Consider the following 69,062-nt stretch of genomic DNA (forward strand, 5'->3'; position numbering starts at 1 on the left):
TGTGATCAACTGCAGCTTCTGATGGTTCAGGAGCATCAAACCTTGATGAGACACATGCAGGAGCCACTTCTGTGACAGCAGCCTCAGGACAGCTCACCACCCCAGCAAGGGACACAAGCTCTTTAAAATTAACTTTTAGGGCACTATGGAAGTTCATGGAAAGAAAAAAGGGGGAGGTGTATTTAATATCCAGTTATTACCTGTCTCTGTGCTGCTCTGGTCAGAGGGCTGTCCCAGCCTCTCCCTCAGGGACTTCAGCACTTGAACTAAAACACAGAACAGAAAAGGTCAGGGAGACTGCAGAAATCCTGATTTTGTGAGATGAGACAGGAGATCACTCCACTGGGACTCAAAGTTACCTTGAGCCCTCAACCAACATGCAGAAAGAACCACTAGAAGGAGAAACAGAAAACCTAAGCAGAAAGTGTGGGTGTGAAATCCAGGTGTGTTTGGTACCTGTGCCTCTCCTGGGGGCTTTCTCAGCATTCTCCAGCAGCTCTGTCTTCCTGCCCAGCCTGTCAGCAACGTTACGCCTCAGAGGAAGGAAGGTTTTACCTCCTTCAGAAAGACACAAAGGGGAAAACACTTTCAGAAGGTTTCTCTGCAGGAGGATTTTCCAACAGTCAGCCACAGACTTCAGTCCTTCCAGGTTTATTTTCTGGTATTTGCCTTTCAGTTGCTAACAGAATTTGGCTGGTTTGCAACCAATGCACGTCATGTAATTTCCTCCCCAAAAATACCTTTAAATACACCATGTTTAGGTGAGGGCACCCAAAGAGCAGCTCACAAAAAGTTCTCACCTATGAGAGTTTTCCGTTTTCCCAGTCTGTCAGGAAGATTCAGCTGGATCACAGGATCCTCACCTAAAACAAAGAATCATCTGTTCAGTGCACAGAAACCAGCAGCCAGTAAAAGCATCATCCTTCCAGCCCATGCCCCTAAAAATGACACTCCTTTGGTAGCCATACCCCATAACTAATAAATGACTGTGAGTAGAAGTGGTTCTACATGTTTTCTGCCTTTAAAAAGAATTTATAATTTCCTTTAAAATTAATTTATACAGACTCCTATCACACAACTGCCACTGTCAGCCTCTTCAATGCTTCAAAAACTGGCTACTTGTATAATTCCATCTTCTCGATCTTCCCTTTCATTACTCCTGTTTTTAATTAACCTCTTCTCTGCACTCTCACTCTTGCTTTGCCATCAGCCCCTCCCTGCTGCTACTGCACTTCTACAACTCAACCTCAAAGTGAAATGTAACACATTTGAGAGTCTGGAGGATGTGATAAGATATGATCAGTTATGGCTTAATGAGAAAAACCTCTCCTTGATCTTTTACTGCAGTGTAACAAATCCAGCACCTCCGGATTCCAACCCTTTCCAACGCGACCAGGGCCTTCGAGCATCAAGTGGTTTGACTCAGAAAAGGCAGCCCCACACGTGGCAGTTAATTATTACTGAACAGTTTGATTGTTTGATTTAGGAGCCGTGAGATGGAAGTTCTCACCTTCCTTTGAGGACAGAGTCACAGTTCTCAGCACTGTCCTTACGTTTTCCTTCTCTGGCACAGGAATTGTCCGAGCTTGGAGCGGATCAACAGCAACTCCTGAGGGACCTTCTGCTCAGAGCACGGAACAAACAAGGATGTTTAGGGAAGCAACCCAACCAAACAAAACAGAAGAACCATCACGGAGACCAAGAACATCAGTTACTCATTACTGCCAAACACACAACAAGCAGTGCATGTAAATAAGAGAGATGAGCAGTTTCCCCTCGGATTTGCCCTTGGAATTCCAAGCAGGAACACCAGCTGCTTCAGAAACAGCTCACACGCCAAAGCAGCTCCCAAAAGTCTGTCCCCCAATCAGCTCTCAGCTGCAAAAACCATCTCCCACTCTGAGCCCAACAGTGCAACAAAAAAAAAATCCTTCTCCTGCAAATTCCAGCCATCCAAGTAATATCAGAAGGATTAAAAAGAAGGATAAGGTGAACAGAAGGCAGAAGGACAGGAAGACAGGGGATATTAACTCACCACCTTGTTTTTTGGCTTTTTCCTTCAGTTTCTTCAATTTGATTTCTTCGAGTGTTTTTATTCCGAAATTTAAATTGTCATCTGAAAGCAGAGAGCAGTTCATGAAACTGAGGCTTAAGGGCATTTTGAATAAACCCTGTCAACACTCCCCATGAGTAAAAACAGCCCCAGAACAGATGGTATTTTGGTAAGGAATTGGCACCTTCCTTCACCCTCCTCCATCCTACAGGGTAAGATCTCCACTTCCAAGCATTAATGTAATGCAGAGGGATTAAAGATTCCTCTGGCATTTGCACAATGTCTGAAAGGACACATCTGCAGGCATTTAAACTCCATGTTGTGGCTCTGTTTTGTTCCACAAAAGCAAACCAGGAGGAGTTTACCTCCTTGGGACATATGACATTATTAGAGGGGAATGACTCCCTTCAGTGACCTCATGTTCTATTGTGTTTTTAGAACATATTGCTTTCAGTTGTCAAATTCTCCTTCCAATCCACCCTCCTACAGCTGCTGGAATACCTTGCTTTGTATTAGCATTGGATTTCCTAGTGGAAATCAGCCTCAATCCATTATGGGCTTCTGTGGCTGGCTGCTGGACAGGTGTTTTAGTTTCTTCTCCTTCTTCAGAAAGCTGGTCTGAAAGGCAAAAATAAACCAATTAATTTATGGAGTAGGGATCAGACATGATTGTTCATGTTTATGCAGCTCATACAATGACATTTCAACCCATAAAGATATTTAGGACTCCAGACTCTCGCCTGTAGTTTTAACCACTACAAAATTCAGGTATTATGTGATTTATATATTCACTTACAGTAGGAATACCTTCAGTAAGTAAAAAATGCTCACCATCATCATCTTCATCATCATCTGCAGCATTGATGACAACTGGAGGGTGTGTAGGACTCGGGACATTTTCTGAGTTCTCCACTTTCATCACCCCCCTCAGCTGTGGGGAGGGGTTGGACTGCACAGAGAGTTTGTTTTGCTGCAGTGACATCTGAGCCATTTTCACATCGTCTTCTGCAGACTCAGGTGGACTTGGGAGTGTGGCTGAGGAAAAGGAGATCATCTGTCACCTGGCTGTGTCAAACTGACCCCAGTGTTGCAGGTATGACAGGGAAGGTAGATAAGATAAACCCTGCTTACACTGTGGTTTCCCTCACACACCCACCTCCCCACCCAGAAAGGACTAAATGAGGGGAAAGGAACCTGAAAGGCAAAGATCACAGAGGAGCTGAGCACGAAAATAAAATTAAACCCCAGAACTACATTCCCTTCAGCTGAGAGCCCGTGACTGCAGACTTCTCCCTGCACTCATGAGTGACCAATTCCCGGAGCCTCTCCAGTGTTTTACCCCATCCTAAGCAATATTCACGACTAAATACTGAAGAATTACAGAAAATGGAGCTGAGGAACTCACTTTTGCTGGGGGGTAGGAAGAGCCCATCGACGTAACGGCCTTTGGTGTGATGGAAAGCACAGTTGGACTTCTGGCAGCCCCCGGGCTGGTTCTCCCAGTAACAGGCGATCTCGCTCCGCTTTTTCTGAGGGAAGGGACAAAGCCAAGCTCACACTTGCAAAGAGACTCACTTTCATAACATGTCAGAGACAGGACTGTTGCAGGGCAGTGCTGAAATACCATTCCAAAGGTCAACTTCTCGCTAAAAATATTTCGGGGCACATAAACAGAGTTTGTGTAGGGGGGGGAACAACTAAATATTGTCTGGCTTTGCTTTCCTGTCGCTCAGCTGGGGAAGACAGGCCAGCCTGACACATCAACTCAGGGTTAAACTAGTACAAAACCCAAAATAATGGGATTATTCAGAGGGAAAAACGGCTTCAATTGCCCAGTTAAATCTGTCTGAATTTATCTTTCAGAGCACTGGTTCCTTCCCATCTGATTTCTCCCCTGCCTGTACTGCTCCAAGAGGTCGGGATAATGTTATCTGAAGAAATTCAGGGCAGAAGGAACCTGCCAGGCCATCTTCCAGCCCAGCCCTCAGGAGGCTGTTTCCCAGCACATTTAAGCCCTGTGATCCATGGGGTTGTGCTTCTACCTCTGATTAAGCAAATAACATCAGCACCTAATGCAAACATTTCCTGCCGAGATACACCTCAGAAATCGATTTTTCTTCCCCCAGCTTCCTCCCACCCCCCTCCTGGTGACCAATATCCCTTTAAAGCAGGTAAATCTATCCTGCAAAAGCACATTCACCCACCCACAGCACTGAAAAACGCCGTCCTTGCTTTGTTTTGCAAACACTCACATCGATTTCCATGTGTCTGAACCTGCAGACGTTCCTGAAACAACGACCCTCCTGCCAGAGGGTGCACACGGTCTCACTTCCCAGAGCAGCCTCACAGTGGCGGAAGGCACAGCTGTCTCCCTGGAATCCAAAGGAAAGCAGGAAAAAAAAAGGGATATAAAACCAGCCAGCCTACAAAAATGCCCACATTATTGGAGCTGGAAGCAGTTAATTCAGTTAACAGCAACCTGTGTGTCTCCTCGCATGCTTCCCCCTCCTTGCTTATAAAATAAGAAGGGAAAAACCAAATCCCAAAGGAAAATGCTCCCAAACACACCTTGTTGCACGTGGAATAGAAGTAGAAGTAGCAGTCATCTCCTTGGTTAGACATAATGGATAAATTCCTGCAATGAGCTCTCAGGGTTTGCTCTCAGGGTCTTCCTCCAGACTTGGCAGAAACTGGCTTCACTTTTCTGGGACTCAAAGTCTTCTACTGGCTTAGCAGTGAAATCTTCTTTTTAAAAGTAACCCTGAAGAAAGGGATCAATAAGTGACAAATAACTGAGTAATGAGCATTTTTACAGCTGTTTTCTGTTAGTCAAATTTATCTCTTGAGGGGGGCAAATGTGTTGAAATCAGCTGGTCACAAAAACTCTGCCGAATCTGTGTAAAACCGCACGAATGTTGTCAGCACAAGTCCTGTCCTGGGATTTTAATCACAGTTATATATTTTGGAGCAGAGAAAAAACTGGTGTGTGGCTGTAAGCCTAAAAGTGAGCCACTTCTTAAAAAACTGGTCATCATCTTGAGTTATTAATGATGCTGATATAATTTATATTGATAATACAATTGATACTGATATATTGATAATAACTGATATTGATATTACCTTTCAAATTATGCCTTAAGAATTACATATAAATAATAACAGTAATAATAACAGTATCTTAATATAACTGCTCAATAATATCACATTAATATGATTTAATAACACCACATCTTAATAATATCCCACCTTTTGAAGTGACATTTGAATAGTATGACATTTGAAGTATTACATGATTAATCAATTACTAATCATTTCTATCACATACAACAGTACATTAAAGATTTTTCCAGTCCCTGTGGATTTTGGGGTTCACACACCTGGACAACTTCAGCACAGACTTTGATCTTCCCAGACATCCAGTTCCCTTCTCCTGTAGGCCGAACCAACACTTGAGTCCATGAATTAATAACAAAGGGGCAGAAAGAATTTTCCTTCTCACATTGCCAAGGGAACCTCTCATCCACAATTCAAACTTAGGATGTGCTCTCAAACATCTTACAACTAATGGAGGAAGCAAGTCCATTGGAACACTGTCAGCCTGGAGACAGCCAGGGTTACTTAGCTCTTCCAAAAAACCACCAAAAAACCACCAAAAGAAGCCCCAGCGCATTTAAAGATGAACTTGGGATTCAAAGTGGCTGCAAAAATGAGGCTCCATCTTCCACAGCCGGGCAATTTCTAATTTTAATAATTTAACATTCAGTAAGTTGCAATTTCTGGTCTTCCAAGATTTCTTCACCTATTAAGAAAACACAAAAACCTTCCCCCATCTTTATTACCTGTACAGAAAACCCCACATTTGTGTGTATAAACCCACATGCACAGATGTGTTTATACACACGCCAGAGGAGGGAGAATAAAGTTGAGAGCGCGAGCAAAAATGAGAATTTCTGGCTATTTGCCACAGCAAACTGCAGGCAAAGCCTCTCATTTGGAGAAAACTGGGGGGAAAAAATGAAATATCTCCATAATATCTGGATAGGAGTCGGGGGTGACACTGCCAGGGGTTAGTTGGGATGGGAGGTTTTGGGGACAGCACACAAACATCCCTCCATGCACACGGGACAAACACATCCAATCCAGGGACAAAGACATCCACCCAGGGACAAAGACATCCACCAGGGGATAAACACATCCACCCAGGGACAAAAACATCCATCCAGGGACAAACACATCCACCCAGGGACAAACACAGCCACCCAGGGGGTCCCATCCCTCGGGACTGGCTGGAACCCTCAGCAGACAGGTGAGCAGCAGGGAGGAGAAAGCAGAGCAAGGGCACAGCAAGCCTTGGGAGCAGGGAAGTGCCCCCGGAGGGAGTGGCATGGCTGCATGGAACCAGGGCTTGTGAATGGCTTGGATTTGGGGAAATAATTTGGTTTTCCATCACATGCTACGAATTTGCTGTTCCCTAATCCATGGATCCATCATCATCCATCGCTGCAAGATCATTTGGAAATGGCTCAGGTCCAATCCAGCTGATGATTTTTTGGTGCCACCAGAACCCGATTTCTTGAGCTACAGCATTTTTTTTTTTATATGTGAAGTCATGCACTTATTTTTATATTCTTATAAAATTAAGATTTTTAGGATTCTCGTTTTTTGACCTGCAACCAGACCAGCTAAAATTCAAATAAAAGTGATTTACCCCTTTCACTGCACATTTCCGGGCAAAAGGATTTCGGATTCTTGGGGACAAAACTGAATGAAATCGTTCTTACAGATCAGTAATAAATGGTTGGAACCTTTTACTCACACAAACACTAGTGAATTTTCCAGGGTTTGGTTGTTTTTTTTTTTTGGCAAGGAATTTTCCCAAATCTAAAATAAAGAGAGGAAAAGTTGGGTTCTCATACGTGTTATTGTTTTTTGACTGCTTGATAAGGGGAATAAAACAGGAGTTTAAGTGCAGGGTTTCCTTCCCTTCTTCCATATCCATGGGATTATTCACTCTTGACCTTTAGCACCTTCAAAAACAGACTTTGTGTCATTCAGATTCCTTGGAACCTAATTCTAAAAATTCCTGGAGCTCCTACGTGTGGAGGTTCAAGGAGACACATTTTTCCAAGTGTTTTGCTTTTGGGAGTTTTAGATTCAATCTCAAGGCCGAAATTCTTCAGTTTGCACAAGGCAACACTTCAGTGGATGGTAATTAAGGGCCAGGGCTTGGCTGAGCAAAGGCATTCACACACAAATCACCAGGAATTCCCGGTCTGGAAGGTGGCATTTCCTTTCCTTGGGAAGTGAGACACGCCTATAACTCAACATTCCTACATCCACCACTTGGGGGGAAAAAAAAAATATCCCTTCAGATTGAGTTCCTTTAAACTAAATCAGCTCAGCAGTTTTCCATATTCCACATTTGGGTTTCCATATTTCCATATTCCTGGTCAGAATTTGAATGGATCTTGTTTAAGGAACGGGAATAAAGCAAAACTTTAAAACAATTAACAACAATAACAAAAAAAAATCAACGAAAAAGAAAACCCACAAAAACCCCAACAAAAAACCCCTTAAAAGTTCTAAACTCCATAAAGGTAATTTAATTATAAAACAAAGTTAATTAAACATCTTTTTTTCTTTAATTTTAAAGTGGCAATCTGAGTGCTAAGCAAAAATCAACTGAATTCACCCCAGAAAATCAGAATAAAAATGAGTAACTCTGGTGCACTCAGCAGGCCTCTGATCCAAGTCGATGAGAACTTTAAACACTTTTTTCCCCCAGAACTCCAGTGAAATGTTCGTATTAAGAGATTTTGAACCCATTTTGTAAAAAATTAAATCAAATAAAATAATTACAGATACAGTAGCTGAGGGTCAGGAAAAACATGACCAAAAGCAAGGTAAACTTTATATATTTTAAGGGAAGATAAATAATAGAATGAAAACCTGTTCAGTGTATTTTAGAAGCTTCTCCTTCCTGGTACTGCAGAACCAATCCCATTCCCTGCCTGATTTCCCACTTTCCTGACCTGCCTCTGTCCTGGATTGAAGAGCAAGAAGGAAGCAAACCTTTCTGCACCTCAAAAAACACCTGAGAGCAGATTCCTTGCACCTCCCTGTGGGGAATTTTTGGTTTTAGAGCCACAAGATTTCCCTGGAAAAGTCTCTCCTGCTGCTCTCTTTGTGCCTTTAATTCCTTACAACAATATTCGATGTTTCAAACCCCCCATTTCTCCCCTGCAAGGGAGGAAAAGCACCAGGAACTACATGTTCTACCCCCCCTTTTCAACCACTCTCACTGTCCACCGGCTTTTCCTCCTCCAACAGGCACCAGGAATCAACCCCAAACCCAGGGAAGCTGCTACATCCACTCCAGGATGAGACAGGAATAATTAAATAAACCACTCCCGTTCTTTCCCTGTTTCTGAACTCAATCCCGGGGCCTGGCAGCGATTTGCTGTGAAACCCCCTCCCTCTCCTCACTGAAACGTTTTAGTGAATCCCAAAGAAGCTCAGTTTCCCCTGGAAGCAGCCACTTGGGAAGGGGCCACTCCAGCCGGGAAGTGACTCCAAGAGGAAGTTTTTCCTGGAACGCCTGGACACATCCAGGGGCACCTCCAGCCCACCTGCTCAGCTCCGTGTGTGACCAGTTCGACCCCCTGGTTCTGTTTTCCTTCCGATCCCCCCCGTCCCCGGAGATCTCCCTTTCTGTAGCCAAATAAACCAGTGTTACTGTGGAATTGCGGCCCAGAGCTCGATCCCTGGGAACATCCTGGAGGCTCCACTGCAACGCCAACTAACACCCCCACCACCCCCCCCGCGCGATGGCGTCGTTTTAAACGCCCTAAAAAGGAGGAATTAAGAACCGGGTGCTCCCAGAGTTACTCAGATCCTACGGAACGAGGAGCGATTAGATGACTACACTGGAGATGCCCCTCACAGGCTTTGCTAGGGCAGGGGAGGCAAAAGGTTTTACCTGGAAATAAGGATTTTTATGAAGCAGCTGCTGGGGGGGGAAGCCCTGGGGAAGGGCCTGGGGCCTACCCGGGCACGGAGCTCCCCCCTCCCAAAACCCTGCGGGAGGGAACCCGCCCCATCCCAACCTCATCCTAATCTCATCCCACACCATTCCCACCTCATTCCACCTCACCCCGGCCCCCCCCCGCCCCGGTGGCCGCGGACACCCCTGTGGGGAGAGCGCGGGGAGACGCGGCCTGCGGCCCCCGCGGAACCGGCCAGAGGGGCCATCCCTACGGCCGCCGCGGGCTACCGAAGGGGCTGTTATTTATGGTCGATCAGGGACTTTACCGAGCCCCCGGGGGCCGCCGTGTCCCCGCCGCGTCCCCGCGCTGTCCCCGCGATCCGCCGGGGCCGCCGCCGTCCCCCGCGCCAGGCTCAAAGATGGCGCCGCGCGCACCGGCAACCTCAGCCCGCCCGCCGCCAAGATGGCGGCCGGAACGGCTTCACCGCCCGCCACTTCCGGCACCGGGCGGGGCGGGGCGGGGCGGGGCGGGGCGGGCGGGCGCCGGAAACATGGCCGGGGGTGTGCGGGCGGGAGGGTTTGCTGTGGGATTTGGGTTTTCTTCCTCCCCGCCAGAGCATCAGACCCCCCAAAAACTCTCAGAAAGGGTGCAGAGCCCTTCGCTGAGGGGCGGACTGGACTGTGGCCCCTTCCCCTCCCCGCGCCCATGGAATCTGAGGTTGGAAACCCCCTCCCAGATCGAGTCCAACCTGTGTCTGGTCCCCACCTTGTCCCCCAGCCCAGAGCACTGAGGGCCGCATCCAGTTCTTCCTTGGACACGTCCAGCGATGGGGACTCCAAACCCCCCTGGGCAGCCCCTTCCAGTGCCTGACCACCCTTTCCAGGAGGAAATTCCTCCTGATCCCTAAGAATGACACGTCCCTGGGAAAGCAGGGAAGAGGCTGATGCTGCACAGCAAAGCTTTTCCACCCCATTTGTGTCGCTTGGCATCAGCTCCAAGGATCGGCTTGGAGATGTTTTGGATTGAACTTTTGGATCCTCACAGCCCAGTGGGATCTTCTCATCATGGTCCTGGAGATATTAAAGACACAGAGAAGCCACTGCCTCTCCATGAAAAACAGCTCCAGTGCAATCAACCTGCTCGGGAAAGAGAGTATTTAAGGGGCTGGTGGCTTTTTTCCTGTTGTCCTTCTTATCTGGGCAAAGGGAGGCAAAGTACTCTCGGTATGGAGGCAGGACAGGGCTCAAAGCTGGTCTCCAGGACTTGGAGATCACAACCTCCACCAAGGATCACCTCAGAGACACCACATACGGGATTGGGGAAGGGAACAAGGGGAGAACTGTTCCTGGGGACTGGGACAAGGGAGGATCTGTGCTCCAGGGAATAGGACAAAGAAGGATCTGTGTTCCAAGGGAATGGGACAAAGAGGGATCTGTGCTCCAGGGGAATAGGACAAGGGAGGTTCCGTGTTCCAGGGCAGCTCCACACAGCCCAGCAGCACCAATTTGGTGGTGTTTGACAGCAAATCCTGGACTTTGCCTGGAGGTGGAGAAGCCACACCCGAGGCAGAGTCCTGGGTGTGACCAGCCAGCCCTGGACACTCAGCAGGGAGGTTTACATGGAGATAAACCCCACCCTGAGGGGAGCTCTGGTGGCAGCAGGGTCCGTTTTGACCCCCATCCCTCCTTCCTCCCCGCAGGCCCCACGCTCCCATGGGAAGCCCAGCCGGTCCTCCAGCGCTCGGAGAGGGCCTGGCATTGATTTCACAAGCTGCTGGACACACTGAGGAGGTCACAGTTACACGTGGGCACAGTTTATTCTCTGGATGCACTCGCGCATTGTTTCTGCTCAACAGCCAAAGCTTTATTGATTCCAAACCATCCTCCTTGTCCCCCACCCCCAGCACGCCTGGTTTTGAACTATGTACCCTTTTTTCCCACCCCTCAACCACTCTTCTGCTTCCCCTCGGAGTATTAGCTCTGCTTGGAGTCTGTTTGCTCAGAAGAAGCCAACTGACAATTCATTCAGATTCTTTTTTTTTTTCTCCCAAGAACCATATAAATTACATGCAAAACATTGTACATAGAGATTAATATCAAAATGCAATACAGATCAGGTGCACTTTAAGCTGGACTGTAGGATATGGCAAACACACCAGGGTACATATTGCTTTGAAACCACCATTTTTTTTTTGTTGTTGTTGTTTAATGTCATGCATACCACATAATATTCAGTCTTTTGTTTTGTATTTTATTTTTTCTCCCGTTTTTATACAAAAATACCAGTGCTTATTATACTTAGTTACTGGAAAAGAAAAACTCGGCTCTGCGTGCCCTCTTCAAAGGAAAGTTTTGTTGTGAGAGCGCGGGATAAATATATATACACACACATAAATGTTGATTTCATACTGTATATATATATATTTATTGAAGGGGAGGAAATAAACTAAAGGCAGTTTTAGCCATGGGCTTTGCTGGATGAAAACTGGGGCCTTTGGTGAGTGGGAGGAGAGCAGAGCTCAGCAGGGGGAGATGCTGGAGAGGAAGAACCAGGGGCCAAAACCCACCTGGTTGGGGTGGTTCTGTTTGGGGCAGGTCCAGGACAGAGGTATCCCCACATCCCTGTGCTCCAAGGGGAGAGCTGGGAGTGCAGGGGGGGTGTTTTAGGGATCCACGTCCATGAACTCGTAAGAGTGGGACGGAGCAGGACACGATGCAGCTACAGGTGCCCTCCCACAAAAGCTTCCAGGGACTTTGGTGTGGGCCCTGCAGCCGTGGAGAGCAGCAGGACTCGGCCATGGCACCTTGGAGATGCCCTCCCTGGATTTGGGATGGGGTTTTTCCAGTCTCCCCCATCGTGCCCCCCCCAGGAGCTGGGGCTGAGCACTCCGGGCCATCGACTCCTCGCGGGGGGGGGGAAAAGCCAAAGGCCGCCCATGCTAAAATTTGGTTTAGTTTTTTTCCTTCTTGAGATTGTTTCCGAAATTTCCCTCGAAGCTTATTGCACGAAACCTTTGAAAACGAAGTTAAAAACTCCCCTGTGCAAACCAGAACGGAAACCTCAGCACAGAACGCAAACGCCTCCGAAGCTGCCTGGTCAGCAACGCGCACCAAGGGCGTGGTGGGATGTCTTTGGTACCAATCCGCCAATTTATTCCACAGAGAAAAAAAAAATCCACCACCAGAGACCCTCCTGGGATCAAGAACTGGATGCAAAATTACGTTCAGAGTGTTTTAATAACAAAGCATTCCAAGGCAAGTTAACACGGATCACAGGGTATGACTTCGGTTCCTGTCGGGCACTGTCCCCGTGCGCGCTCGTGGCAGTTCAAACAAAGCAAAAAAAAAATTAATAATAATATATATATATATATTTATATATATCTCCCCCTAGTCAAGGCATGTTGCAGAGAGTCCCCAAAAGTTCGTGCCGCCGACCATGCCTTTTGGAGCACCAATCTCCCCCAAATCTTTTGTAATGTCCTCAATAACTTAAGCCAAGAGTCAGCTGCTGCCAGTATATCACTGAAACTAAAAAAAAAACAAAAAACAAAAAAAAACCCAACAAAAAACCCCCCCCAAATACTTTACAGGAAATCTGTACGCACAAGAAACGCTTATACTTGAAGCAACCAGCCATACCAACATAATTTATATATATATATATATATATAAAAAAAACCCATTTGTGTCACCCAACTAACGTCTAGTAGAAAGATGGCTGCTCAGAGAAAAGGAAGCTGACTGGCATCCGATGGCTGAATTAATTAATCCACGGAATTAATTACCTGTCCCTTGGACCTGCCGTCACACAGTCGCACCAGGACTCGAGATTTATTTATTTACTTCTCTTTAAACAAAATACATATGGCTGACGTAAAAATATCAGTTTCTGATCTAAAGAAAACTAGATTTTTTTTTTTGCATAATATTTATATATAATTATTTCTCCCCCTCCTAAATATGGAAAACTAGAATGACAAAAATAGAGCAACTAAAGAACGACCAGACCCTTGTGGCAACCTGCCAGTCACAGATTTTTGGGAGTGACTTTGAGAGCCTCCAAACTTGGCTTTTGGTTGGTTGAAGTCTTTTTTTTTTTTTTATTTTTTAAACAGGTCTGAGGTATTAAAAAAATATCAAAAGAAAAAAAACAACAACAAAATAAATCGGTGCATCCCCCCCCCAAAAAAAAGTATTTAATAAATATTTATGTAAGCTTGTAAGAACACCATATTTTCACCTTTTTTTTTTTTTTGGTTTTTTGTTGCGAGTATTTAAAATATAAAAAAAGTAATTTTTTTTTGTTGTTTTTTTTTTTGGTTTTTTTTTGTTTTTTTTTTTTTTGTTTTTAAGCAATGTCACCTTTTAGTACAGAACCAAACCCCACAACCACCCGCCTCCCCTCCCCTTCGGTCTTTCCTGTCACCAACTCGTGTTTAACCCAAGAACCACCCACACTCCCCCCCCAAAGGTCCTGCCCACGGTGGGTTTTGGGGAGGGGAGGGCAGCGATGGGCAGGGAGGGGGTTGACACTGAATTTGGGATGGGCAGTGGTGGCAATTTCTTCTGGCTGTTGGCAGTGTAGAGCCCAACCTTCACCCCTCGCCAGCACCCAGGCACGAGGGGGGGAGAAGGACCTTTCCTCAGCTACCTGGGGCAGGGATGGGGCGGCTCATCCTTCCCTCCTCCCACCCCGAGGAAGGGACGGGGTCGGGGCTGGGCTGGAAACAAAACAAAGACACTTGGTTTGTGTTGTGGTTTAAGGAACACTTATTTCTTGGCAAAGTACTGGGCCCTGGCGTGGCAGGAGGTGCTGCAGGCAGTGCTCGGAGAAGGCACGGGAGATTCTGCTGTGCGTTCTGAAAGGAAAGGAAAGAAGAAACCAGCCCAGCCCACCCTGCCCCTAAAACCCCGCTGCTCCCAGGGGTGGAGCTGGGCAAAGACGACATTGTACAGCCAGTTACAACCAGGTTCTCTCTGCTTCCAACCGGGCCAAACAGGATGAAGGAGGGAAGGAAGGCAGCAGAGCTTCCTCTGGGATGGAGGAGAGAAGGAAGGCAGCAGAGCTTCCTCTGGGATGGAGGAGAGAAGGAAGGCAGCAGAGCTTCCTCTGGGATGGAGGAGAGAAGGAAGGCAGCAGAGCTTCCTCTGGCCCTGCCTGCCCGGGGCCACAACCCTGGGGAAGGGACTCAAGCAAAGCAAATCCTGCCTCCTGCTCGGGGCCATGGATCACCAGAGGGACAGTTCGGAGCCAACCGGGGCCTCTGCTCCAAAAAACAGGACTCTCCCTAAAAGGTTCCAAGAGGTGGAGGTGAGGCAGGACACAGGGTGAAGAGATGACCTCCAAAAAAGCAGCAAGTGAGGTCGAGCCTCCAGCAGCACCTTCTCTGGAAGATCTGCAGCCAACCAAGCAACTGCCACCTCCTCTGGCAAAGCAGCTCCAGGAAGCCAAGGGTCCTCCACTGGCCATGGAGCCTCCCCCCCCTTCCATGGGATAACGAGACAATTCATCCCTAATTCATCCCTTCCATGACCTGGGAGTTGGCCCACTGTGCCCTCAGTGCCCCGATGCCTGTTCTCTGTTCAGCCTGGTAAAGCTTCTGGTGGGCACAGCTCTGAGGTTCCTCAGCAGTTCACTGGAGCTGCTACTCCAAGGCTGAAGGATTATTTAACCCAACAGCACAGAAAAGCCAGAATGGGCAGAAATCCCTCTGCTCTCGAAGGCAGGAGCTGTAAAACCCTGGCAAAGCTCTCACCAAGAGTTTCACACCTGATCAAGAGCAGCAGAGAGGCCTCTCTTAAGATTCCCCAGGAAGGAGCCACATTTCTCACAACAGTGGCGTTTTTTTTCCCCCACCACCTTTTCACTGCCAGTTCACCTCCACCTTTGTAGAAAAATCAGAATCTTTTCCATCCAGCAAAGTTACAGCCAAGTCACCTTCATTCCTCATCTACCAATTTGGAAACAGAGAGAGAAAAGTGTGTGTGGACACTCAGAAGAGGAGCTGGAAAGGTCAGGTACCATTTTTCAAGGTGGAAGACTGGTGCACATCCCTGTATCCCTCAACCTGCGAGTAAACACCTTCCCCTGGCTGGGTTTTGTTGTTTATTTCTTAGTTTTTGCACTGGAGTGCTGACTGCCCCCACTTCCCACTGCAGAGTTCCTGGGGGCAAATCCCACGAGCAAAGAACAAACCCCAACGTTAGAAGAAAACCCCAAAAAACCACAAGTGGAAAAAAAAAGAAATAAAATAAAAGTCACAAGTGCAGCCCAGCCCTCGGGCTGAGGGTGGGCACGTAAGACTACACCAACTCGAATTTCCTTTGATCATGCATTTTGCAAAGTGAAAACCCCCAACAGACAGACACGCCTGGAGCCCAACTCTTGGAGAGGAAAGAACCTGGCTGCTTCACCCGGGCGAGTACCACTGAAAACGAGGGATGGAGATGGCACAACTTTTTGGCTTAGCCTCTCTCCCCAGCGCCCAGCATCGTGGCACTCTGGTTCCCACTGCTAAACCATGGTAAAAAAACAAACCCCAAAAAACCCAAAAACAACAAAACGAAACGAAGGAAAACAAATAAACCCCCCCCCCCGAAAAAAACCCACCCCACTGATATACGTATGAGCAGTTTGACACGAGGTGTGAGCAGTTACTGGTGCCGACGTCACACCGGGCGAGGGGCCGAGGTGGAGGAGGAGGAGGAGGAGGAGGAGGGGAGGGGTTCCAAGTTCTAAGGTCAAACCGATGTCTCCAGGCTGTGGAAGGGGCTCTCGGGCTCCGGGACGGAGAGCTCAGCTCGATCGCTGTCCACTGCATTGTTATTTCTGTTCAGGGCTGGAGGCCCGCCCGGGCTCCCCCCGCCGCGCGTCGGGAGCCCGTCAGTCTCGGGGTCGTCTTCAGCGCCGTCAAGGAATGGTGTTCGAGGCTCGTCTTCCTCCAGGATGAACTCTGGGTGAGTCATGAAGTTATGGATGGAGCTTCTGGATTCGGGTTTCTCGAGGCCTTCGTACAGGGAGCTACGGAACGCATTCACCACCTTGATCTGCCGGGAGCGCGGGGAGGGGGCAAAAGAGACGGGTTAGTGACGGCTCCGGGGGGCCAGAGAGCCCGGGAGAGAGGCCAAATAAAGAGTGAGGACACGGTAAAAAACGAAAAAGCACGACCACGACAACAAGTCACCACCACTGAGCACACAGCTGGGTCAAACTGAGAGGTCTATGGTGAACTAGGAGGGCCAACACGGATCAGACTCAGGCACTGGGTGTGTGATGGGGGAATCGACCGACTACGGGGCGACTTCAGAAGCTGCAAGAAAAGACACAAAACGACTCAAAACCCGCCCCCAGGTCGCTCCGAATGGATGGAAGCCAGAATGCATTAGTTGTCATTACGTGTGCACACGCGTTTCGTGGGGATGGACGAGGACAACAGGGTGGAACTACGACTCAAAAAAGAGGTGGGTTAGACAAACAGCGGGTTCAAAACACTCTACCGTGGGAGCCATGGGTGTGTTTGTTCTAGTTCACTGCTAGACCTGGGGAAAGGAATGGGCTTTAAAAAGGTGTCACCAACTTTTCAAGCCCATGGGAAGCACCAGATCCAAGTGGATGCCACGATCAGCTAACCCAGCTAAACGTGCACGAAGGAAGCCAGATCTGTGTGAGGTTCCCCACACAGCTGGAGCTCTGGATCCTTCCCTACACCAGCAGACCCAGTGGTTTCCAAAGGCAGCTAATTCTGTTGGATGTTCTGCAGGAAAACCACTCTCTTTGCTCGGAATCCCAGCCATGCTCCTGGGAAACCCACGGGGCAGCTCCCCCAAAAAGCCAACGTGTTACAAGCAGGAGATCCAGAGCCTGGTCTGGACAAACAGGGAATGGTTCTGCTGCCTCCACTGCACTGGAAGGGAGAGGTCTGGAAACAAGGCTGGATGGTGGCTTGCAGTGGATTCACTGCTCCCTCCAGACCCTCTGGAAATCCAGCCTCGAACCCTTCCAGCTCTCGCCCTCCCTTGCAGTTGTTAGGTCAGATCCAAGTATCAGATCCAAGGTCTTGTGAGGTTTATGGAAGCAACAGAAACCTTTGCTCTGTTAATCACAGTTCATCTGGGACCAGGAGATCTGCTCAACTCCTCCTGTCCCAAGGAAATGCCTCCAGACCACTGTGAGACCTTGTTCAGCCCCACTGGGAGCAGCAGGGCCGTCCAGGACACCTCCCTGGAGCAGTGCCAGTCATCCTGCTCCATCTCCTGCTCCATGGAAGGAGCACTGCTGCTCATCAGCCACCTTCACCTGCTCCCAGCACCTGAGGAACCCAGTCCCCACCCCATCCCAGCCCCCTGCCTGCTCTCCTAGTGTCCCCGTGGACTGAGGCTGGGGCACAAAAGGGAGGAGATCCACAGATCCCACGGAAGGGGTGGGGGAGCAGCATCCCTGTGCTGCATCCCAGAGCTTCCCCATCACTCAGCCACTGGCCAAGGGAGTGGAGAATGTGCAGGGCTGGAGGGAGAAGGATCCAGGTACCCCCTTTCTGATGAGGCAAATGAGGAGCCATGTGAGTTCTGCCCCCCCTCTGCCCAGGCTGCAGAATGGTGGGGGAGCAGAGCCCACACCCCACATCCTGCTGAGATGAGCTGGGTTTAACTGCCCACCTCAGCGTGGTGCCCAGCCAGGCCAGGAGGGAGCTCACCAACCAGCACAGCCAGCAAGAGCCTCCTGGAGATCTCTGCTCTCAGCACCAGCAGCACTCACCAAACCAGACCAGAGAGGTTCCTCAAAGAGCCTCGTGCCTGGAACCCTGGGAGTTTGACCTGCAAGTTGTTCCAGGGCTCCTCTCACAGGGGATGCCTTTCTGAGTCCCCTCTGCACCTGGCTCAGAAGGATGGTGCTGCACCACGAGAGTGGCATCCCCGGGCACAGGCTCAGCACAGCCTGGCTGGAAACAACCCCCCCAGCTCTTGCACACACACACATGGACCAGCACGCACACATGAGCTGGAGACACTGATGAGGAGATGAGCGTGGACCAGGTACCCCCTGGTGCTGGAGCACCAGCTGCCCTGCAAAAATGGAAGGTTGGTGGAGCTGGAAACAGAAATTCTGAGCTGGATTTGCTGCACTAACACCACAGGAAGAGCCTGGGTGAGGTCAGTGGGAGTGCACAGGACCACACAGGCCACCTCCAATCTGTCACATCACCTTGAGAACAGCACCTGCAATCCCTGACCCCTAAAACACAGAATGCACTAAATCAAGTATAACCAACCCAAACAGGCCAAGGAGAGCCCAGAGACTGCCAAAGCAACGAGGTGCTCAGCCCAGCACAGAGGCAGGAGCAGCTCCCCAGGAGCCCTCCCTGTCTCTGCCCCCTCACTGCCTGCAGCTCCACCAAGGAGCTTCTGTGCAGCTTTGCTCAGATTTTCCTCCTTCAACCATCTCTGTCAGCAGCTGCTGTGAAACGAATTCAGCTGTTCCCTTGTCAAAGGAACAGAACAGCAAGGAAATGTGTTCTGAATGAGCCAGGCAGTGCAAACAAAACCCAAACCCTCCCCTTCCAAGCTGGAAGCCCACCTCCCTCCCTGCTCACGCCTCCTCTCCACCTGGAACCTTCACACAACCTCCAGGCTTGGAATTTACTCTCACTTCACACCAGCCCTGCAGCACCACGATGTGCTGGGCAAACCCCCCTGCTCCCATGGAGATGGGAGTTACATCCTCTGCACGAGGCCAGAATCAGCCCCACTGCTGACCCCTGGCTGTGCCCAGCTCCCTCACTCCAGGGCAAAATTCCCAGGGAGAGCAGCCCAGCTCTGCAAACCATCTCCAGAGGGTCATTCCCTGCCTTTCCACCAGCCCAGGAGGGACACAGCAGCCAGGCTGCCGAGGTCCAGCCCTGGAGAACTCATCCACGGGAGTGCAGTGGGAGGCAGAGGAGCACCATGGATCTGTGTGGAGGGAAGAGGAGCTTCGGGAGAGAGGGAAGCAGCAGAGGGAAAAAGAGAAGTCCAGGCAGAAAACAGGCAAGACTTGGAGACCTGGGTTAGCTCCTGGTGGATTTGCTGCCTGGAAGGGCACGAGCTACCCGGGTTATCTATTCCCTTGCTGCAAATCTGGAGAGGGAATTAATGCACAGACTGCAAAAAACCTGCATTTTGGTCTTGCCCCCCACCCAGCCCACTCTCCTGAGCCCCCCTAAGCAGCTTTTCTCCCATTAGAAAGTCTCGGTGGTGCCCAGATGCAGGCGGGAGCAGAGAGGCAGCTGTGCTGCTTCAGAAACACTGGGGTTAAACACAATCAAATCCAAGCACCAGAGTCAGCTAAATAGAGAGAGAAAACAAAATTATCCGAAATTCTCTCTCCTCCCCCACAGTGCATAAACAGTGGAGACTGAAAGCTATTCAGAAAGTCACCGAGGATATTTCTCTAATAAGAGGAGAACACGGAAAGTGACTGTGCAGTAAAAAAGCCAATTATCCAGGAAAGACACACAACCTACTCCCAGCCTGGCACAGCCTGCAGAGAGAACTCACGTTCACGTGCTCCCCCAGCCCGGACACGCAGCTCCCCACGAGCACAGAGAGGGGCTCTGCACCAGGCAGGGATTATTTTGGCCTGGAAACCCACTGCTAGATCCAGGATCCAGCTTTCCCACTGGAAAAATCAGTGGTTTCCATCCCGTTTGCGTGCACAGCAGCGTGTCTGCACACACTGAGGACCAGCGTGCCCAGGACAAGGTGGGCACTGAGGATGCTCTGGCTGCCAGGGGACCAGCAGAGCCCTGGGCTGTCCCCACGGAGCCCCAGGGCAGCACAGGGCACACTCAGCTCTGTCCCACGTGCCATGCAAGCCCCCAGGGGGGACACAGAGGCTGCTTGCTTCCAAACCAGTTCTGAACCAGGGGAGCAGCCCCGAGGTGTCACCACGGGCCAGCTGAGCCACGGGCAGGGCTGTTCACAGTCCAACCTCCATCCCACCCATAGCAGGAGCAAATCCTGCTCCTCACACGCCCTCCCCACGGCTCAGCCAGCCCTGCAGCACACTGGGGGAAGGTCCCAGCGGCCACTCTGCCTCCAAACAGATTTACAGCTGCAGGAAAGCAACGCCTCTGCCCACCCCTGCCCTCCCGGGGCCGGGCAGAGCTGCAGTGGAAAGGACCAGCAGAGTTTGGGCTCAGTGTTGCCCTTCTCACAGCAGTGCTTTTAGCTGCTCATGAACACGGGGCTCTTTGAACGAGAGCTGCCAATTTTTGCACCCCTCGGGAGGGTGGACTCAAACGTCAGCCCTGCAAAGGAGGAGAAGAGGTAAAAAACGGAGGAAGCAACAAGGACTGGGGGGGGGAAGGACCAGAAAGGTCAACTTGTTAAAGGTGCAACAAAAGCATCAAAACCATGGGTTTTTTTAACGCTTTCCCGCCCCATCCTTCATGTTGGGAACCAGTGTGCGAGTCAGGGTTTAGAGGGAGAGAGAACAGGCCGGGTTAGGTGGGTGCAGGTGCTCTCTGTGGTTATTAGAAGTCATGCATTGTAATAGACTATCACTCACTGCCCGCAGGAGGAGATGCAGCAGCAGCAGCAACAGCAGAAGTGGTGGGAGTGGAATTGACGGAGGAAAGAGCTACATGGGTTGGGCTAGAAACATTTTTTACATCGTGGTGCTGGCTCACGATGGAAGGCTGTCTCCTGAGGGCTCCCTGCAAAGAGGAGGCGCCGGTCTGGAATGTGTAAACTACGTCCATCTGCAAAGAACCAGAGAGTGAGATAGCGTCGCCCGGGCAGGGACAGGGGCAGGGGCAGGGAGGGAGGGGAGCAGGGGGGTCGGGCAGACACACACAGACAGGAAGGAAGAAGGAGGATGGACAGGTGGGGAGGAGGGAGGAGAGAGCCCCCCACCCCGTAAGCCCCCACCGGGTTGGGCTGGTGATCCGGGGAGCAGAGGGGTCACCTTCCAGCCTCTGCCCCTCCCACGGGAGCGAGAGCAGCAGGAGTTACCCCCCCACCACCAGAGAGACCGTGGTGGGAGGGAGTGACAGAGGAAACACCTTGGGTTATCCCAGCAATCTGCAGCAGGAGCAGAGGAAGAGAGAGGGTGGGCAGAGGTGCGAGCTGGCAGCCGGTGGGTCCAGAAAACTGCACTGGCAAAGGGTTTGTGGTCCCTCGGCCCTGTGGGGTGTTCAGCTGGGGGGGCTGAATCCTGGCACATACCATGTGCCCACAGCTGGAGACATTTCAGCCCCTCTCCCAGGCTCAGGGCTCTGGAGCAGAGCTGGAGGGGGCAGGAATGCAGCAAGAAGTATCCTTGGTGGTGGGGCCACAGTTCTGTGGATGTGCTCCAAGGGCAGAGGAACCAGGCAGAATCCAGGTGCCACCTTGGCTTCCTGGACACTTTGCAGCTGGAGTGTCCCCAGCCCTGTGCAGGGAGCACAGCTCCTGTGGCAGGGACACCTCCTCCAGACCCACGTGAAGCTCTGGCTCAACTGGAGGGACTTCACACACGGCTTCGCTCCTTCCCCAGTTTGATGCCCCTCTTTTCCCCAGTGCCCCGGGCTGGGCTGTGGGGAAGAGCCCTGTGCTCTCATTCAGACACACTGAGTGGGGACAGAAGCCCCCAGATGCTCAGGCTGGACCTGCCTGCTCTGCTCAAGGGCACCACAGCCAGGAAAGGAGTCCCTAAAGAGGCTCCAGGATGTGCATCCAGGAGCGTTTCTCATGTTGCAAGAGCAAGGGCTCATCTCAGCCCAGGTCCACCACACCTGCAGGGAGATACCTGGGAGGCTCCAGGCTCACCTGGCTGCTGGCACTGCAGCCCTTTGCACCTCCCAGACCTCCAACACAGCTGGACCTCTTCCAAAAGAGCCTGGAGCTGCCAGCACATCCTTCATGTGAGGGAACCACTGGTTTCCAGCACTGCCCAGGCTCCCCAAAGAGCCCCTCACTGCTCACAACGAGCAGGGAGTCAAGTTTGAACTCCACCTTAAAAGCATCAAGAAGGGAACATCTCCCAGAGGAGAAGGAAAGTTCCTGTGGCACAGCCCAGCTGCTGTGCTGCCCCAGCCCCTGTCTCAGGGCCTTTTTGGTTTTCTCTGTCTGTCAGAGGGACAGAGAGGAGGCACAAAGGTAGCCCAGCAGCCCTGTGTGCCAGGGACACTGGGACATGGAGCTTTCCTCCACGGGACAGCTCTGCCCAGGCCTCCAGGAAAGGTGAGGGGCTTTGACCCTGCCCTGCCCAGTCTGGGGCAAAAAGAAACACCCTTTCAGGAAAAAGAGAGTGTAAGGGAAAAACAAGTGATGTAAAAAGCATATTAAGAGAGAGATTCTCCTCCCCTTCTGTGCTGTGGGGCCAAGAGCTCCTGGTGAGGAGCACAGAGAGCTGGCACAGAGGGGTGGCAGCAGCCAAGGGGCTGTCGGGAAGAAAAGAGCAGCCAAAGAGCGAGACCAGAGAGGGTCTCGTGCAGAATGAGCACAACCCTCACTGGGAACAGCATCCCAGCAGTGACCAAGGGCAGCTCCAGTGCTGACCCACTGCATGACAGAGCCTGGGTGGCTCCACGGACCCCCCACACCTTCCGAGCCACCTCCTCTGCTGCACGAGGTGCCCAGCAGGGGCACGTCCAGCCTCCTGCAGACCAGCAGGACAGGGTGCTCTGCATTAAAGCAGCCTCTCCCCACCCCAAGATGTCCCCAAAGCCAGGCTGTCCTGGTTCCCCAACCAGGACAGACCCAGAGAGGCACAGGTGATGGGAGAAGTCTGGCCCAGGAGGCGATGGCATCCTCCGGGCAGCAGCATTCACCTCTTTCCAGAAAGATCCCCTGGAGAGAAAGAAGGAGAAAGAGAGAAGAGCCCCCCCATCCCTGCTGCCCCCCTGTACCTGTGTCTGTATCCTGTTGAGACCCCTGAACCACAGGATCTGCCCACGCCGCAGCTCCATCTCGGCGTGGTCGATCTCGTCCACGTCTTCAGGCAGCTCCTCCTCTGGGATCTCCTCCTTGGTGATGCCGTGCCCAGCTTCCTTCAGGAACTTCAGGTGGCTGGTTGGGACAGTGCAGATCAGCTGGGGAGAGACAGGGAGAGCAGCTCTTTAGCCTGAGGCCATGGGAGCAGGAGCCCACCAGCCAAGGGGAGCACGAGCTGCCCAGACCCAGCTGAGACACTGGGATGCAGCAGAGACATGTCACTGCTGGATGTGTCCCTCTGGAAGCAGGATGGGAGTGAGACCCCCTCCCAGAGCTGCCTTGAATAAATACTGGGGAGAACAAGGGCAGGGAGGCAGCGGGAGGGAAAGACACGGGGCAGGTTTGGGACACTGGCTCTTACCTGGCCCCACAGGAGCTCCCCAACTCCGATAAAAATACACCAGAACCACTGGCTCAGGGTGAGCCCAGAGCAGCTGAAAGGCTTCCCACCAAACTCCACGATGACAATCTACAGCACAGGAGAGAAGAGTCACCCACTGGGGAGCTCCAAGGGCTGCAGGGCACAGCCATGGCACAAGAAGGTCCCCTCAGGCCACACAGCTTTTCCCTCCTTCCTTGGATTACAAGGGGAACAAGGACCTCGCATCGAGGCTGGGAACTTTATGGGACACCAGAGGTACCTCCCAACACACTCTAGACCTCAAATCATAGAATCACAGAATGGTCTGGTTTGAAAGGGATCTTCAAGATGATCCAGTTTGGACCCCCTGCCATGGGCAGGGACACCTTCCACCAGACCAGGTTGCTCAGAGCTCCATCCAACCTGGCCTTAACACTGCCAGGGATGGTCCAGGTTCTTTTGTCACCAAGAAGCAGCTGGAGAAGAACCAGGGGCCGGGACAGAGCTCTGGGCTCTGACTGCAGCAGACACGGGTCCTGCCCTTGGCACCGGCCCCTCCCGGCCCCGACACCCCATTGCCACGCTGCCCCCGCAGCCTCACCTGGGCTGCAAAGGTGCCCAGCACCACAGTGCAGAAGATGGGGTTGCGGTAGATGGACTCGAAGACGTTCCTCTCGCCGTGGATCTTGCGGGCGTTGATCTCGTTGAAGAGCTGCATCATGACGAAGGTGTTGAAGACGATGGTGTAGTGCTCGGTGGGCGGCGAGTGCAGCGGCGCGTTCCGGCCGCTGTCGATGTCAAAGAACTTCTCCCCTGAGCACACAAGGGGGTTTGGGGAGGGGAAGAGAGAGGAGAGGCTGAGACCCTGCTCCTCACTTCTGCTCTGCGCTGGTGGAGGTGGAATTAGGACCCCAGGATCACCGGAGATCCCCTGACCCGGCTGGAGCCCCCTGTGCCGCCCCCCCCGAACCCTGAATTCCTTAGAAATGTTGAAAAGCCAAAACTGTCTGTGCACCCAGAGGTCTCCAGAGAAAAAATTCCTCTTCACATCATCCCTCTGCTTCCCACCCATGATTAAACAAGCCCCGTCCTGGCCAACAAGGGTTCACTGAGTGACAGCTGAGACCGAGGGTCCCCTTGGGGAGGAACGGGGGATTGCAGGCAGGGCTGGGGCTCTGCCCCTTTCCCTTTCCTCCCACCATTCCTCGGGGCTCAAAGCTCACCTGCGAAGAGCAGTGTGAAGATGATGGTGAGCTGGTACACGGCGTGGCCCAGGATGTTCTTCATCATGGTGCGGGAGATGAGCGGCTTGTTGCGGCCGTAGGGCTTGCGCAGCAGCAGGGACTCAGAGGGGGGCTCTGTGGCCAGGGCCAAGGAGGCAAAGGTGTCCATGATCAGGTTCACCCACAGCATCTGCACAGCCTTCAAGGGGGAGTCCTGCAGAGAGAAGAGTGGGGAGAACACGTCACACCCCCGAAAGCACCCTCTTTTCCCTCCTTGCTCTGCAGGAGCCTCCACCCTCCTCCTGAAATCCTCTCCAGGATTGCACTTGGATGTTTAACACCTCCCTGAAAACACCCCCAAAGCATTTCCCATTTGCTCAGAGCTCCCTACACGGGCTCACAAGGCTCTGCCCAGCACCTGGCTCCTGCTCACAACCCACAGAAAACCTGTTAAATCCCCCACCCCTCCTGCCCTGTCCCCGTACCTGGGTGATGCAGGCGCCCGTGAAGGCCACGATGACGGCCACGACGTTCACAGTCAGCTGGAACTGCAGGAACTTGGAGATGCTGTCGTAGACGTTGCGGCCCCACATGACGGCCTTGACGATGCTGGTGAAGTTGTCGTCCGTGAGGATGATGTCCGAGGCCTCCTTGGCCACGTCCGTGCCCGCGATGCCCTTGGGGAGCGGGGAGAAGCGGTGGGGTGAGTCATGGAGAGAGGCTCTGTCTGCCTGGCTCTGCTTCTTCCCAGAAACAGCCCCCAAAAGGAAAATCCAACAGAGCCAGAGCAGCCGGTGCCAGCCCGCGCTCGCCAACGCGCTCGGGAGAGTGGAGCTCCAAAGCAGCAAAGCCTCCAAGGACAGACACCGGCTCAGCTCCAGGGCTCTGAGTCAGCCCTGCCTTCCAGCCTGTGCCTGTGCACGTCCCAGACAGGGCCACGGTGCAGCAAAGCTGGAAAACAGCTTCCTCCTCCTGCCAGGGAACACGAGTATCCCAGGCTGGGCATCTCTGCTGCACGCGAGGGTTGGGATCCCAAACGAAGGAGAGGTCAGCAGCTCGAAATCCCGGGGCCTTCTGCCCCAGCCGGGGTGATGGCACTCCCCCACCTCCCAAAAACCACCGGCAGCGTCTCCAAGGACACGGAGCCGGACGGGCACTGGGCTGGCTGTGATTCCCACCACGGGCACACTGAGGCGCTCGTCCTGCAGTCATTAAATGCGCCGAAGCCATGGCCTTAATGAGCCCATTCCCTGGTGCTTTCCCAGAGGAATTCTCTTGGGATTTGCCAGACCCCATCCCATCTCAGATCAGGCTGCTGAAGGGCACAAGCTCCAGAGGCACAGTCGCCTACTTTCTACTGCTCATCCAAAAGGCTCCAGAATTTCCTTAGGTATTTAACACATTCCTAAAAACACTCCCCCAAAATTTCTCACTTGTTCAAAGCTCACAAGGCTCCACCCAGCACCTGGCTCCCACTCACATCCCTAAACTTCAGACAATCCACAGGAAACCTGTTAAAAACAACAGGTTTGTTTTCCTGCTTCTTTCAGACGGGGCAAAAAAGAGCAGCAAACCAGGAGATCAGAGCTCTCCACTGTGAGCAAACCCCCAAATCCAGTGCCAGCACCGTGCTTGGAGCTGGGGTGAAGAACTGCAGGGATAAACTGGGCAGGTCCCTGCTCTGGGGGCTCTGCAAGTGCAGTGTCACCTTCAGCCCAACAAGGTCCCTCCAGGTGGGACAGAGCCCAGCCCCAAGCCAGGCTCCCAGGGAATGACTTCCCAATCCCTTGCCAACAGGCCATTACAATACTTGAGAATTAAATCAAACCTCCAGATGAGGTTTCTTTCTTAGTTTTTAAGCCGTCCTGTAGATTTGGAAAAGAGTTTCAGCAGTCCAGAAATAATTTCGATGTTGGCAATAACCAAACATGCCATCAGTTTTCTCATCCCAGGGAGCAAAGGAAAACCCACGGCCTGTCCATACCATGGCAAAGCCAACATCTGCTTTCTTCAAGGCTGGGCCATCGTTGGTCCCGTCCCCGGTCACGGCCACCACCTGCCTCTGGTCACCAACGGTGCTGTCGATAATTCCTGACAGGGAGACAAGCAGTGCAGAGAAATTAAACCCCAAGGACAGGTCCCCAGCCTGGATCAGGCTGGAAAAGCACCCGGGAAGAGCGGGATGAGCTCACCTTTCACCAGAGTGTGCTTGTCAGTGGGGGAGGAGCGGGCGAGCACCCGCAGCTTGGGCCAGATCTTGTCCAGCTGCTCCTGTTCCACCTGCGGGACAAAAACAGGGGAGAGAAGGGAGTGATCCCTCTGGAATATTCTGCCCCACCAGAGAGCAAACTCCAGCTGGGACAGGACAGCACCTTCACCCCCAAGCACCCTGTGTCTGGCTGGCTGAGCATCCCAGCAGCTACAATTATCCAGGGAGAGGAGGGAATCCCACGAGGATTCAGGCCACCCACACCCTCTGCAGAGCAGTGCCAGGGCTGTTCTCCCACCTCTCCCTTCTCGTTGCGGATGAGCCGGTTGAACTCCTTCCCCTCCAGGCACAGGAAGTCCTCCCCTGGCAGCAGGATGCCACACTTGGTGGCGATGGCACGGGCAGTGTTGATGTTGTCCCCTGTCACCATCCGGACGGTGATCCCCGCACGCTGGCACTTCTGGATGGCATCTGGCACCTGGGGGACAAGGACAGAGTTTGGGTGGGGGGAACACAGGCAGGGTGCTCAGTTTGGCACTGGGTATCCCAGAGGAGCCAGGCAGCTCCTCTCCCAGCCTCCCTAAAAGGATCTGGAAAGGGGCTCTGGCGGGGTGAGGAACCTGCATCCGCTGCCCCAGGGGGAAGGGAACCTCGCTGCCACCTCCCTGTCACACCACAGCACCGGGTGCCAAGGCATTGCCAGGCCACCATAAAAACAGGGGCATTTCACCCCCCTTCCCCACCCCACTCCAGCAGCACTAATGGGTTTATCCATTATGGAACGGTGGGGGAAGAGGATGTTAGTGAGGAATTAGCAAATTGAATCAAGGGCCTCCAGAGCCGGTGCAGACGGGGCATCTGTAATGCAATTCCCAGAGCCAGATACTTGGACATCTAATCAGGAAAAGATCCAGGCAAGGCAGGAGCACGGGGGCAAGCTCCAAATTGGAATGCAGAGGCAGGAATGGGAGGGTTACTGCATTAGCCCAGCTGCCAACTTGGCACCCTCACAGTAGGGGCAGCAGCTGAGAGGGGCAAACCAGCTCCACCAGCCCTGTCCTTTTCCAACACCCCCATCCCTCCTCTGTGGTGTTTCCATCCACCTTTCACCCATGTGGAACCAGCCTGGCTTGTGCACAGACCCCTGGAGCAGTTGGGGTGGAAACCCCCTGTCACTAGGTCATTTTGTCCAGGGGTGGGAGAGAAATGCCAGCAGCAGGGAGCTGGTGGTGTGGGGCACTCCAGAGCTGGACACAGAGGAGGTGCCTGGGCTTGCTAAGGGGCTCGTGGTCCTGAGCAGCCGGGAAAGGGGTCCCTGGTCCTGGAATGGTGCAGGACAGCTGGGGCAGAGCGGGGTCAGTACCTCTGGCCGCACAGGGTCCTCGATGCCCACCACGGCGATGCAGGTCAGGTCAGACAGGATCTCGTTCTCGCTGTCCCAGTCGGGCTCAGCGTCCCCAGGGAAGTCCCGGAAGGCCAGGCAGATGGTCCTCAGCCCGTGGCAGGCCATGGGCTCTATCACCTTCTTCACCATCTCGTCCCGGTCCTTCACCTTGAACACCCGGGGGTCGCCGTTCTTGTCCAGGATCTTGGTGCACCTGAGGACCGGGAGGAGGGCGAGGGTCACCACTGGTGGCACGTCCCCCTGTCACCCCCACCTGCAAAACGGGGGCATCCCCCGACCCACAGCTCCCCCCAGCCTTCCCAAAGCCACCCAAAACCAGTTAAACCCTCTGCAGGGCAGCACCTCCCGAGAGTCACCTCCCTTCCCCACCACCCCTCACCCCGCAGCCCCCCCAAACAGGTCCCCGGGGCAGCGAGAGCCCGAAGCCCCCGGGATGGGGCGAGGGGGGACAGTTACTTGCGGAGGATGATCTCGGAGGCGCCCTTGCTGTACATGCGGAAGCCGCCGTTGCTGTTCTTCAGCACCGTGCTCATGGACTTGCGCACGGAGTTGAAGGTGTAGACCTTGTAGAGCTTCTCCTCGGGCACCTCGTTGCGCACGGCCTGGTAATCCTGCTTCAGGTCCAGCACGAAGCCCAGCAGGGCACACTCCGTCTTGTTCCCCACCTGCCGGGGCAGCCCCCCTTCCTTCTCGGGCGGCTGGAGAGGGGAAAGGAAGGGAAAAAGCGATGCCAAACCTGGGAACGGAGCTGCAGAGGACACACGGGGTGGTGTTTCTCCAGCTCACCAGGATCTTGGACGTGTAGGCCGAGTTGATGGCGACGCCGTGGACGATGAGGTCCAGGATTTTGGGCAGGATGGCTTCGGGGTCGGGGATCTGGCGGTAGTGGGTGTCCCCCACGTAGGCCTGCACCACGGTCATGCGGTTCATGGTCAGCGTGCCCGTCTTGTCCGAGCAGATGGCCGTGGCGTTGCCCATGGTCTCGCACGCGTCCAAGTGCCTCACCAGGTTGTTGTCCTTCATCATTTTCTGCAAGGAGCACCCACGAGCGGGAAGGTCAGAGCCGGCAGCCCGAGGTCCCCCGTCGCACCCCCGGCGACCCCGCGGCGCCGCGGCCTCACCTTCACAGAGTAGGCCAGGGAGATGGTGACGGCCAGCGGGAGCCCCTCGGGCACGGCCACCACCAGCACGGTGACCCCGATGATGAAGAACTTGACGAAGTACTGGATGTAGATGGGGGTGCACTCGGCCAGCCAGGGCCGCTTCTGCACCCCGAACGTGTCGATCACGAAGTACAGCACCAGGATGATGACGGTGATGGCTGACATGATCAGCCCTGGGGACACACGGGGCAGAGTGAGGGGACACAGGGGACACAGGAGACAGGGACAGCCCTTCTCCACCAGCTCTGGGGTGGTGGCTCGTGCCAGGCCATCGCCACTCACCTGCCTTCCCGATCTGCACCGCCAGGCGCGTGAGCTTCCCTTGCAGCACAGACTTCTCCTTCTTGGGCACCTTCACCTTCTTCTTCTCCTTCTCCTCATTTTCCACCCCTTCCTGGCTCTTCAGGGGCTGAATTTCTAAGGCCACACCATCCTGAGTTTTAGCTACAGCCCAAGGGCAAAATAAGACACCACGTGTGAATAGGAGAGAGACCAGGAAACCCTGGAGGACACCACTGAGAAAGATGGTGGTGGGAGAGAGAGAGAGAACCCAGACCAAGAACCATTCCCGGCGACACACGCATCCGAGCACATGGAATCTCCGTGTCCCAGGGCCCTGCCACCTCTCTATGGGGCAGTTTTGTGTCATCTACACAGCCCATGGATAAGGGATCCTCAGAGGTGACACTGGCACTGGTCACAACTCTAAGGCAGCTCTGCAAGAAACCCTCTGGCCAGGTTTTGGGGTGGAGACTGGATTCATCCAGCCTCTAACCCTGCAGCAGACTGGGAGCGCTTTGGGCTGACCCCAGAGATGCTCCAGTCCCCCCAGTCCCTTGATGATCATCCCCACTCCCTCCCAGTGCCACCTCTGCAGTGCCCTGTGGGCAGCTCAGCAGGAATCACTCGCCAGGGAAGTGACTGAGGGGGTGAGATGGAGGGGACGGTTAGAAATTCGGATGGAGACTGAAGAGGAGGGAACCAGCTCCTCGAATCCCAGCCCTGAGCCATCCACCACGCGTTTAGGACCCGAGACAGCCAGGCTTCCTGTGCCTATGATTGCTCTAGTCCAGCTGAAAGTCTGCACTGGGGAAACCCAAGTCTGGAAGCTTTGGAGAGGGACGGGAAGAGGGTGGGAATCCCCCTGAGAGGCTCCTCCTCAGCTGCTGGAGCTGGAGGAGCAGCAGTGGCCCCATTGCTGCCCCGGGACCTGTCCCCTCCTGGCTGCTGCTGCTCGATGGCTCGAGACACCCCGGAGCTCACGGCAGCTCCACATCGGACACCTCCACGTCACAACAGACCCCACACGGACAGAACAAGCACCCGGACACAGTCTGACGGGAAGGAGGGAAACTCAAACTGCTGAGAGGAGAGAGAGAGAGAGAGAGAGAGAGAGGTGGAGAGAGGTGCAGAAATGGGCTTCCTCCACAGCCTGCAAAGAACAGTGTGAGAAACACTGGTGAGGAGACGCTCACGGAGTCGAGGCCATGGGAGGAGAGGGTGCAACCATCACATTGGCCAGGCCCCGTGGGACATTTCATCTGGGAACACCAGGAAGGGACCTACATCTCTCCCCCAGCCATGTCCAAACACAAACCCCGGGAAGGGACAGCATCTGATGGGCCCGGGGGCTTCAGAGCCATCAAATCACTGATGCAACTCAAGGATGTGAAATTTGTCCCGAGAAAGGAATGCTCTGCCAAAGGTCCAGGCTGCTGGAAGAGCCCTGTCCTCCTTGCACAAGGGTTTTTCCCCACGCAGGAGCAACGTGGCCATGGGGGGAGCCGGTCAGGTTCATCCCAGGGTGCACAGCCCCACGCTGGGGTGCCAGGGGGCACCGCGACGCCGTGCCAGGGCCACCGGCCACGGGACCATTGCACCCTCTCCCAGGACAACGAGGCGAGAGTCCCGCCGGAGCAGCAAAGAGCACAGACTGATGAGAAGAAGGAAGGAAGGAAGGAAGGAGGAATGCTCAGTAGTTAGTGTGGTGCTGGTTCAAAGGATGGAGAGGCTGGTTACCTTTGTTGCGGTTTTCGGGGGCTCCGCTTTTTTTACCTGTTCAAAGAGAGAAAGGGTGGGGGGCTCAGCACGTGGACCCACACTCACCATCCGGCTGGGGGGACAGCCTGGGATGGGCCCTGCTCCGAGGGGCCGCTCCAGTGGCATCCGTGCCCTGGGCTCAGAGCCCACGGTCGCCCTCCGGACGCCGCGCGTGCCTCGGTCCACAGCTCGCGGCCCTGGGGAGGCTCCGGAGCTCCCCGGCTCCCCCGGGCACCCCAAACCCAAGGCCTCAGACTTCCCCACCTGCAGAGCACCCACCACAACCCCCATCAGTGCCTCGGAGGGTGCCAGAGGTGCCTCAGACCTTTGAGGAGAAGAAACCCCCCAGCAGAGCTTGACCCCCTGCAGCTCCAGGTCCCCTCCTGTCCCGGTGCAGGCAGATCCACATGGGAGCCGTGGATTTGTCTCCCACCAAGGGCAGCACCAGACCCACAGCGGGGGGTTCTGACCCCAGGGTCTGTGGTGGGCAAGGTGTGCACGTGGGGGTCCCCAATGGGGAGTACAGGGCGGCTGCAGCTGAACAAGCCTCGAGTGACAAGGGCTTTGTCCCCCCATCATCCCCCAGTTCCACAGTGGGGACCCCCTGGCCCACTCTGCTCCCAAATCCGGGTTTGCTGTGGGGCTGAGTGACAGAGCTTGGAGGCTGGGGAAGCACCAAGCATCGCTGCCTGGGTGCCCAGCGAGCTGCTGCTCAGCTCCCACAGCAGTGCCATGCCCATGTCACCTCCTCCTCCCACCTCCAAGCTGGCACCTGAGCCCCAGGAGCTCCACAGCCCCCAAAGGCCAGAGATCCGAGCGATCCGAGCTGGAGGAACCCAGCACACACAGCCCAGAGCTGGAAAGGCTGCCAGGAGAGCCTGGGAAGCCTCTCCCTGCCTGGCATCGCCTCCCGGGAAGGGCTCCCTGGCACAGGGATGCCTGAGCAGCTGGCAGTGCCAGCCAGCAGCTCCCTCCTGCCAGCTCCTTCTACCTCATGGCTGCTCCTGGTGAGCCCAAACCTGCCGAGCAGGGGCTCAGGGACACGGGAGAACAGGAGCTTCCCAAGCCTGGCTGGTCCCAGTGCTGGTACTGGAGCTGGCACAGAGCAGGGCAATAAGCAGCAGGAAAGCATCAGGAACACCATCAGGAACACCTCAGCCTGCCTGGCTGCTCTCCCACCCCAGCACACAACCCCTCCTCTCCCTCCTGCCATCCTCTGCCTCATCTCCTTCCCCAGGGAGCTCAGGGAATGCCAGCAGAGATCCTCAGCCAAGTCCTCAAGGTTCTGGATGAGCCACCAACACCCTGTGGGCAACCAGGACTCACCTTCCCCAGCAAGGAGCACCGTGGGCAGCCCTACCAGCCACCCTTCCCTCTGATCCTCAATCCCCCCAGCCCACAGCTCCAGCCTGGATCCAGCTGGGGACAACAGAGCTGGAGCCATGTCCAAAAGAGCCAGGAAGCAGAGCCTGGGTGCACAGGGGGCTTTCCTCAGGCAGCACCAGCCCCACACTGTGGGTGAAGGGGCACAGGGAGGGACCCCCCCACCTCGAGAGCTCACCATACGTGCCCGGGCCACAGGCACTGACACACAACTGCAGCCCATGGGTGTGGGAGCTGCTTGTGGCACACTGGTGGTACTTCCCAGGGAAGGGAGAGAGGCCAAAGGAGGGAAAAGGTGGGTTCAGGGGATCTCCTTACCTTTCTTCACTTTCTTCTCCTCGTCTCCTTCTCCCGCACCCAAGAGAGTGAAGATGATCCCTGTCTGGGAGTTGATACCCACGGCAGTCACCACCATCCTGCCAGAGCCCTCCATCACGTGGGTACCTGGCACAGCAGGAAGGTCACAGTGAGACAGGTGGGACAGCAGTTCCCATCTGACACAATCACAGGATAGTTTGGGTTGGAAGGGACCTGAAAGCTCATCCCCTTCCACCCCCTGCCATGGGCAGGGACACCTCCCACTAGACCAGGCTGCTCCAAGCCCCGTCCAACCTGGCCTTGGACACCTCCCTAACATCAGGACCCAAGACCAACCACCTCTCCACCCCTGCACCCACCCCACAGGGACCCTCACCTGAGAGCAGCATGGGGTCTTTGTCCATGGATTTCTTGACTTGGTCTGACTCCCCAGTCAGCGAGCTCTCGTCTATTTTCAGGTCATTGCCCTGGATCAGGATCCCGTCCGCTGGCAAGAGATCACCTGGGACAGGAGCACAGAGGGGGATCAGCCTGGTCTGGGCAGCCACTGCTCACCCCTGACTGCCCCACCCCGTGAGGAGGCTTCAAAAGGACTCAAAATTCAGCCCCAGACCAAATCTAGAGGGAGGAGAAGCAGCAGGTGGGTTTTTTAAGATGAGAATTTTACTCAGTCAGACAGTGCTTCCCCATCCAGTTTTAATAAATCAACACCAGATCCTTCCCAAAGCTCCTGACACATCTAAACCATTACAGGATCCCACCTTCCAACCTCCGAGGGGGGAAAAAACCCCATGGGAAAACAAACTCGATGTTTGACAGGAGCTGCACGGGGTGAATATTCCCCCTGGTAAAAAAGGAGCAGGACCTAATTTATCCCAAAGGCTGCATCTCCCTGCTGAGGAAATATTCACGAGCACCTCCTGGCTAAGGAAATGTTCACCAACAAGGACATGGTTGGGAAAACGAATCATTTTTGAGAACAGCAGGTCACTAAAGCAGCCCAGAGCTGTGCACAGAGCCTGGCTTAGCTCTGCCAGCCCAAGCCCAGGCGGGCCAGAGACAAGGTGAGTGGAGCTCCAGGGAGCATCTCCCATCACCACGAGAGAAAGGAGGAGCCAACACTTCCCCTCAGGGCAGAAGGGCTGGAGGAGCAGAGGAGGAATTGCTGGGCTCCTGAGGGGGAGGGACAGCCTCCAGCTGGGCTCCTGAGGGGGAGGACACACCCCAGCCACCCCCGAGGGGCAGGGCAGACCCCCCCACTCACCGTACTTGATCTGTGCGATGTCTCCCACCACGATCTCGGCCACCGGGATCTGGATCACCTGCCCCTTGCGGATCACCGTGAACTTCTGCTCCTGCTCGATGCGGCTCTGGAGGCCCCGGAATTGCTTCTCCTTGCTCCAGTCGTTGAAGGCGGTCACCAGCACCACGATGATCACGGAGAACAGGATGGCTGCCCCCTCGATCCAGCCGGCCTGCGCCTCGCCCTCGTCCTCCACGCCGCCCGTCGACTGCCCACACACTGCCCGGGGGAGAGCTCTCGTTTGCACACCCAGACGTGTTTGCACACCCAGGCACACTCACTTGCACACCCAGGCACTCATTTGCACACCCAGATGTGTTTGCACACCCAGGCACTCACTTGCACACCCAGGCACTCACTTGCACACCCAGGCACTGATTGCACACCCAGGCACTCACTTGCACACCCAGGCACTGATTGCACACCCAGGCACTGATTGCACACCCAGGCACTCATTTGCACACCCAGGCACTGATTGCACACCCAGGCACTCATTTGCACACCCAGGCACTGATTGCACACCCAGGCACTGATTGCACACCCAGGCACTGATTGCACACCCAGGCACTCACTTGCACACCCAGGCACTCATTTGCACACCCAGGCACTGATTGCACAACCGACACCCGCCTAGAGTCACGCTGAGCCTGGAAAACAGTTACTCCTCCCTCCTCCTCCCTGAGCTGCCTGGGCTTCCCCTGCTCTCAGGAGACGGTTTTTACATCCCTCGAGGAATTTGTTGGGTTTGCTTTTTTTTTTTTTCCCCCCTCTTTTATCACTTTTCCTTTTTGGCAGAAGTTGGGCTGAGCTGGGACAACTGGCTTCTATTTCTATTTCCAGCTGCAGCACCCAGCCCTCCCTGCGCTGCGTGACCCTCGAGTGAGTCACATCTCCCTGTGTCTCACATCTCCCTGCATCTCCAGAGCCCTGTGCCTGCTCGACTCCTCCAACAACACCGAGATCCAGGGCCAGGAGGAGAAACCCGCCCAGCACAGTCCTCAGCCACCCATGGGGTGTCACAGCACTCCCTGGGCAGGGGGACATTCCAGGAGACAGAGAGCCTTGTCCCTCCCTCCCCAAAGCAAAAAAGAAGCCCTGTGGGACGTGGGAAGCCACTGGATCAGACGGACCCATTGGATTTGGAGCATCTTTTGGGGAGCAGCAAGGAGCAGCTCTGAGCCCGTGGTGCCCAGACAACAGTGCAGGTCCCTGGGGAGGGCCACACCAAAGACCCCAAGGATGGGGAGATGCCACCACCTAAAAAGGGTGAGCAGATGTAGCTCCATCTGCACGAGCTTCCAGAGACATCACCTGTCCCAAATCCCTGCTCCCACAGGGCTGGGCACGGCGGCTCCCGGGAGTCCCCCACCAAAGCACAGGGACCCCGGGCACTCACGTTCATTGTCCCCACCCGGGGGGTGGTAGAAGGACAGGCCCAAGGAGATTATGGCTGCGATTTCCAAGATGATCAGCGTGACGTCCTGGAGTGCCTCCCACACTAACTGCAGGAACGTCTTGGCCTTTTTGGGAGGAATGAAGTTCTGGCCGAAGACCTGCCGCCTCTTCTCCAGGTCGGTCGGGTTCCCGGACAGGCCTGGAAGGGGGAGAGACAGGGATGAGGGCAAACCCCACGGCTGCCCCACAGCTCCCCAGCAGCACCAGTGCCAGCACGGGGGGCAGGAGGTGCCAGCAGCAGGGAGCCAAGGCAGGGCTTTGCCCCTGTCACCCACGGGGGCAGGGGACACGCGGGGGCCGGGCGAGCACGCCCAGCCACCCTCCCAGTGCTGCAGCCTCAAGTGTCAGCCGATGCCAGTTGGCACTGGCCAGCTTGTTTACATGCTGCATCAAATTAGCCGTAAATCTGGCACCGGGAGCGGCGCTCGGAGCCGCCGGAGCCACCGGATCCCTGTGTCCTGCCAGCTCCGAGGAGCAGCGGCTGCGGAGAGCGAGCGGGCACAGCAGGAGTGTCTCCGAGCTCAGCTCAGCCCCACGGCCACGCCATGGCCACGGCCAAGCTGGTCCTGCCCGCAGCTGGTGGAGGAGACAAGGACTGGTCCTGCTGGAATGGGGTGGTGGGAGAGAGGGAAGGAGCAGGCCAGCCCCGAGCTGGGGTGCTGCTCCCCACGGCTGGGAGCAACCCTTGAGAGAGGGGGGGAGCAGATGAGGGCAAAAGGGGAGCAAATGGGGAGCAAAAGGGGAGCCTGAGCCCCTTCAGAGCCTTCCCACCCAGGCCATGAGCCAGTGGTGGGAGACACAACGTGCCCTGGCTGCCCCCCATTACAGCCACTAAGAGCTGATGGGGTCCCAGGTGAGAGAAGCCCTCCTGCCCAGCACCACCTTAACCGAGCCCCCCATTTCTCCTCCACCTTAAGATGGCCCGTGGGGTTGCTGCCAGCTCCCGGGATGCACCGGGAAGCGGCGTAAGTGGCCCCTGGACACATCCCGGTGCCTGGAGCAGCCTGGCAGTGATGCCCCCCCGGGGGGACCCAGCCCTTGTGCTCAGGGGACACCTCCCCGCCAGCTCCGTGTCATTCCAGGGGACACCTCCCTGCCAACTCCGTGTCATCCCAGGGGACACCCTCCCCGCCAGCTCCGTGCCATTCCAACCAGGAGGAAGCAGCAGGACGAATCCCGTTCCCACACCCCCCCTGCACCCCCCCTTTGCGCTGCGACTCCACCCCAGCTGCAGGGAGGGGACGCGCTGGCAGAGCGGCCCCCGCGGCCCCACCCAGCCCTGACGAGGCAGCAGGATCCTGGGATCTCCCGGCCCCAATTCCCGCCCAGCGTCTCCGGCGGAACGGATGGAAAATGTGGCTAAACTGCCGTGGAGCCAGGGCTGTGCCACGGGCACACACGTGCTGCTCCAGGAGCACACGCAGGTTGCAGACTTTGGCTCCTCCAAAGCACATCCCACCCATGGGCCTGACCCCAGGGCTGCCCCCCACCCTCCTGGGGGTCAATGTCTGTGCTGACACAGGGAGGGGGGCAAAGAGCAGCAGCAAATCCCCCTGCAGGGCCTGAGGGTCCAGTTAGTGGGCGTTGAGTTGGAAATTTTGGGTAGAGGCCACAAGTGACAGCAGAGAACAAACCCCCATAACGGTCACCAGTCCCTGATAATCCCAGGAAAGCTGCTGCTGGGTGGCAAAGCCTTGGCACAAGGAGCCCCCACGCAGGATCCTCACTCTGGATCGGGAAGGAGGCGGCAGCCCCGGGAGCTGCTCCTGCCAGCGGGTGAGTCAGGGCACTGTGTGCTGGCACTGGGCACCCAGGGACACTGGGGATGCTCCACGGGTGACTCACTGAGCCACCGCCCCGCTGGGGGACAGGGGGATGTGGAGGTGGAAAGCCAGTGCCTGGCAGAGAGACACCCCACTCCATCCCAAAGCCCCTCTGGGAGCAGCCCCAAGGGATTGGGGTGCACTGACAGCTCTTGGGGGGAGAGCCAGAGACCCAGCAGATCCCCATCCCGATGCTGGGGAGACCCTCACTGCACAGTCTGATCCCATGGGATCAGACACAGCTGCCTCAGGCTTTTGCTCTTCCCAAAAATCCCAGCTTGTTGGAAATAACCTTTCTGTGCTCTCTGGGCTCAACAGGATGGGGTTTGGGACAGGCAGCAAAGCTCAGCTGCAGAGCAAGAGGGTGAGGGAGGGATGTGCTGGAGACATGAGATCCAGCACTGACAACCAGTGGCACCCAGGATGGAAGGGCAGCCCTTCACCTCCCCTCAAGAGAGCCTTTGGGGTCTGCTTCCCCCCTCCCCTCTCCTCCCGCCCCCAAAGGAGCGTGTTCCCACTTTGGCAGGACCAAACACATTGTTTTGTGACCTGGACTTGGTATTTCCACCGGGACTCCCCCCCCTTCTCTAATGACATCCCGATATTGTCTCCCCTTCCCGGTCCCACTCACAGCTGGAAACGCACTAATCCCCACCTCTCAGCACTAAGAATAACCCACAAGTTTTCAGAGCTGAGGCGCAGCCACGTCCCCCACCCCACACCCTGCTCCCAGCTCCAGGTAAACCCTCAGTGCTGTAATCAGGGGGTCTCTCACCCCAGTACCCCTTTAATGCCAGGGAAGGGGTCCATCACCACACAAAGGCACCCGCAGCTCCCCAGTGCCAGCAGCCTCACCAATAAGGGGGACCCCAAAAGCCAGCCCAGCCCGTGGGAAGGAGAGGTGACATCCTGATACCCTTCCACAAAGCCTCCCAGAGGTGACCAGGCACCCACAGGCGTCACTGCCACCACCACTCCAAACTGTGATGCCCAGAGGCACCAACCAGCTTTTCCCTTGCGATCCCCTCAGATCAGGGGTGACCTGGGTGCCTCTCCCCACACCCCTGGGGGATGTGCTGCCCATCCCTCATCTGAGATGCCTCAAACAGCTCCAGCCACCTCCCCAGCACCATCCAACCTTTACACTCTCCCTCCCAGCCCTGGCACTGGCTCTGTAAATTATTAAATGGGAAAGGCTGGCACAGAGCAGTGGCTGGGCTGTGGCTGTGAGCCCCCCGTGCCCCTCTGATAGCCCTGAGCTCATCCTGCCTCCGCTCCATCCTCCCAGGGGACGTGGGGCTCCGGGCTACGCCCCGGGGAACCCCCTGACATGATGCTTCTCTTTCTTCTCCCTCCTTTTCTGCCCTAAATGACCATTTTACGAGACGCGAGGAGCGTCTCCCGCGATGGACAGCGGGCGCGCCGGCTGAGCTCGGCCACGGGACACGCCTCGGAGCCACCACCCTCCAGAGGCGACAACCCACCTGGCAAGGCCAACGGGGCGGCCACTCACCTTCGACGGGCGACGTCTTGAGCCTCTTGCAGACGTTCTGCACGCCGCCGTAGGAGTCGTTGAGCCGGGCCACCGCCTCGGCGCTCCGCAGCTCCATGAGGTTCCTGAGCTCCACCATGGAGCACCCGAAGTCCCCCTCATGGTTGCCTTCGGCGACCGAGTTGCCGGGGTGGTGGTCGGCCACGTTGTTCGTCATGGTGCCGGTGATGCCGACGCCGGCTCGCGGCTCCCTCAAGGGTCCGGCGGGGGGGGGACGCTCCGTGCGGCCCCTTCCCTGGGGGAGCAGGTGCCTCTAACCGAGCCCAACTTCTCCGGATAGAGGTGTAAACAGGATGTGCATGTTACCGCGGAGGCGACCTTAGCAACGACCAGCGTGCATCTCCTGCAGGAGGAGGAGGGCTCCCTGGATACCACAGCAACTGGAGCTGCGAAAACAAGGGATGGGGGGAAACAGAAACACCGGCGTGAAGGAGGCCCGAGGACCAGTGCACGGGGTGGGAGAGCAGGGGCGGTGGCACCCCGGGCTGGGCACCTGCCAGGGGTAACGTGGTTTCACCATGATTTCGACCCGAAAGCCCGGGGGTGAGGAGCTGGCCCGGGAGGGAGCTGCAGGCTCGGCGCGGACACGCCGCGGGGAAAACCGGCAGCGGCAGCACCGGGGCCGGGCAGGAAGGGCGCCCAGGTGGTTCTTCACTCAAACCCAGCTGCCCGGCCCAGAAAAATGTCCCATTCACTCTGGGTTAAAAATACACCTCGGCAGTGGAAAACAGCTGCTTCCTGCGCGGGCAGGCGCCGGGGCTGGAGCGCCGCCCTCCGCCCTGCCAGCAGGTGAGGGAGCATCCCACACCCATGGAGAGTGGTCACTGCACCCAGCAGGCTTTGAACCAGCTGAGAGACACCACAGGGACCAGGGAAGCCACTAAAATCTGTGAGTTCCTCTAAAACAGAGGCTTTTCCATCAATGACCCTCTCAGAGAAGCCCTCGAAGGCAGCGAGTGGCTCTTGGCCTCGGCTCTCAGCACCTGCCAGCCAGGTTACAACACCCCAGCCCTGCCAGCGAGGACAGAGGAGTCCCAAAAATGCCTGAACCAAGCGCTGTGGCCAGGCAGGCACAGCATCCAGCGGCTCCCACGTTCCCCAGGGATCTGGGGTCCCCCGCTGGCATTCCAGACAGAGAGGATGGGGGCTAGGGACAAATAGGGACATGGAGGGAGCAGGCAGAGCAGCACAGGCCAGAGGGGAAAAGTGTTGTTTGTCACCCAGGGTGCCCTCCAGCTCTGTACCCAAGCTCCAGTGCCAGCAGCGATGCTCCTGGCACTCCAAAGGCAAAGAGCCTGCAAGGGAGGCTCTTATGCAGAGAAAATGAAGTCTTTCCTAGAGCAATATAAATGAATAACAAAAGGAACGGCCACTACAGCAGCAGCAGCAGCCTGAGACAGGGTCAGGAGGTGGCAGAGCAAGCGAACGGGGAAGAAAAGCAGCCAGACGAGAATGGGAGGAAGGTGGAAGGACATCTATCCCTGCTTCCCAGGGGCACATGGGATGCACTAGCCCTCACAAATCCAACAGGCAGGCACCACACCCTGGGGCTGTCCCAGCTCACCCCACAGCACGGGACCCCAGCTGCAGTCACACCAGAGCCCAGAGAGCAAACCCCTCCCTGCCTGGCCCCTGGGAGAGCTCCCTGACAGCAACACCCAGGGCAGCTCTGGGCATTATCAGGACAGAACAGGCACCAACTGAACCCCAGGGACACGAGCAATGCCACTGCACAGGAGGGTCCTGTCCCCCAGCTGCAGGCACCGAAGGGACTGGGAGCACAAGGAGCTCAGGGATGGGGAGCACTGCGGCTCCAGGGACACCCAAACCTGCACCCTTGGGGCAGAGCATTGCTGCTGCCCCATAAAGCAGAGATCAACTCCAGCATTCCCACCCCAGCATCCCTGCCCATTCCCAGCCTGGTTACCCCACAGCTCCTCGTGGAGCTGAGCTCATCCATCATTTAAAGGCGTGCTGGCTCCCAGCAGCGGGAAGCAGGAGGTGGCAGGCCCAATTAAGCAGACTCCTGCTGATTAAGAGAAAAAAAGATAATTCCCTCACCCCAACACGCTAATTTTTTCCTCTTTCGTAGCAACCAACGCTGTCTGAGGAGAGCTCAGAGGTTAAGAGAAAGACGGTTAATTAATCCTGTAACGGCCTAGTCCATAATTACCCCTGGAGGAGCTCACGGCACCATCAGCACCAGCCCGTGTCCCACCCACGGCTCCCGCCCCAGGACTGGCTCTGCCCCTCAGGAAAGGAAGGGCTGTGGTGGGGGAAAGACTCCTGTGTCTGCTCTGAGCACCCTCCTCCAGCCCATCCGGGGTCACAGACCCATTCCTGGCCTGTCTCTGCCCCATCCCACCAGTCCAGCACAGGCTCCTGCGTTCCTTGGCCAAACTGGGAAGGATCGGTCCAGAGAGCTGCACTCAGGCTTCCCTAAGAGCCATCATCCTAACGAGCTCCTAATGACTCCAGCAGCGTTCAGCAGGCTGCCCTTCACTCCAGTAATTCACTTCCAGAGCCCCCAGGCACTGGAGAGGAACAAGTGCTCCCCGAGGGCCTCCTTGGGAAGAAAACAAGGAGCGGGAGCCCGAGCGCCCTGTGCGGACACGGGACCACCCCTGGAGCTGCCACTGGAGCTCCCAATGACACCCCTGGGCAGGACAAGGGCTGCTGTGGAGTTTGGGATGAGGGACACGGACAGTCTGGAGCCACGGGCCGGGGTGTGGGCTGGGGGAGGCGCGAGCTCCGGGCAGGAGGGAGCGGCTGGCGAGGAGCGGCAGAGCCGGAGCCGATGCCGGAGCCGATGCCGTGCTGCAGGCGAACCTGCCCGGAATAATAAACGGCTGCACGACACCTCCGTCCTGGCAGGGAGAGCAGCCACGGCCAGAGCCGGCACCAGAGCATCCCCCGTGCCCACCCCGGCCCCTGGCACAGGGAAAGGGACCTGCTGGCACAGGGAAAGGGACCCGCTGGCTTTTAAGCTCGGGAAGAGGAAAGTGCTCAGAGAGGGACAGGAATAATTAAATCAGCTGGACGTGTCACACGTGATGCCTTCAGCCAAGCCACGAGTGGCCTCGCTGCGACACCGGTGGCACCAGGAGCTGGCACATGCCAGCAGCAGCCACCACTGGGTCCCTGGGCAAGGCCATGGATCCTCATGGATCCTCAGCACATCGGAGCAGACCCTGGCACTGCTCTGTCCTCCCTGCAGATGACCAGAGATGGAGCAAGCCCTGACCAAACTCAGCTGTTGTTTTCCTTTATCCATGAATGAGGATGAAATCCCTGCCCCAGCTCAGCTCTTCTCCAGCCTGAACATCTCCCACCATCCAGGGCAGAGAGCACCGTGCTGAGGAAGAGCAAGAGCAGCCACCACATCCCCTGCCCAGAGCCACGAACCCCAGCTTGGACAAGCAGGAGCAGGTCCATGAGCAAACAAACCTCAGGTCATGTGGATCACGGTGGATCACCTTCTCCAAGGACCTGACCCCTGCCACCAGCACCCCAGCCCCACACACTGCCCTTCAGCAGCACCCACTGGGGTTCATCTGCTCTCCCACTTTGGGAATGGGGTGTTGGAAACACTTGGCTGCTGTAGGTTGCCATGGCAAACTCAATGTAAAGCTGTCAGGGATGCTGTTTATGTTGCCAAGTGGGGATGAAAAGAAAAAAAAACCTCAACTCCCCCAAAATTACCCTTCTTGGCTCGGGTTTAAGATTTTTCTCTTTGGGAATTGAAAAGCTGAGCTGCATCCCCAGTGGAATGAGAGAGGCTGCACTGAGCCCCAGAGCACACAGCATGGACAGACCCACTCTCCAGATGGACACGTGGGTTCCAAAAGCCAAACCAGCCAATTAAAGCAGAAAAACGGGCCTAAACCACCTTCCCCTGCCTGCTCTCTGGGATATGTCCCAGGAGAAACTGCACAGCTCCTCTGGCTCACCCTCCCACCTCGTGAACCCCACCAGCACTCAGCACCCACCGTGGGCTGCTGGGAGCCACAGTCCCACGTGGGAGCAAGGCTGGAAGGCAAAAAGCTGCTGGAATGGCTGCATCTGCTGAGAGCATCACTGGGAGAGACACGTGAGGTGCTGCCATCAGGGGAAGGTGTTTGGGGAGGGGAAGAGACCTGGGCTGCAGTGGGGAGGGACACGCCAGGGGACATGTGGGGCCCCCTGCACTGGGGGGTCTGCGCTGGCACCTCTGCCCAGCACAACTGCAGGGTTTCAACAGGTGAAAACCTCAGACACGCTGCCCTCAAAGGTGTGGGGGGCACAGGGAAGGCACGGGGAGGGCACGGGGAGGGCACGACCCCCACTCCAGTGCCCGCTGGGGCTGAGTCAGGTTCATCTCCCACGGTGGAGGGACATGGACACGTGGAGCAGACGGTCAGACCAAGGCAACACCAACTCCTGGGGGATTTTGAGGGCCCCCCACCTCCCACCCGGTGCCACAGCGGAGCCCCCACCTCTCCCAGGGAAACAGGGGGGCCCCAGCACCCCAGGGGCCAGGGCAGGGCCCCTCCCCTGCACACTCACCAAATCGCAATGTGCAGATGGCAGCCTCTCCTCGCTGCCTGTTCCCAGCAACACCCCTGGCAGGGGAAGCCTTCCCTCCTTAACCCTTCCCACGCCGGGCACCCCAGGAGGGCACCCGGAGGGGACACCGGGGTGCTGTCACCTCCTGCGGTGGCAGGAGCCAACAGAGCGACTCACCGTGACAAACCACATGGTCTGCAGGGGCAGGGCTGGCTCCAGGGGCGCGGGGGCCACCCCAGGCAGGATTGTCACCCTCGGGCCCAAGAGCTTCCCCGGCAGCCACCAAGGGAGGAGGCGCAGGATCGCAGAGGTCAGAGAGGGCAGCGAAGGTCACGGTGCCGGAAACTGGTCCTGCAGCCCAACACCCCCATGGCAAAGGCACAGGGGCACCAGGCCAGGCCCCAACACCCCGGACAGACCCCTGCAGGCACGAGCTCCACTCACGGCCCCCTGCGACAGCACAAGGCAGCGTGGGAGCAGGAGCTGTCCCCCCTTCCCCAGTCACACCGGCGTTGCCCCTCCCTGCTCCTTCCCCTGGGCTCTGGGTGCCGAAACCAGGCAGGGTCCCCGGTCAGGGCTCCCCGGGGCAGCACCTGTGGCACCCACAGGACGTTCCCTCCTCCCACTGCAGTATCCGCTTCCTCCGCCGGAGCGCGCCCGCCATGGGAGGGGACGGTGGCACCTCCCTCCCCAGCGGGGCCACCCCAGCACCCGACAGCAGGAAACCCCCCAGCGACACCCGCCCCACACGTGGGACACGTGGGAAAACACAAGAGCCAAACGCCTGGGATGGGGCGCTGCAATAACTGCAAGAAGCCCTCGTTTTTCACTTGCAGTGCTGAGAGAGAAGAAGCTCCCGGCCTTCATCCTGCAAGAGTGGGGGGACTGATGTGCCCCCCGTGCCAGGGCACCACAGCTGGAAAGGGGCCAGCAAAACGCCCAGGAAGTGCTGGGGCCACGCAGAGCTCAGCGGCAGCGATGCCGTGCCAGGGAAACCGAGCCACGGAGCAGTGCCCTGGTCTGCAAGCACGGGGCTGATGCTGCAGCCCAGGAGCACCAACCCCAGCGGAAATCTGTGGTGAGACCAGAAGGAGCTCACCGGAGGTGCCAGTGGGGTGGGAAGGGGGGGGACATCACACCGAAACCACCCGGGTACCATAGGCAGCAATGGAACTGCTGCTCGGGGTGCCACGTGCTGCCAGAGGCGCGGGAAGGAGCCGCTGGCCCGGGATGTCACCGCCACCAGCCCCAGCTCCCTGCCACCAGCCCCAGCTCCCTGCCACCAGCCCCAGCTCCCCGTCATCAGCCCCAGCTCCCTGCCACCAGCCCCAGCTCCCCGCCACCAGCCCCAGCTCCCCGTCACCAGCCCCAGCTCCCTGCCACCAGCCCCAGCTCCCCGCCACCAGCCCCAGCTCCCCGGCGGAGCAGAGCATGAATCGCGGCAGCCCACGGGTGGCACAGCCCGTAGTATTTCTCCCACACGCTGTGCCAGGCACACGCTTCCCGCTGCCGGAGCGGGGCGAGCGCCCGCCCGGTGCCAGGAGCGCAGCCGGCGCTTCCCTCGTGCGCGGCCACCGCCGGCACGTGCGCCCGGGGGCTGCCACGTGCGGGGCACGAGGCAGGGGACCCTGTCCCCAGACAGGCTGTCACCTCCCTGGCCTGGTTTGGACGCTCATCCCCGCGCAGGTGCGGACACCAGGGATGGGGAAGCAACCGGAGCGTCGTCACATCATCACACCATCCTCCTTCTCCTCCTCTCCTGCCAGGCTGTAGGACCAAAAGGTCATATGGCACCTCTGAGCCACGCACCAGGGCCAAGGTCATGGGGAAACCACAAGGAAAAGGCAGGAAGAGGCGGCCTTCCCCAAAAAATGCATCCCTTTGCCGGCCATTCCACAGGGAACACGAGCGGCTGCCACCAGCCCACTAATTACAGCTGCCTTGGCTCTGTTTTTTCGCTCCTATTTTGCCTCCCGTTAATGAAGGCTGAAAAACTGCCGGGTTTTTGCATACCCAAGGCAGCAATTAGCAGCAGAAAAGGGCAGGGAAGAGGCTGGAGGCAAGAGAGCACCATGGATGCGGCGATCCCTGACGAGGCTCCCCAAAACCCACCGCCCCGAGCCTCAAAACCTGGCGTCCCAAACCCCAAAACCTGCTGCCCCAAGCCCAGGGGCCACGATGGCCCCGGCTGCTGCTGTCCAAGCCCCTGCACGGCACATCCACGTGCCAAAGGCTCCGGCAGCTGTGCTCTGGCTCAGTGCTGGGGCTCAGGAATCCACCCTCGCCCCCCGGCCAGGGCTTCCCTGCGCCCCAGGGTGCAGCGGCCCAGGAATTTCAGGGGGGGTTGGAAGAAAAGGAAAAGCAGGGAGTCTCCAGGCGAGCTGTCAAGGGGAATGTTTCCATCTAAGGCCTTGGTATTTCTCTCCCCGGCGCCTGCACTAAATCACCCCAGCTCCTCTCATTATTCTTTTGTGCTTTACAAGGTAGCACAGCCGGTGGAGGAATGCAGGAGTGTGGGGAGCAAATCCGGCCTGTCCTGCTCCAGCAAATACCTGCAGCCCCCCAGCCTTCAGAGGGGCACAGCATCCCCTCCTGCCCTGCTACACCAGCACCAGGCAGAGGCACCTGGTACCTGGGGAGGGGGCACGTGGCAGAGCCCAGGATGCCCGGTGCTGCCAGACTGGGATTGCCCTGGATCCCAGTATGAGGCTTTGTCCACTCCTTCTCGCAGCCCCCCCAGGATGGACACTGCCATAGTCACATCCCAGCCCTGCACTCAGACCAACCCGGATCCTCCCAGTTCCTGGCACCCCTGGACACCCCCCGGTCCCAGCACCTGCAGCAGAAGGGAGATGACACCAACAATCCCACTGGGATGGGCAGCTGGGGGTCCTATTCCCAGGCAGACACTCCATCCCCCTCAGTACATGGATGCTGGGACTCCCCTAGTGCAGCAGAAGTGCTGGTGCCCAGAGCAAGGCTGGGAGCAGCATCCAGGCAGCTGGAGGAGAGGGCACAGGCCACGGGGCCACCGGGCCAGGATCCAAACCAAGGATGGCGCAGAGGGCAGGACGGGAGGAGCCCAGAGCTCTGCCTCGAGGGACGGGCTCTCTCTGCTCCACAGACCTCTGGAGCCATTCCTGGGGCAGAGGCACAGCCAGAGGACACTGGGACTTTGGCAGGAGCTCGGGCAGAGCGGAGCCTGACCCAGCTCACCCCCAGCCCTCACTGCCAGCCTCAGGGAGAGGCAGGGATGCTCCAGGCAGCTCAGCCATTCCCACCTCTCCCGTGGGATCCCCATGGGATGGGGCAGCCCCCGAGCAGCGGGTGCAGTTGGTCTCTGACTCAACTCCCCACACGTCCCTCTGCCCTACACAGCTGGGGAAACTGAGGCAGCCACACACCTGAGCACAGCAGCATTCCTCTCCCAGCCCCAAACAGGGGGAAAATCCCAGCAATCCCGACTCCCACCTTTCTACAACTCATTCAAAAAGCAGAGGAGCAGCTTAGCTTAAAATCAAGCAAAAACCAGCAGGTAAGTACTGATCCAGAGCACAGGGGATTTCACAGGCAAAACAACACCCAGGGAACGGGAGAGCCACCGGCCAGGACACAGGGGCACAGCCACGGTATTTTTAGCAGGATTACACAGGGACAGGGGATTCCTACCCTGAAAATCCCTGGGGGCTTAAAATAGGCCCCGTCACTTCCTCCCAGCAGCAGCCGGGAGAAGCATCTGCTTCTCCTGGAAGTCAGGAGGAGGAGAGGTTGAGCCCTTGGGGTGCCACAGGGCACCCTGAGGCACCTGGGTGAGCACAGCACTCACCTTGCCAACAAGCTGCTTCCTCCTCAGCGAGGAGAGTCCCGTGCAAAAACCGAAAGAGCAGCAATCACAGCCAGACACTCCTCGGGGTCACAATGGGGCAACTGAGGCAGGAGCCAGGGAGCTGGTTTGACCCCACAGGGAGAGTCAGGGGCTCCTGGGCTGCAGGAGAGCAGGGGCTCCCCCAGAGCTGGGATTGCACCACGGGAATCCCGGGGAGTCCCCTCTGCAGCCCCCGGGGTGGGCTGGGACAGCAGGAGGGGTGATCCAACGCTCAGATCCCGATCCCGAGGCTGGAAGCAGCCCTGGGGGACACGGGGAAGGGCTGGGGACAGAAATGCCCCTCCTGCCACCTCCCCACGTGGGCCAGGGGGACGGGGTGGGTGCCCCTGGTCCGGTACCCGTCTGTGCTCCGAGGGCTCCCGCGCAGTCCCGCTCCGGATCACATCCCCTTCGGACGCCGGGGAACTCCTCCGATCCCGACTAGCTCGTGTCCCTCCCGCCAGACCGCTCCGGCAGCAAATCCATATTTTTCCATTGAAAAGTCCAAGCAGAGAGAGGGAGAGAGAGGGGATTTTTCCAGGCGAAAGGGAAGAGTCAGCAACAAGGTGGTGGTGGTGGGGCAGGGCGGGAGGCTCCGAGCCCCCTCCCCGCCCCGAAGGGTTAAAAAATAAAGTCGGGAAAAGTGTGTCCGCGATAGGAAAAACACACGCGGCTCCCAGGGAGAGCGCGCCGGCTGCTCCCGTTTCCCTTCCCGACATGCCCCGCTCCTGGGAAAGTGTAGGCTGTTTTCCATATATAACTGCAAACTGTTCCATGCAGTAAGAAGTCTAATTAAAGGGAGGGAGGGAGAGCGGGAGAGACGCAGGAGAGCGAAAGGCAATATTTATACGAGGGAAGAAAAGCTGCATCCCCGGGCACCGGATCAGCCCCTCGCGGAGCAAAGCCCGGGATATCACCGGGAGATCAAACCCGGGCAGAAGAGGCAAATCAGAGCCTGGAAAATACGTAGCAGTAAATAGGAGGACAGAGCCAGATGGGCCAGGAGAGCACGGGGAGGGACAGGGGAAGGAAAAGCTCCTCTGAGAGAGTTGCTGGGATGAGGCCAAGTGCTGTGGGAGGGGGCACACACACACACCCCCAGCCCCCTGGGAGCCTCCTGGGGTCCCCACTCCTTGGCCCCCACAGCAGGAGAACCAAGTATTTAAGAAAACAGCAGGAATCTGCCCAAAAAATAAATATGAAAGTAAAACCACACGGGCAGGAACAGGGCAGGGGGGGTGTGAAATGCCAGGAGGAGAGTGGCACGCTGTGGGACGCCGTGGTGGGTGGTGCAAGGGAAGGGACACCCATCCACACTCAAGGGGTGACCCACATAGTCCTCACCCCACTTAGAAACACCAGCCTTGCCTCTCCCACCCGCCCTCAGCTGCATCTCACCACCCCAATGCTTTGGGGGCACCCCCTTCCCACCATCCCAGCCCAGGTAGGGCAGGAGGGGTCCAGGGCCACCGGAAAAAACCCAGATCTGCTCTTCAGAGCCTCACTGTTCTTCCCACCAGCTCCAGCCACAGCCCCGAGGTGATCCAGAGCAGCCAACACATTCCCAGTTATAGGGGCCTGTGCCTACCCCAGGTGCCAGTGCATTTTAAACCCATCAATGTCCTTTAATCAAGTGCTGATCTATCTAAAAGTCGTCCTATCTGGGCTGAGCATCGGGGAGAGGCTGGTGACAACAGCACCATCCTCCTCCTCCTCACAGGCACCGTGTGCTCTGTTCCCAGCTGGCTGGGACTGTCCCCTCCCCTCCCCAAAACAGACCTGACCCACTACTCCAGCGACAGAGCCACTGTGTGCTGGGCACTGCCATTCCCAGCACCGCCATTCCCAGCACCGCCACTCCCAGCCCCATCCCCACCTCCACACACACGTGCTCTGGTGTCCCAGGTGCTCAGCCCCGTCCTGACCTGCCATCCTGTTTATGCAGCGTTGTCTCCAACACCCCCGTGCTCCCAGAGGCTCCCAGCTGCACCAGTAAACCAGGGAAACTGGGATATCCCCTTTCCTCAAGTGCCAGCATGCGGCTGCTGGCACAGCTCCCCCCTCCTGCGTCCCTGCAGGTGGGATGGTGCCTCCCTGCCCCTCTGGCGCTGGCCCAGCCCAGGCTCTGCCACCACACGTGTCCTCTGCGCCAGAAATCAGCTCAGGGTGCTGCAGGCCGTCCCCTCCACCACCAAAGAACCCACTGCTGAAGCTGCAACAGAGCTGAGAGTCAGAATCATAGGATCTCAGAATGGTTTGGGTGTGAAGGGAACTTAAAGCCCATCCAGTTCCACCCCCTGCCACGGGCAGGGACACCTTTCACTAGCCCAGGTTGCTCCGAGCCCCGTCCAACCTGGCCCTGAATTTCAAGCTCTACTTCAAACTGCAGAGACAGGACAAGACACTACAGGGGCAAGGACACGGTGCTGGGGGGGGTTCCCACTGCCCAGCACCCTCCAGCCCAACAAGCAATGCCCCCCAAAGCTCTGCAGGCTCTGCCCAGCCTCCAAACAAGAGGAACAAACCAGCCCCGGGGTCAGCCGAGGTGACAGCTGGACACCGGCCACTTTGTCCTGGCCGGACCTGGAGCCGCAGGAGCCACGGGAGGCTTTGGCACAGCCCCTGCCTATCCCAGGCACTTACCCAGGTGGGTCCCTAAGCACCAGCACTAATCCAGGGATAATTGCAGCTTTAACAGCGATAGGGCCCAGATTAGCAGCGCAATCCGGGTGTTAGGGGTGCTGTGCTGGCAGGAAGCAGACTGAGCAAGGGTGATCCACAGGGAATACGGCGAGTGGCCGGCACCCAACCCAGCTGCCAGGACACCAGAGCCCAGCACGGGGTGGTACCAGAGGATGGAGGCAGAAGGGCTGCCCATGGCTGGGCGTCGTTGATTCCTGCTCCCCATCCGGCTGGAAAAATGCAAAACCCACCCAGGGCCTGGGGCTTGCATGGGCAGGATTCCCCCTCCTGCCCCGGGTATCCTACCCAGGATTGTTCCACATGCTGGAATCCCCTCCACTCCCAAGGCTCTGGCTGCTCTTCTCTGCCCTCTCACTTTCCCAGCTGCCTGCAGTATCGGGGTGCTTCCTCACCCCCTCCATCAGCCCTTTGCTCCATCCTTGGAGCCCAGGCAGGGGTTGGGCAGGTGGGTTTGCTCTCTGCATAACAAGGATAGTGGGAATGCAAAGAGCAGGGGACACTGCCAGGGCAGCCGCTGGTTTGGGGTCCCCCAGAACCACCTGGACTTGTTCTGTTCCCTGCTCCCACACAGCCCCTCAAAGGGAAGCAGCCAGACAGAGTCCCAGGCAAGGAGACTGAGATTCAGGGAAGCTCTGTGCCAGCTTTCCTGGGTCCCTTCCCTGCGATCCTCTTCCCAAAGGATCACTCCAGCAGGGCTGGGGGCTGAGGAACAGTGAGGCCGGTCTGCACACACAGCTGTGTCCGGGGGAGCGGGAGGAGGAAGGGAGGATCCCTCATTGTCCTTTCCAAAGGGAAAAGGGACAGTCCCCTGCACGGAGGTGCCAGGCAGGGCAGGAAGCACTTCCAGCCTCCTTGCTCCAGGCTGTGTCTGCCCGCGGAGGGCGGAGGACACCGGCACACACAGCACAGGTCCCCCCGCGCGGCACAAACTCCATCTGCAACAGCTTCCCAGCATTCGATGCACTTCACGTTCAACTGCAGGAGCCAGAGGATCCCCCGGCTGCTGACCTGCACAGAAACACCCAGCTGCTGCAGGGGAGGGATGGAAAAGGAGGAGGAAGGGCCATTCCTGCACCGAGCTCCGGGTGCGTGCCCGAGCGGGCGCCCAGCGAGGTGAGACCGGGCACGCAGACGACGTCCACAGATGGGCAGAGACGGGAAGAGTGGGAAAACAATGCCAAGAAGGGAAGCAGTGAATGGAAAGAGATGAAAGGCAGCGGGTCAGGAGCTAGAACAACAGAATTCAGCTGCGGACACAGAGTTGGAGCACGGTGTGGAAGGATTTTGGCTCACCAGGCCCTGGCCCAGGGCTGCACCCAGCCCTGGAGTATCCACTGGACACCAAGCCAGCCACCACTCCCTCACCCCTGGATGCACCTCTCCCAAAACAGGCACCTACGGAGCAACACCTCAGCACCCTGACCCACAGCTCCAGCCTTCCCCCAGGAGGCAAAGCAGCCTCCTCTGCGAGCCCCAGTCGGCTGCGTTTGGCACCCAGCACACGCTGAGGAATCCAAGCTGCCCCTGGGAAGAGCAGCCCGTGGATTGAACACCCCGAGGAGCACCCGGGCCGGCTCCCAGGGGCACAGCACACCCCGGGGATGCTGAGGCAGGGAGCAGGAGGAGGTTATCCAGCTGGTTTTCCCCCACTGGGCCTGGCTGTTTGCTTTCTCCTTCCCCCAGGAGATCTCCTGCTGACTCGGGAAACACCCTCGGGTGCAGCTCTGAGGGGAGGAGACGCTTCCCAGACACAGGCAGCAGCTTCAGTCCTTCCCTTCAGTTTTGGCCAGTCCAGTTGGGGTCAGATTTAAGAGCAATTCGTCACTTGGGAAATAACACCACTCCAGGCCTCCTCCCTCAAATAAACCTCAAAAGACATCATTTAGGCGAGCTTAATTTGGACAACTAAAAATAGCCAGCACTAGTCACACTGGAAAATGCAGGCTGTGGAGCTTCACCCTTTCACAGCTCCAGCTGGGACACGGGGGTTTCTGGCCCCCAGCTCCACAGAAGTGTCCCTAGGGAGGAGCACAGCCTCGCTCCCACAGGGAATCAGTGGGTACAACAGGACCCTCCAAGGACCCACCCCAGCACCCTGCACGGCTGCTCCGATGAAAGTTTTGGGTCCCCACACTTTCCCAGGCAGGATGCAGTGACTCACAGCCACGTCTGCACCAGGACACCCAGGAAAGATCAGCCACGCTTGCAGCTCCTCCCAGCCCAGTCAAGTTTCTGGTCCCAGTCCCTGCAGCTGATTCAGCCCCGTGGCCCCAGGCAGAGGCAGCCAGGCCCGTGCCACTCGGGATAAATCCCCACCACTGAGCAATGCGGGCTGGCATTCCAGCTTCCCTCCCACTCCACAGCAGCGGGGCTGCCTCAGGCACTGCGACCCTCACCAGCCACAGTCCCAGCCTTGCTCCAGCCCATCCCACCGGCAGCTTGGGCTCCTCCACCGCCAGCCTGGCATTGCCAGCTGTCGGCATCACCAAACAGCCTCCAGCAGAGCCACAAATCCAGCCTGCCCTCATTTCCCTGCAATCCCCCTCCTTGCACCAATCTCTCCCTCCTTGCACTAATCCCTCCCTGTTCCAGAGGCAGGAATAATATTTAACTCAGGTTCAGGCTGGAGCACGAGCTCCCTCCCAGCCCCGGGTCACCCCCGGGCTGTCCCCACCGCCGAGGCCGTGCTGGATCCGAGCTCCCGGCACAGCCACGTGCCCGTGGCAGAGCCCGGCTCCGGCAGGAAGCCCCCCTGGAGCGGGCAGCCCTGGGAAGCCCGGGAAGCTCGTGCTGCCGGCTGCCAGCTGCAGCGATCTGTCACCCAGGGATTTGTATGCAGCCGGCGCGCGGGACCGGCAGACGGGGCTGGGCTGTCCAGGTGCCACGCGGCTCCCCGAGCAAACCAGACACCCTGCCCTGGATTCCACAGCCAGCAGATCCCACCTGGAGCCGCCCACGTCCCCTGGGATACACCCCAGCTCAGCCCCATGAGAGGGTGGGGGCTTCAGCCCCTGCAGAGCGGGGATGAGAGGGGACGATGCTCAAGGACTGAGCCATCTTCTCGCTCATCCCTGTGTCCCTTGGCTGCCTGTCCCTTGGCACGAGCAGGAAAAGCAGTTTTCCCACTGCCAGCTACAGAGCATCCGTGCAGCCTGGGATCTGCCCTCAGCAGTGCTCGAGCAACCCGGGGTTATTTTTAAGTGGCTGGTGAGAAGGTGGGAAGGGAGATGAAGAGCTGGAATGCCGCGATGCTGTGCCACTAAGCCTCTGGAAAGGCTGGAGCACAGAGAGCAGAAGCATCAGCGTTTCCAAGCAGGAACAAAAGGCGAGAAGCGAAAAGCCGAGGGCATTCCGTGGGGCTGGCTGGAGCCCTGGGCACCTCCCGGGCGAGCAAGGGGTGGCAAAGGGACAGTAAAGCTCCAGCTGCTGCAGCAGGGTCCTTAATTAGCATCTTGGGAATCGGCGCTGAAAATCAGACACCTTCTGCCCGAAATCCGAGCCCAGACTTGAAAATCTGATCCTTGGATCCGATGCTCAAAGAGCAAAGGTCACGTCAAATCCCAGACAGGTCCTGCCACTGTTCTGCAGAGCTGAGCCCCCCCCGTGGTCCCCTGTGCCCAGCTTTGCCCCCTGCCCACCCCTGGCCCCCCCAGGCTGGGCAGAGGCAGCACCGAGAGGGCCGGCGGCTTATTTTTAGCCCGGGGAAGGCAGGAGCTGGGAGCTGCCATCCCAGCTCTTGCCCTTGGCATGGGACACGCTGCTTTCACTGCTGCAGCGAGTGCCTCGGGCCTCAGCCCGCCCCGCTGCCCCCCAGGCTCCGCAGCGCCGGCTGCACCCCCCCCCCGGCTGGCATCACCTCCCCTGGCACGAATCCTTCCCCCAGGGAGGAGGAGGAGGAGGATGCTCAGCCCAGGAGCCGGCGGCTGCCGCGGCCCCGCGGCAGAAGGATCGGGGATTATTTACAGCTCCTTAACGGAGTCAGGCAGGGCTGAGTTAGGCAGGGCTGAGTTAGGCAGGGCTCAGTTAGGCAGGGCTCAGTTAGGCAGGGCTGACCTTTCGGCGCTGGAGACAAAGGGAGGTGTCAGCGGCGCGGGATCGCTGCTGCGGGACCCTCCCCAGCCCGAGCGGGAGGCCGGACCCTGGCGGGGGGCTCGGGAGCGGCGGGGCCGGCCAAGGCCACGGAAAGCCAAGCGCGCCGGGATCCCAGCCTGGGAAAAGGAGGGATCGGATTCCTCCCTGCGCGGCCCCGCCGGACAAACTCTTCCGGGTGGGGACTCCTACGCGCCGCTCCCTGCCCTGGCACACCAGCGGCTCGCCGCTTCCCACAGCCCCCGGCCGCTCCGGCGGCAGGAAAACACCGGGATACGGCACCAAATAAAAGCAGGGGGGGCTGGAGACTCGTCCCCGGCACCCCCGAGGCTGCGCTTGGCTCCTCTGCCGGCTCAGCCCAGCTGCCGACTCATCCCTGCCATGGAAGCGGAGAGGGAAAAGTTTCCCCGTCAGCACAAAACCACCGACAACTGGCCAAACCTTGGGCTTGGCTTTTCTGCTGCCCTGGCCAGGAGTTCACCCTGCGGGGACCCGCCAGGTCCCGGCCCGGGGGGTGCAGGGGATGGGCCCACACCCTGCATTAGGGGACGGGGGTGTCCCCAGGGGCTCCCCCAGACCCTCCTGCTGCAGGGAAGGAAGGGCCTGCCGAGACCAGGAGCTCTGCCCCTTGGCACTGCCCAACGGGAGATCCTTCCCATGCCCCTTCCCTCGCTCCAAAGAGATCTAGCTGCCGGATTTGGGCAGAGGAACACGTGCAGGGCTGGTGTCATGGCTTTGTGTCCCCTCCCCAGCATGGACTCTCCTGGTTCTTACAGCGTTTAGGACTGGATGCCATGATCCAGAAGCCCAGACATCCCAGGGAAGCAGCCCAGGAGTACCTGGTATCCCACCAGGCTCCCCACAGCCCTCACCACCTTCCTGGGCAGCAGTGACCCGTCCCCCCTTGCCAGCCCCTCGCTCCCTGCTGAGGTGGTACAGGCAGAGGGATTCTCCTGTCCAGGATTCCCACAGCCCCAATTCCTGACCCTCTCCGGGGCACATCGCTGTGCATCAGCTTCCCACATTTAAATCCAAGACCTCTCCCAGAAGCTCACAAATGCAGGAGGACAGGGAACTCATCTGTTACTCACAGAGAGCTCTCCCAGGATTTAAGTTGCTTAATTAGTGCTTTAAGAGAGTCACCAGCCGAGTGGGTGACACCCCAGCGGGATGTCATGTGTTCCACAGGGCTCAAGCTTCGTTTTCCTCCTCTCCTACCCAGGGTTATCTTGTTTCTTTTTTTTCCCCTTTCCATTTTCTAATGAATAAACAGAGGGGCAGGTTTTATAAGTCCATGGAAACTCTATTATCCCTCCGCATTAAAGCCAAAAGCAACTAATTAAAACATCAAAGTCAGAGGTTTCATTAGTTCGGCCTCGGCGCTGGCAGGAGGTGACAGGGAACGAACAGTCAACTGCTCCGAGGGACCCCAAGGCTGGACCCGCACCCTGAAACACGTTCCCTGTCCAGTGCCACCCTTTCCCATCAAAGCTGCTTCCCCCAAAAACATCTCCATCACCTGCACCATGAGATGGGTCTTTATTCCCACCCTGCACAACACCAGGGTGAGAGGGATGGGGTCAAATTTCCAGCTCACCCTCACCAGTCTATTTCCTCCTCTGCACACGGGATCGCCACCTACATGACACCTCTGCCTCCATCCAGCCTGAGCAGGAATGCTCCAGGCAGCCAGCAGGCATCCAACAGCATCCCTCACCCTGCCAGGATCCACTCCCAGCAGTCACCAGCGAGCCACAGGAATTGGGGAACACCAAGGAGGAGTCACCTCTTTGTGCTGCAGAGGCCACCTCCCCATCCAAGGACCTGCATCCCATTGCCACGGTCACACTGAGCATCAGCCACCTCCCCATCCAAGGACCTGCATCCCATTGCCATGGTCACACCAAGCGTCGCCACATCCCTCCCCGGGCTCCTGGTCCCTGCCACAGCTGCACTCGGAGCCAAGCAGGATCCCCGGGGCTTTAACCCAGGCTTTCCTCCGGCTCCTTTCCCAAGCACAGCCCAGCCGTCCCCGGCGGGGAGGAGCCGTGGGCGAGGAGGAAGCCAGAGCTGCCAGCCCTTCCCTGGGCCCTGCGCGAGGAGCAGCGGATACGGGGAGCAGCAGCAGCAGCAAACAGGCGGCGGCAGCGAGTCCCCGCTGCAGAGATTTGGGTCCCCCCAGTCCCTGCAGGCTCCATCCTGTGCTGCTGGAACAGGCGCGTGCGACCACTGCGGGAAAACTCCGCTCGTGGCCTAGCGGGGAGGAGAAACAGGAAAAGGGGAAAAAAACCAACCCCAGAGAGGAGCAGGGAGCGCGCAGAGAATCCGCAGCCCCGGCGAGGGGCAGCTACGGAAGGAGCAGGCTCGTCTCCCTGGGCAGGCAGGGGAGGAGCAGGCTCGTCTCCCAGGGCAGGGAGCCTTGGGGACAAGGGGAAACTCCAGGCTCAGCTCCACCCCGGCGCTTTCGACTGCAAAACAATAGTGGAGAGGAGCAGCCGTCCCTCCCTGCTCTTACTCATCCTGCCCAAGGACCTGTGCCACCCTTCGGCTCACCCCTCCCTGCCCCTCCTCTGCCCGGGGGCTCCGGCATGGCGGGTCCCGGCTCCAGAGGCGCAGGCGACGGCAACAGATCCCCCGGGAACGGATCCGGACCCACGGCACGCGAGCGGCGAGCCGGCAGCGCAGGGAATTCCCTCCGTCATCATCTCAGCCGAAAAAAAAAAAAAAACCAACACCCAACAACACCCTTCGCCCTCTCCAGCCTCTACCTGCAGCGCTCGCACCACTTCCCAGCGCCAGCAATCCCCTTTCCAGCCGGGAAGGAGCCGAGGCTTCGCGCAGGGCTCGCACGGGGCTGCTCCCAGCGCAGCCCCCGCGGCGACCGTGGGATGGGGATGGAGCCTGAACCCGGGGGGCCGCTCCGGGGGACGGGGAAGCTCTGCCTCCGTGCCCTGGGAGCTTCCCAGCTCCACCTGCCCCATCCCAGCAGTGGCACCTCCACATCCGAGTGCATCCAGCCTGGCCGTGGGGAGTCACAGGACACGCAGGGGTTGGGAGGCCTGCAAGACCACCCAGCCCGCACCATTCAGCCCGGGAGGGCCCTCACTGCCCTGACACGAGGAGCACCCCCTGACCCAGCACCCAGCCCAGCCACCCCAGGGGCTGGGGGGGATTTTCCGGGGAGGGTCATCCAAGGGGGCAGCCGGGGAGGGATCCCCGCGGCGCGGCGGGGTGGGGCCGGCGGAGCGCGGGGGCGTCAGCTTCTCTCGCTCATGATTTAATAATTTAGGTGCGTTTCAGTGCTCAGGGAAGCGAAAGATTGAGGGCAGTGTCTGGAGCCTGGCAGGGCGCAGGCAGCGGCACAGCCCACGGCCGTGGCATCGCGCCCCTCCGGAGTGGGGGCACAGCTCGGTGTCCCCCAGCCCCAGGACGGCTCTGGATGCCCCGTGGGGTGCTCCGAGCACTCACCTCCACCCCAGTTCGCTGCCCCCGGGTCCTGCCCGTCCACCCACGTCCAGGGCTGCCTGTCCACGTCCACGGGCAGAAACTGGCTGCACTGGTTTGAGCTTCGCAATCCAAACCCCCACCCAAGCTCAGGTCTCCAGAGATAAGAGCACAATAACCTATTGTCCCTCCTCCCCTCCCAACATCTCCACTTGCCTCTGGCAAAGCAGGGAGGGACCACCCAGCTCCACGCGGTCCCCCCACCCCCACCGCCGGGGACCCCACGGGGGGCACAGCCCCACCGAGCCAGGCCAGGGATGCTGGGAGGCTCCACAGCCCGGGCTTGGATGCAGGGAGAGGGCTGGGGGCAGAGGCAGGAGGAGGTGGACGAGGCCAGAGCCTGGCTGGGCTTCTAATTTATTTCCTTATTTATTTTTTACCTCCCCACTCCTGTTTTGTGCCGTGGATCTGACCGGCTGTGTTGGTGCAGGCAGGAGGGAGACGTGCCCAGCCCTGGCACGGGCAAACCCCACGCATCCCACCCTCCCTGCGTCCCACCCCGCATGCCACCCCCAGCCCCACGCACACCCCACCCGAGCCAGGGAGCAGCCCCCCTCCTGCCCCACGGGTGGGGAAAAGCACCCAAACCACCCACGCAGCACCTTCCCCGCTCTGTCCTTGGGCTGCCGCAAGCCCCCCTCCCCTTCCCCCGCCTCTTCCTTCCTCCATCACCCTCCTCCTCCTCCCCGCAATGCCACAACACGCTGCCTTCCAAAAAGCCCACAGCACGCGCGACCGGGAGCCCCACGCCCCCCCCCCCCCCCAAGGGCAGGCAACAAGTTGCAGGATACGACCGGAGAGTCCTCCCCACACCAGATATCGGGGGGCTGAGGGAGTTTCCCCCCCCCTCCTCCCCAAGATGTTTGGGGGCTGCAGCGCCTCGCAGCCCCCCACGCACCACAGCGGACGGACCGCGGCGATCCCACCATCGCACCCACCTCCCACGTGGGACCGGGGTGGGGGGGGATCCACGCCAACCCCCCCCCTGCTCTGGGGACCCGCGCCAAGCCCCGCCATCCCACCTGCTGCACTGGGACGAACTGGGGTGGGTGAAAGCACCGCGACCACCGCCCAGCCCGCCCGGGCTGGGCGGTGGTCGCGGTGCTTTCACCCACCTGTGCACCCCTCACCTACAAACAACCCCCCCCGGGGACCCCCCACCGCACTCCCGTGACTCCCCCCATGCACTCACCACCTCAACCCCTCCCGGGACCCCCGGACCCCACCCCGGGGTCCCCCCCCCGCACTCACCGGCTCAGCTCCCGCGGCGCCCGGCTGGCGGCGGAGCCCCCCCGGCTGGCCATGGGATGGAGGGGGAACGGTCCCGGAGCTAACGGGAGAAAATGCTTGTCATGGCAACCCCCGTGCCGTGCGGGGCCGTGCGGGGCCGGGCCGAGGAGGGAGGGGACGGGGGGAGGGAGGGGGAGGGCTCGTCCCAGCCCGCCGGGGGAGGGGCTCCCTTAAGGTGGTTGCACGCCCCGACGGCTGCTTAAGGGGGACGGGAAGGAGACGGAGAGTGGGGGGTGAAACCCCGGGCAGTGGGTGGACCCCACAGGCAGAGTGGGGGGGTGCACCCCCAGAAAGTGTGGGAACACCCACAGGCAGAGTGGGGACCCCCTGGGCAGTTTGTGCACCCCCGGGCAATATGAGGACCCCCTGGGCAGTTTGTGCACCCCCAGGCAATATGAGGACCCCCTGGGCAGTTTGTGCACCCCCAGGCATTGTGGGGACCCCTCTGGGCAGTGTGTGCACTCTGGGCAATGTGGGGGCACCACAACGTGTGTTCCGCCCTCCCCCCCGGGGAGCTCTGGCACTACCCATGCACTCCCAAGCGTGGGCACCCCAAGAAGTGAGGGCTCATCCTCGTGCCCAAACCCCTCCCCAGTCCAAGTGTGAGGAAGGCAGGAGTAGCACCGTGACCTGTGGCAAAATCGGGGTTCCTTGCGGGTTAAAGTGGCTTTGGGGTTCCTCGTGGGCACTGTGGTTGATGCCCAGGGGTTGGGGTGTGCCAGTCTGACACCCCCTGAGAGCGACTGTCCCCTCGAGGAGGGGACACACCCCGTGGGCCACAGAGGATCCAGCATGAAGAACCCCCCCTGGGCAGATCCGACCCTCAGCCCTTTTTTTAAAGGAACCGGGATAAAAATCCTCATCGAATCGTCCCTGAGGGGTGGACACGCCGCGGCCGTGCTGGCCGTGCACGGTGGCATCGGGGCACGGGGCAGCAGTGCCGGGCGTGGGCACCTTAACTCGGCCCTCGCCCTCCCCGCAGCCCCACGTCCGGGCACGCCGCGGGTTCGAGTTAAACCAGTGGAACATCTGTGCACGCACAAGCCCTAATTAGCACTCGGAACGGTTTTTTCCCCCCTTGAGGGCCTGCACCTCGAGAATTTCGCATTCCTGAGCGCTCCCAGGTGGTGCTGCAGAGGCCGGGAGAGCCGAGCCCTGTGTGGATCCGGAATTCCTTCCCATGCTCTCCACGGCCAGTAAAATCCCTTCCACTCGGCTGAGCCAGGGGCCGTTTGGGGGCAGGGGAAATTATCTGAAGTCACCTGAGTGCCACCAGAGCTGCCCGGGTTGGGTGTAATTCAGTCTCCACATCCTGCACAGCACAGAAGGCACCGACCTGCCCCTGGGCTCTGCAGCAGGGGGGAGGAAAGTGCCCTGGGCTGGGAATGCCCCCCATCTCAAGGTGGGGTCCTTGGCATCTTCCTGGGGAGTTGAGGGGGTCATTTGCTCTGAACGTAAAACCCTCCAGGGCTGGAGACTCCCATGACAAGAGCAAACCTTGTGTCTCAAAAAACAAGCTCAGGTACCTTCGATTTAACGGCTCCACACTTGCCCAACACAGAAAGTGGGAATAAACACACGGATTTTAGCCGGTGTCTGGCCCCCCCTCCACCAGAATCAGTCAGCACTGCCCAGATTGTGTCTCAGTGACCACAGAACAGCTTGGAAAAGAGCTGGTGGAGCAGCCTGCAGGCAGTGCTTCCAACGGGCCGGGATGCAAAACTGCTATTGAGACATAATGGCCTTTTAAAACAGGTTTTCTGAGCTTGGAAGGAATCTCTGACCATCTGGATTTGGACTCCTGAAAGGAAATCAGCCTTCCTGCCTCAGGGAAGCTGTTGTTAGCAGGGCAGTTCAGCAATGCTGAGAATTTGCAGCCTCCTTGGACTCCTGGACTTGGGCTGAAACGGGGAAAGGCAGGTTTTACAGCTGGGGCACTTGCTGTCGAGGGAACCAGCCAAAATCCATTTGGAAAACGTGCTTCCCATCCAGTGGCAGGCGGCAATTACAGAGCTGGTGCTCAGCAGCTCCTGCCTGGTGTGTTCCTGTTACACAGAGAGCCATAAACAGGCTGAGAGCCCCTTCCATTTTATAGCTAAGGAGAAGCACACGGAGGAAAAGTGAAAATCCTGGCTGGAGCAGGAGCAGGAGCATCACCTCCAAACAAGCACCGACCTGTCCCCACACACGGCGGCACAGAGGGGGAGAACACGGGAAGAATTCCTTCATGGAGTATTTTGGGGTCTCCTCTGGAGCCCCTCCTGGTGCCCCTGTTTCCCAGGATGCTGCCCCTGGTGCTTGCTGGTGCCACCCCTGCTGCTCCATCCCCTTCAGCCTCAGGCCACCTGCTCCTGCTGGGGGGGGACAGGAGGGTTTGCCCTCCCTGGAGAGGTGACAGGGGTGTCCCCACACTGCTCTGCCAGGCACAGCCGGAAAAGGAAGGAGAAGGACACAGCCCTTGAGCCAACAAAGCTCCCACTTGTCCAGCCTGGAGCTGCAGGGAGGGACCTCCCAGGATTAGCAGGGCTCTGGCTGCCACAGCCACGGGGGTGGCAATGGGCACAGGAGGATTTTTGGGTGGCAGTGGGGACAGGTTGCTCCTTTGGCTCTCGGCAGGTGCTCCCAGACAAGCTCCAAGGGAGATGCTGGATCCCCCCCAGCAGGGCTGCCCACTCTGTGCTGTGCCTTTGGCCTCCCCATCCGCCTTGGATCACGGCTGGATAGGCAGTTATTCCCTTATCTTCGCCCAGAACTGGCCACGTGTGTGGGGAACACATCACCTTTCCCAGCTGGGATCAGCCAGGAATGCTCTGAGCCCTGGCTATGGGAGGGATTCGTGGCAGAGATGCCTGGATGGTGCTCCTTGCTCCTCTCCCCTCCTTGCACCTGACACCCGTTGCAGGCCCCTCTGGAAGAGGAGCAGGTTCTCCATCCCATCCCATCCCAAGAGGAATTTTCCTTCCACACCTCCCTGTAGGCAATTCCTGCTGCTTGGAAAAGGAGCCAAACTCCCACAGTGACCAGCAGCACCTGGGCCCACCCTCAGGGACCTGAACCCTTCGGGCAGCCCTGCTGGGATGGGAATTTCAGCTGTCCTCCATATTTTGGCACCTCTTTTCTTTTCCAAATGCTTTTCTGCTGGATGCTCTGGAGGCAAAGCAGAGCAGTCCTGGGCCTGGGCAGTGTCTGGCCTCAGGGAGACCAGCAGCAACATAAAATAAATAACACCAAAATAGAAAACATCACCAGGTTCTTCCATGAAAAAAAAAAAAAAAATCAGGATTAGCTGATGAGTTCCCTTTAAACCCAGTATATAATATTTGTATTAATTTGCCTTTAATGCCTCCCAGGCTGGGAACTTGTAGGTGGAGTTTTAGCCCAAAATGAATTAAATCAGCCCGAGTTGTATCAGCCAAGTTACAAACCCATCAAAACCCGAGGCCAGATCCTGATCTCATCCCGGGGGGGGTAAATCCAGGGTCCCTCCTCTGGAAGCCACGGGGAGGATTTTTGTGCCGGTGAGCGGAGCGGGATTGGCCCCCCGGGGTTTCTCATGGAAACACTGACACTGAGCACAGGCACAGGCGGCTGGGAAATCTCTCTCCATCCGAGGGCCAAATATAGGGAGAGAGAGCGCCAGGGATGCGGCTCTGGGATAAATAAACCCTGGAGAGGCTTTGGTGGGAATGCCAGGGGCTCACAGGGGTCCTGCAGCTCCGAGGTCCCATCCCATGGGACAGGGCAGGGGGACCACAGGGCCCCTGGAGGGTGGCAGAGCTGGCTGAGATGCCCCCAGGTGATGCCTGCAGCCTGCTGGGCTGGTGAAAACAGGGTTGGGGGGCTTCTTCCTGCCTCTTCTCCCCCTTTTCCCTCTCCCTGCTCGTCCCTGAGCTGCAGCACCCACAGGTGCCTGTTTGTAGGGCTCAGATTCCTGCTCAGAGCCCACATGATGCCGTGGGAAGGGTCCTATCATGGGTCCCATCGTGGCCACACCAATTCCCCTCTCAGTTCTGGGCTCTCTCCTCATTCCAGGGCAGCTCCCCATGGCTTTGGAGCACCAGAAAAACCCCACAGCCACAGGGTTGCTAATAAACCATCACCACACTCCTGCTAATAAGCCTCTCCTAGCCCGTTCCTGCTCCCAATTACTCTAACAACCCTGTTAATTTCTAATTAAGCAGCTCCTTCACTGGGGAAAGGGGCTCGACATGAAAAGCAAAACACGAGAGGAGGAATCTGGGCCTGGCTCTGCTTTATGGGTGTAATTAGGAGACAAAATTGTTCGCTCACCTAAGGAATTCATCACCCGAGTGCCTGTGAGCCGACAGCCACGCTGGGTTTTCCCCGGGAGCCCCGTGACTGACAGTGCTTTTCCCTTCCCCACCCCTCCAAATTCCCGTCTGGAGCCACGACAGGCTCTAAATCTGTTAGTGCCCGTTATAAAACCCCTCAATATTTGCCACAGCTGAGGAGGAGCCTCTCGGCCGCTCCTTCCCAAAGCGCCCTGGGCAGGATGAAGGGGAATGCTGTGCCATGGGGATGTGGTGACACCTCAGCGGGGATGTTGGTGTCCTTCCTTCTCCATGGAGCAGCCCAGCAGAGCACCCTGTGCTCAGGGAAAGGCACAGTTCCCCCCTTGAGATCTGCAGGACACCCCACTCCCCTCCCCAGGGAGTCGCAGGGAAGCGGCTCCAGGGAAACAGGGAGATCCTCAGCTCCACCTCAAAATGAACATTTTTCCCTCCAGTTCCGACCTCGTTTCATTCCTCACATCAAGGAGGAACCTTGTACTCGGTGTTTGCATCACGGTAACAGCTCGGGGACCTTCGTGGGCCTGAGGAAAGTCCCTGCTGCCGGGAGTGACAACGCGGTGGGTGGTGCTGAAAGGGAGGAGAGAGAAGTGGCAGCGCGGGAGAAACGCTCCAAACGCTCTCCCATCACTCCCGAGCTGTCAGGCCCGAGCTGGGGAGGCGGGGGAGCTCCCGAGTCCTACTTTGGTGCCTTCCTGCCAGAGAAGGGGGTGCCAGCGGGGCCGGAGATGGTCCCAGCCTGGATCCTGGGGGCACCTGGGGGGTGATGCTGCAGAGCCCCTGGATGGGGAGGGCACAGCGAGGGCAGGGGGAACCCCAGCAAGTCCCTTTCTGGGGGGCACCTCTGTGATGTTTTGGGGTCAGGACCAGCCCTCCAAGGGGAAGGTATTCCAGCTCACCCTGCTGCCCCCAGAAAGCACCAGTAAAGGCCCAGGAGAGCAGCCACGTGTGGAGCCCACACAGGGCTGGGATGGCCCCAGCAAAGCCCCCCTGAGCTTGCAGACAGTCACCTCCCCCAGCACCCAACTTCCAAAAGGGCTAAACCCCCTCCAACCCAACCTTAAGGTGCTTGGGGGGCTCTGGGCAATATTAAGGGGCATCACTGGTATTTTGCTGGTTTTGATGCCACAGGGCAAAGCTGGGGTGAGCTCAGCCCCTGCAACACCCTCACGAGGGGTGAAAGTGGGTGGAAAAATTACCAGATGCCAAGGTGACCTCTTCCCAAAGCGGAGAGAGAGGGAGAAGGGAAAACCATGAACGCTGCCAAGTGGGTCCTCGGGAAAACAAAACAGAAACGACTCTTTTATTCGAATAATAACCATCAATAATACATTGCCGAGAAGCTGCAGATGACTGCAATTAAAAAAAGCGCTTCATTCCCTGAGCAAAAACCTAAATTATTCCTCACAGCTTCTCCACTCGCCGAGATATATGAAAATGAAGCGGCTCCTGGAGCTCCACAGAGCCGGGGAGCCCGGGTGGAAGGCAGGAGAGAAGGAAAAAAAAAAAAAAAAAGGCAAGAAGAGAGAAGAAGAGCCCTAATGTGGGGGGTTATAAATATTTCACAGGCGAGGAGGAGTGGGGAGCCATGGATATAGATGCGGTTTGCAGGCGTCCGTGGTGGGAGGAAGGAATTAATCACGTAAACGGAGGAGAAACTTTCCTCGAGGACCATGTGCCAACACCCACGGGGAGCCCGGGGATGGGCAGCTCGGGCTTTGCTCTGGAAGGTGCAAATGTGGCTGGGTGGTGATGCTCTGCCTCTGCCAGGTGCCGCTGGCAGCACGTCAGGTCCAGCACGGGCACCGGCGATTCCTTGGGAAATGCAGAGTGCAAATATTTACTGGGAAAAACCTCGAGGAATGCCGTAGATAAGGCTGGAAAAGCTCCCTCCTCCGTGCCGGGGCTGCAGGAGGGGGTGACCTGTGACTGTCTGAGTCATGCAGGAACGCTGCACCCCACAAACTCTCCTGCCAGCAGCTGGTGGGGCAGGCGAGGAGATCCCGGGGAGCAGATAACACTGGCACACCTCGTGCCCTGGCATTCCCAAAGCCAACACACAGAGCAAACACCCCTCCTATCGCTGTCCAAACAGCAGCTCCGCTATCCAGAGGAGCAGAGAGGCCCAGGAGCTGGGCTGGCAGCTCTCCCTCACCTCCTGCCCTCCCAACCCCGGAGGGAAGGGAGCAGGGAAGGAGCCTCCAGCAAATGTCACCGTGCAGGGGGACAGCAAATCACTGCCTCCCTGGTGGAGAGCAAACACAGGTCCTGAGGGGCATCATCTCCAGCCCAGGAGAGCAGCAGCAGAGCTGGAACAGAGGGAGGGCCAGGCCCTTTCACAGAATCACAGAATTACTTGGGTTGGAAGGACCTCAAAGCTCATCCAGTCTCATCCCCCTTCCACGGGCAGGGACACCTTCCATTGTCCCAGGCTGCTCCAAGCCCCATCCAACCTGGCCTTGGACACTTCCAGGGATGGGGCAGTGCTCCAGGTGTGTGCAGCTGGAGCCATTCCCCCCTTCCCCAACCAGCTCCATGCCCAGAGCTGACAGGAGCCAGCGTGGGGGGCTGGGGCTCCTCAGGAGCTGCAGCAAGTGGCAGACCCAGAGGATCCTCCTGAGGCCAAAATGTTTTCCCTTTCCCTCTCAGCTCTTGGCTTGTTCTTCCCAGGCACTTCACAGCATCAGGGACATCCCCATCCCTGCTGCCTCCTTCCTGCACGGGCTGAGCAGAGGGACAATCCTGCAGGCACCGTGGGACCCCATTCCCAGCTCCAAGCCTGGGATCCATCTGCCTGTCTCAGTGTGGTGCTGGGTCCTGAGGGCTCCTGGCCCATCCCCAGCCATCCCCTCCCGTGTGCCCATCCACACAAAGCTCAGTGGCACCCGCTGGGAGCCTCTGCAGGTATTAAACCCTCCGTGCCTCCAAGAGCTTCTTTAAAAATTAAAGCCTCGGTGAGAAAGGAATGAGTCATGACAGGGAGAGAGGGAGCTCACGGCATCTGAAATGGCTGAGGACGGCAGAGCCACAGCAGCACGTCCAGCCCTGGCTGGAGCACACCAGGAGGGAGGGTGGAGATTAACTGGAGAGCAGCCAAGGCACGGGACACCCAGCAGAGGTGGGTATTTGGGTGGCAGCCACTGTGTGGGTGAGGGCACCTTCCCTCGCCCTGTCTCCACCAAGCTGAGGGCAGAACTTCTCCCCACGGCCCTGCAGACACCAAGCCCTGGCTTGGGAAGACAGATCCCTGTCTCCTTTGGAAAGGGAGTGGGGATTCCCAGCCCTGACACACGGTGCTGGTGATGGTCAGCAGCCAAAAGCCTCACCTGGGTCTGGACCGGTTGTCCTTGCTGGATGCTGAGCTCCATTTCCAGGCTCCCACGAGGGTGAGTGGCACAGTCAGGGTGGCACCACAGCCACAGCAATGGGGTCCCCAGAGCCAGGAGGATGCTGAAGGCTCAGCTCCCCCAAAACCAGAGCTAACCTGCTGGCCCCAAACTCTTCCTGCCCCACAACACTTAGGGGGCTCAGCCTGGTGAAAAGGAGGATTGGGGGGACCTTCTTGCTCTCTCTAAGTTCCTAAAAAAAGGTTGAAGCCAAGGGGGGTCGGGCGCTTCTCCCAGCAACCAGTGACAGAACAAGAGGAAACAGCCTCAAGCTGCTCCAGGGGAGACTCAGGATGGACATCAGGAGGAATTTCTGCCTGGAAAGGGGGGTCAGGCCTTGGAAGGGGCTGCCCAGGGAGATGGTGGAGTCCCCACCCCTGGAGGTGTCCAAGGAAGGACTGGACGTGGCCCTCAGTGCTCTGGGCTGGGGGACAAGGTGGGGATCAGGCACAGGTTGGACTCGATGTTCCTGGAGGTCTTTTCCAAATTCAGTGACTCCGTGATCCTGTGAACACGTCTGGCTGCAGGAATTACATCAAATCCCGAATTCCAGCGAGCCTGACACCGCAGTGCCTCACACTGATACACGAGCTGGAAGAGCCTGTGCTGCAGATCTGGCACAGATGTATCTCCCCTGCAAGACGTGCCTGTGTCTCACATCACTGGTGACGCCAGCGACTTATTTCCCCGCTGACTGCTGAGGCAGCCGATCCTCTCCCCAGCTCTGACGTGGGAACCTGCCCTTAATTTCCAGTGGCACCAATATGTTTCCTCCCTTCCCTTTTTTCTCTGCCAAGCCCCAGTTTGCTCCATATAGGACATGACAGGCGGTGATGAAGCACCCTGAGTGATGCTGGGAGGCCCAAGGGCTGGCACATCCCGGGCTCCCGAGCAGCAATTAGCTGACAGAGGGCACGGGCCGGGCTGGCCGTGCCAGCCAGCAGCGTCCCTGGCAGCTCCCAGTGAACCCGGGTCATGCATGACACACTGCATACAGCAAGGATGGGGATGGAGAAGAGATTCCAGGAAAAAACAACCGGCCTTGGCTTTGGGAAGGGAAACCAAGAGGGTGTGAAGGCAGGAGGGGGGTGAGCGTCGCTCCCCGAGCACGGGCTGCTCCCAGGGCAGGGGGTGCTGCAGCTGAGGGGATGGAGCTGCATCTCTGCAGGACTGGGTGGTTAAAGGTGCAAATATCCAGGGCAGGTGTTGGAGGCAGGGATACAGACCTGTGTCCAGGATGCTCTGTGCTTGGCTGGCTGATCCCAGAGAAGCTGTGGCTGCCCCATCCCTGGAAGTGTCCGAGGCCAGGTTGGATCAACCTGGGCTGGTAGAAGGTGTCCCTGCCCATGGCAGGGGGTGGCACTGGATGAGCTTTAAGGTCCTTTCCAACCCAAACCTTTCCAGGGCTGTGAGTGGTGCAGCAGCCCCGGGGCTGTGTGTGCTGTGTGGTCTGGCAGCCCTGGAGCTCCTTCCCCTGTTTGTAAACACGCAGAGCCCCTGCTTTGCAGAGGAGGACACGAGCCAAGTGCCTGTGATGGCTCTTGGGAGCAGAACCTTTGGGGAGAGCAGCCTTTGCTCTCTTTACCGATCTCAACAGAAACTGTTCTGCTCTGCCGAGCTGGAAGTTGGCTGCAGATCCCACTCCCAGCCCCGGGGCTGGGAACAGACTCTCCTTTCAGTCCTTGGCTGTGGGCAGCGCCGTGAGCAGACGGGGAGGAGGAGGAGGAGGAGGCTGGTGCCGTCCCTCGGGAGCACCACGGTGGCAGGTGTGGGCTCAACTCTGCCCAGCCATCCCAGACAAGGAGGAAACCAGGCAGGGAGGTGTTTGCAGCAGGGAGAGCAGGCAGAGGTGCCTGTGTGCCACTGAGGAGGGGCTGGCAGAGCTCGGGCCCTCCAACCCTGCCCCACTCACAGTCCCTCCACTCACCCTTTGTCCTGGTCCCCCTCTGACTAATATCCTTCCTCCTATTCAGCCTGTTCTGCTTCCACCCCTGCCTGCAACCCCCGCTGAGCTGAGCAGGGATTGGGGACGTACGTGGCTTTCCTCCCAAACCCCAGAGCTAAGCAAGAGGAGACAGAGCAGCTGCAGGACCAATGTGACTCCCTCAGGCAGCCCAGCGGATCAGTGTCCAGCTTTTGGA

General features: G+C 57.8%; 2 protein-coding genes across 8 annotated transcripts in view; both read right to left on the reverse strand.

Annotated features, from left to right (window-relative positions):
* The window catches only part of ZC3H11A (zinc finger CCCH-type containing 11A), a 15,144-nt gene extending 5,685 nt beyond the window's left edge, over positions 1-9,459 (reverse strand). The window contains exons 1-12 of one of the 6 annotated variants that reach the window (XM_027746988.2): positions 9,365-9,459; positions 5,431-5,483; positions 4,622-4,814; positions 4,306-4,425; positions 3,459-3,582; positions 2,885-3,088; positions 2,555-2,671; positions 2,036-2,116; positions 1,511-1,621; positions 801-863; positions 457-558; positions 201-266 (exon numbers count right to left, since the gene is read on the reverse strand). In XM_027746988.2, the coding sequence (XP_027602789.2) occupies positions 201-266; positions 457-558; positions 801-863; positions 1,511-1,621; positions 2,036-2,116; positions 2,555-2,671; positions 2,885-3,088; positions 3,459-3,582; positions 4,306-4,425; positions 4,622-4,675 (1,042 nt within the window). In that variant the 5' untranslated portion in view covers positions 4,676-4,814; positions 5,431-5,483; positions 9,365-9,459. Of the gene's footprint in view, positions 1-200; positions 267-456; positions 559-800; positions 864-1,510; positions 1,622-2,035; positions 2,117-2,554; positions 2,672-2,884; positions 3,089-3,458; positions 3,583-4,305; positions 4,426-4,621; positions 4,815-5,430; positions 5,794-6,869; positions 8,649-8,682; positions 9,064-9,364 lie in introns of those variants that run through there. The other 5 variants (XM_039382325.1, XM_027746987.2, XM_039382327.1 and 2 more) reach the window with 5 other exon arrangements.
* Positions 9,460-13,375: 3,916 nt separating this feature from the next.
* Positions 13,376-59,308, reverse strand: ATP2B4 (ATPase plasma membrane Ca2+ transporting 4). 2 transcript variants are annotated; one of them, XM_027746985.2, is made up of 22 exons: positions 59,187-59,308; positions 39,191-39,615; positions 35,796-35,993; positions 34,361-34,618; positions 33,473-33,598; positions 33,097-33,222; positions 31,375-31,410; positions 29,638-29,799; positions 29,314-29,528; positions 28,979-29,221; positions 28,649-28,890; positions 28,151-28,385; positions 27,086-27,265; positions 26,771-26,858; positions 26,563-26,669; positions 25,064-25,255; positions 24,579-24,792; positions 23,957-24,168; positions 23,356-23,463; positions 22,910-23,092; positions 20,690-20,779; positions 13,376-16,088 (listed from the first exon to the last, which is right to left on the reverse strand). In XM_027746985.2, the coding sequence occupies exons 2-22, from the start codon at positions 39,384-39,386 to the stop codon at positions 15,783-15,785; spliced, it is 3,717 nt and encodes a 1,238-aa protein (XP_027602786.1). In that variant the 5' UTR covers positions 39,387-39,615; positions 59,187-59,308; the 3' UTR covers positions 13,376-15,782. The 2 variants fall into 2 exon arrangements, with proteins under 2 accessions (XP_027602786.1, XP_027602784.1); XM_027746983.2 differs by having other exon boundaries at positions 20,587-20,779.
* Between the last annotated feature and the right edge of the window lie 9,754 nt (positions 59,309-69,062).

The sequence above is a fragment of the Pipra filicauda genome, unplaced genomic scaffold (genome assembly GCF_003945595.2).
Source record: "Pipra filicauda isolate LSUMZ 115617 unplaced genomic scaffold, ASM394559v2 scaffold264_size1072897_pilon, whole genome shotgun sequence".
Lineage (NCBI taxonomy): Eukaryota > Metazoa > Chordata > Aves > Passeriformes > Pipridae > Pipra > Pipra filicauda.

Bases quoted from the DNA above. Each gene is read 5' to 3' on its own strand.
- ATP2B4 (XM_027746985.2), bottom strand. From the start codon at position 39,386: ATGACGAACAACGTGGCCGACCACCACCCCGGCAACTCGGTCGCCGAA. The intron at 29,222-29,313 runs GTGAGGCCGCGG...TGCTCCTTGCAG, and splicing joins CCCTGGCCTACTCTGTGAAG to AAAATGATGAAGGACAACAA. The intron at 23,464-23,956 runs GTGAGGCTGCGG...CCTGTGCTGTAG, and splicing joins TGGGCACCTTTGCAGCCCAG to ATTGTCATCGTGGAGTTTGG.